This window comes from Primulina eburnea, chromosome 2 (genome assembly GCF_022965805.1).
Source record: "Primulina eburnea isolate SZY01 chromosome 2, ASM2296580v1, whole genome shotgun sequence".
In the NCBI taxonomy this organism is placed as follows: Eukaryota; Viridiplantae; Streptophyta; class Magnoliopsida; order Lamiales; family Gesneriaceae; genus Primulina; species Primulina eburnea.
Genome location: NC_133102.1, coordinates 18,186,713 through 18,258,801, shown reverse-complemented (window position 1 = coordinate 18,258,801; position 72,089 = coordinate 18,186,713).

Sequence of the window (72,089 nt, the reverse complement as noted above, 5' to 3'; positions counted from 1 at the left end):
TTAAATTAATTCAAGTGTTGGATTAATTAAACACTAGTAGACCTAGTAGAGTCTAAATAATTAAATTAATTCAAGTGTTGAATTAATTAAATAATATTGAGTCTTGTAGAGCTCAATTAAAATAATTATTTAACTAGTGGGACTTGAATAAATTCAAGTACTATTTAATTAATCTCAAATATTTTTGAGATAATTAAAATTTAGTCCATGGTTTTTAATGTGTTAAAAACCATATAATATATGTGAGACATGCTAGGGTTTGCATGCTTGGGAGGTGAAGAGTCTTGAATACTTTTGATTAAAAAATTGCAAAGGCATGCAACTTTTTTATCTAACTTTTTGCAACCCTAAGACTCAACTCTCCCTCCTCATTCCATACATCACTTGGCCGAAATCTCCTTGGTCTTCTCTCTCAAATTTTTCTTCTCTCTTTTGTTCTTCAAGTGTTGGAGAATAAAAGTCCTCTCATTGAAAAATCTTCTTGCTTTTCTAGTGCAAAGCAAGAAGGGATTTACATAGCTTGTGGTGGGCTTGATTTTTGAACAAGGAGTGTTCAAGGAGGTAGCTTGTAGATCAACTCATCCATACAAAAGCTAAAGTGTTTACACTTTAGTTGGTGCCATTCATCAATCTCTTGAGATTGATAGGTAAATCACTTGAACATCCTATGAATGTATGAAGTTTTTGTAAATATTGCACAAACTAGTGGTGGCCGAAAATTCTTGCATAAATTTAAAAATTTTTGACTTCCGTTGCGCTTCCGGCCACCGTAACCTGTCCGCTTTCAAGTGGTATCAGAGCTAAGGTTACGGTTTTTGTGTAATATTTACGTAATATTATGTTGAGATCGATTTCTAACCGCTTGAGAAATTTTTGGTGCAAGGATATGAGAAGACCGAAATTTTTGAAGCAAAAACAAAAAAAAAATTTTGTTGTGGCCGGAATCCGGCGACGGAGCTCCGGCGACGGCGATGACGACTGGGGTTTCCAAAAGTGTTTTGGACAATCTTAGTGTCATGGGCCTTGAGTTGTTGGGCCATTAGATGGTCAACATATTTTGTGAAATTTAAATGGGCCAAAATATTTTTGGTGGAAAATGTTTTTTTTTGGGCCCTTAAGTTTAAATTTACAATTGTTGCACATATTTTCTCATAAAATAAATAATTGAAGTAGGACTTTAATTATTTAAAGTAAATTGTGATTTACAAGAAATTCGATTATAAATAAATTAATTTGAAAGTAGACAAAGGAGTTTGTATACTTTGTTAATTTAATTTATAATTGTGGCGGTTAGTGATTGGATCAAGATATATAATATTGGATCAATTAATTATAGTGATAATTAATTGATGGTGTATGATATGTGATATTGTACATGAAGGATGATCAAAAGCCCAAGCCCAATTTGCTAGGTGTATGTTAGGATATTTGTGTTGTATGATTGTAATAATTATCAATTTAAAGTGGGCTTGGTTTATGGCCCGTTCCCACCCCATGAGATGTATCCCTATGTGCCATGGATATTTATTTGTAAATATTAGAATAGTGGAAGATCAAGATTGGAAGATGGTGGCCTTGGTGATTATGAAGATCGAAGACATGTAATATTGGATGCTAATGTAATAATTTAGTTGCATTTGCATCCCGTGCATTTACCCTAGGATTGGACCTAGGCCCGTGTTTAGCTCACACGGGCCATTAGTTTTGGGGCGATTGATCGTCCTTGTACTGTTTTCTATTTATAATATATGCATGATATGTTATAAATAATGAGTATGTGCGTTATTATTATTATAATAACAAAGTTGCATGAATCCGGCAAACATACGATCAAACATGGCGAGCTTTTAAAATAAAATTAATGATGAGACCTTTCAAAATTAAAAACCCTCATTTTGAATAAGATTCAAAATTAATATCAAGTCCGAAAAAGGGAATTATAAATTTGTTTATAATTTTCTTGTCTTCCATCGACAATGGGTGCATGATGAACGCTACCCGTACTCGGGGCTCGGCTCATATTATTGAGGGGGCCCTGGGTGCCGGAAAGCTGTGACATCCATTGACATTGTGATGTGAACTACGTGGAACTCCCATGATTTCGGCTCATATTATTGAGGGAACTCATGGCGACCGTCCATTAAGGTTCAACATCGATGGGTTAGGCTTGACACGTGAAGATGAACGACGTCATATTATTGGGTCCTAATCAAACGTGAGACAAAAGTTTACGTAGAGGGTTGCATTGTGATGCATTGGAAACTACCTTTTAGGAATTGTGATTGGCTGATATTATTCGGGATCACAATTCGCTAATTGGACCTTACGTACCTACTGAGGAAAGGAGTTTCCCGTTTTCACTAGAGGGTAGTGAAAGATGTCAAAACAGTGGGAGCAAATATTTATGAAGTAAAAGTCCAAACTTCATATCTTACTAAATATTTAAAATAGTCATCAACATTTATCTGTTTTTACTTTTCAGTACAAATCAACAATGTCTTCGATGCGCAATTCGATATCTGTAATACTCGACAAACACATATTAACTGGACCTAATTACCTCACTTGGCTAAGAAATTTGAAAATAGTCTTGAATTCGGAAAGGGTAACATATACACTGACTCAGTCGCCCCCTGTTGAGGCTCCGACTGACTGCACTCCTGAAGAATTGCAGGCTTACAAGGAATGGTGTGACCATGACTTGATAGCCAGGTGTTATATGCTAACTTCTATGAACGATGAGCTGCAGAGGCGTTTTGAGGGTGCAAAGAATGCTGCTGACATTCATTTGCACCTCAAAGAGCTCTTTGGAGAGCAAACGCGTCCTCTTAGGCATGCTACCGTCAAGGAGCTGATCACTTTGCACATGCGAGATGGGACCTCGGTCCATGAGCATGGCCTAAAGGTGATCGGGCTCGTGGACAAGCTCGTTGGCATGGATCTGATCTTGCCTTCGGAGTTGACCACCGACGTGTTGCTGTTATCGCTGCCTAGCTCATTTGATCCTTTTGTGGTGAATTTCAACATGAACAAGATGGAACCGACCCTTGAGGAGTCGGTGAACATGCTTGTTACGTTTGAATCCACCATCTAGAAAGAGAAGTTGGTTCTTTATGTGGGTTCTTCATCTGGTACGAAGATTGATCCACATGGGAAGGGAAAGAAGAGTTCTTTCCAACGTCCCAAAAAGAACGTGCCCTTGTTGAGGCAATCTCCGAATCCTGTTGAGACAGCCAGACCAGTTAAGGCTGACAAGACTGGTGATGTTTGTCATCACTGCAAGAAGCCTGGACATTGGAAGCGAAATTGCAAGGAATATCTGGCCCAGAAGTGTTCTGGAAACGGTATGTTCTAAATTTAAGTAAACATTTCAATTAACTCTACTTCTTGGGTATTAGATACCGGTTGTGACTCACATCTCTGTAATGGGTTACAGGTGATGGGAAGAAGTAGGAAGCTTAAGGAAGGTGTGACCTTCTTGAGGATGGGCAATGGAGCAAGAGTTGCTACCAAGGCTATTAAGGATGTTTACTTATTGTCGAACAATGACTTTAAGTTAATTTTAAGAGATGTTTTGTTTGTACGTGTTTGGTGTAAAACATTGTTTCCATTTCTATTGTGATAAAAATGGATATTTTTGTTTATTTAGCAAAGGTGTTTGCAACATTTACAAGAATGAATGTTTAATTGGTACTTGAGAACTTGAAAACGATCTCTATAACTTAAAATTAAAAGGTATTCCATTAAATGTTCATTCAAAGGCAGACACCATATGAGATATGGATGGGTAAGCCTCCCAAATATTCTCATCTTAGAATATGGGGAGCCCTGCTTATGTGAAGCAGGTAGTGGGAGATAAATTGGATTGTTGATCCATTTTATGTTACTTTGTGGGATATCCAAGGAATTAAGTTGGATATTATTTCTATCATCCCCAAGAAACAAAGGTGTTTGTTTCTAGGAATGCAACCTTTTTGGAAAAGGATTTTCTATTGGATAGAAAAAGGGAGATGATAGAACTCGAAGAGGTTCGAGAGAAACCCGCAATTATAGAACCCACACCCAATGAGCCAAGAGAGGAGATACAAGCTCCTAGCAGGTACGAGAAAGTCTCGAGACCACCTATGAGGTATGGTCAGCTTCTTGAAGAGGGCCATGATGAGCCTAACCATGGATGTGATCCAAGGACCTTCAAGGAAGCGTTATCTGATGCCAATTCATCCAAGTGACTTGAAGCAATGGAATCTGAGTTGAATTCCATGCATTCGAACCAAGTGTAGGATCTTGTGGATCCACCTATGGGAACTGTTCCCACAGGGACTTGGGGAGGATGGGAAGGTGTTGACCTTCAAGGCGCGATTGGTGGCAAAAGGATGTACTCAAAGACAAGGAGTTGACTTTGAGGAAACCTTTTCCCAATCGCAATGTTCAAGTCCATAAGGATTTTGCTAGCCATAGCTGCATGGTATGACTATGAGATATGGCAGATGGATGTTAAGACAGCCTTTCTTAATAGGGATTTTAAGAAAGTGATTTACATGTCTCAACCTGAAGGGTTTACATCTATCGGAAGTGAGCATATGGTATGCAAACTTCAAAGATCTATTTATGGTCTAAAGCAGGCATCTAGGAGTTGGAACCTCAGATTCAATAGTACAATCAAAGAGTTGATTTACCTAGAATCCTGAGGAACCCTGTGTGTATAAGAAGGTCAGTGGGAGTGTTGTGACATTCCTGGTGCTTTATGTTGATGACATTCTACTCATTGGGAATGATGTAGGAATGTTGCAATCAACTAAGATATGGTTAGCGAGTAAGTTCTCGATGCAGGACTTGGGTGAAGCATCTTTTGTATCGTGATACAGATCTATAGAGATAGATCGAAAGGATTGCTTGGTCTCACCCAGTCCACATACATTGATACCATCATGAAGCGGTTCTCGATGGATGAGTCCATGAGAGGACATCTACCAATGTGTCATGGCGTGTCCCTATCCAAGTCTATCTCCCAAGACTGATGTAGAGATAGTGGCGATGACACGCATTCCGTATGCTTCGGCAATTGGTAGCATCATGTATGGGATGATATCTACACGTCTTGACGTGGCTTTCGCACTAAGTGTAGTGAGTAGATATCAATCGAACCCTGGTCTTTCACACTGGAAAGCTGTGAAAGACATCCTCAAGTAGTTGAGAAGGACCAATAAATTGTTCTTGGTCTATGGGGTGGAGAACTAAAATTGGAAGGCTATACCGACTCTAGCTTCCAAAGCGATATCGATGACTCGAAGTCAACCTCTGGTTTTGTATTCATGCTCTATGGTGCTGCTGTCTCTTGGAAGAGTTCCAAGCAAGACAATACTGCGGATTCCAGCAGAGAGGCCGAATACATTGCTGCATCGGATGCAGCAAGGGAGGCTGTTTGGATAAGAAATTTCGTCCAAGAGTTGCGCGTCATTCCTAATGGAGTTGCTCCTGTCCCGGTGTTGTGTGACAACACGGGAGTTTTAGCTCAAGCAAAGGTGCCAAGGTCTCATCAGAAATCCAAACTAGTATTGAGAAAGTACCACATCCTCGGAGAGATTGTGGAAAGAAGAGAAGTGTCTATTGACAAAGTCGGCTCCGCAGATTATGTTGTTGATCCACTAATTAGGCCTTTACCTGGACCATTATTCGACAAGCATCGCGAATCAATGGGTTTTAAGCATATGGGTAGTTGGCTCTAGTGCAAGTGGGAGATTGTTAGAGTAGGTGCCCGTCGAGCCAAGTGTTGGCCGAGTGTTCACAATGAAACTCTATGTATAAGCAATCTTTATTTTAATAATATTTGAAATTATTATTGGCAAATCTTTATCTGTATACCCATGCTAGTTGCATAGATAAAGCCCTTGAATATACAAATAGTAGAAAGAATATGAGATGCTCATATGATGAGTATCATGAAACTCATATTTGTAATACTGTATATTCTAAACAGTTCCTAGTCGATTCAGCCGCCACTAAGAAGGATATAGGCCGCTTGAGTTAGAGACTAGTCTCTGCGATGTGAGTACCATGTTTCATTGGTAGGGGACATTGTGATAGTCCGAACATGCAGATAGGTGCTCCTTGTAGAGTGCACTGAACAACCCTCCATAAAAGGACTTTCCAAGTGGTTCTCACTTATCGAGTGGAAAAGTCCTGGTTTATGGTTGTACAGAATTAGTCCTTATGACCCGGGACAACATTGAGACTCTATGTGCTAGAATTACACTTTGACTTGTTTACCGACTCTCATGGGTTCATCAGGTGGCAAGGTTGAGTGTTCTGTCGAAACACATAGGAGTCGATGCATTGTAGCCGGGAATTCACCGCTTACCTACGGGTATGGATATCCTATGTGTTTTTCATGTATGTGTGGGTTGAAATCTCTGATCAGAGTATGGTGGTAATTATGAAAGGGGTTTCATAGATTACACCATCGATGCAACCACAACATGACACATATTATCGATTCATTGACAACTCTCGATAAACCAATAGTTGTCGAATCGGTCGGGATATATGAGTTGAAGGGACCGTACTGTACGCTAACCATAATTGAATGGTTCATGCAGGCACTATCATGTGATACCTAGGGAATCACGTTAGCGATGCTGCTAGGCGTTTAACGTGATTGGTTGGGTACTATCAGACTTGAGTTCTGACGTTCTTACTATCAAGGAGTTGATAAGTAAGAATGGAGCAATTGGGGTATGCTCGAATAAGGACATATTTAGTCCGAATCACGTAGAGATGTGAACCCACGGCTAGTTGTATCAATGAACCATTGAGGGCCACACAAGTACTAGCTTTGTAAATCCCGATGAGAAGTAAAATAGTTCAATGTGTTGAACGGCTTATAAATGTGTTTATATGCGTAAAGAAAAATAGAAGTATGACTTCTAAGAGAGAAATATAAATTTTAATTTATGGAAGTGTTCCTAAGATTAAAATTTGGCCAAGTAAATAATGTAGTTGAAAATTGTGATTTTCATAAACATTATTGGGGACTAAAATAAATTAATTCAAGTGTTGAATTAATTAAACACTAGTAGACCTAGTAGAGTCTAAATAATTAAATTAATTCAAGTGTTGAATTAATTAAATAATATTGAGTCTTGTAGAGCTCAATTAAAATAATTATTTAACTAGTGGGACTTGAATAAATTCAAGTAGTATTTAATTAATCTCAAATATGTTTGAGATAATTAAAATTTAGTCCATGGTTTTTAATGTGTTAAAAACCATATAATATATGTGAGACATGCTAGGGTTTGCATGCTTGGGAGGTGAAGAGTCTTGAATACTTTTGATTAAAAAATTGCAAAGGCATGCAACTTTTGTATCTAACTTTTTGCAACCCTAAGACTCAACTCTCCCTCCTCATTCCATACATCACTTGGCCGAAATCTCCTTGGTCTTCTCTCTTAAATTTTTCTTCTCTCTTTTGTTCTTCAAGTGTTGGAGAATAAAAGTCCTCTCATTGAAAAATCTTCTTGCTTTTCTAGTGCAAAGCAAGAAGGGATTTACATAGCTTGTGGTGGGCTTGATTTTTGAACAAGGAGTGTTCAAGGAGGTAGCTTGTAGATCAACTCATCCATACAAGAGCTAAAGTGTTTACACTTTAGTTGGTGCCATTCATCAATCTCTTGAGATTGATAGGTAAATCACTTGAACATCCTATGAATGTATGAAGTTTTTGTAAATATTGCACAAACTACTGGTGGCCGAAAATTCTTGCATAAATTTAAAAATTTTTGACTTCCGTTGCGCTTCCGGCCACCGTAACCGGTCCGCTTTCAGCATGAGCTCTCAGCAGCAAGAACACCTCAGCAAAACGGTGTAGCTAAGAGAAGGAGTCAGACTCTTAAGGAAGCTGCTAGAACAATGCTTGCTGATTCAGGTATTTCTCAAAGATTTTGGGCAGAAGCAGTAAACACTGCATGCTATACTCAGAACAGATCAATGATTTATAAAAATCACATGAAAACACCATATGAGATCTGGCATGGAAGAAAAATCATAATCACTTACTTCAAAATATTTGGCTGTAGATGTTTCATTCACAACAATGGTAAAAATTATCTAAAAGCATTCGATGTCAAATCAGCAGAAGGAATATTCCTTGGATATTCATCAGTTAGCATAGCATACAGAGTATTTAATAAGAAAACCTTGAATGTTGAAGAATCTGCACACGTTGATTTTGATGAAACGGCACTAATTGATAAGCCAACTGATCAAGTTGAGCTAGCTGATCGTTTTACAGATATCAGTCTGGAAGATGATGACTCAGACGAAAATCGTAATAATCAGAATATCTTTCATACACCTGAACCTGAGATATTGGATCGACCAGCTGAATTAGAAGCGAATCTTGACAATCAGTTAATGGAGCAAACTAATGGAAATCAATTATCAACTGAATTAGTTCCAAATGAAACTGAGAACATTCAGTTACCCAACGAAGAATTTGCTGGCTGTGAAGCAACAAATGCTGAATATAGATGGAAGAAATCACACCCTCCAGAACTGGTAATAGGTAACCCATCTGATCCAGTAAGAACCAGAAATCAGATGCTCAATCTTTTTATTCATTCAGCTTTTGTATCTCAATTAGAACCAAAGAAAACTGACGAAGCTCTTGCTGATCCTAATTGGATTAATGAAATGCAAGAAGAGCTAAATCAGTTTATTCATAACAATGTCTGGAACTTAGTTCCAAGACCAGCTTCTAAAACTGTTATAGGTACAAAGTGGGTATACAGGAACAAACTGAACGAAGACGGTTCAGTTGTGCGCAACAAAGCTAGGCTCGTAGCACAAGGCTATAGACAAGAAGAAGGGATCGATTATGATGAGACATTTGCACCAGTTGCAAGACTGGAGGCAATCAGAATATTTCTTGCTTATGCATCTTTGAAGAACTTTAAAGTCTATCAAATGGATGTGAAAAGTGCATTTCTAAATGGCCAATTGCAAGAAGAAGTTTACGTTGAGCAACCCCCAGGTTTTGTCAATCATAATTTTCCTAATCACGTTTATCATTTGAACAAAGCATTATATGGTCTCAAACAAGCCCCACGGGCTTGGTATGACACTCTTTCAAAATTCCTAACTGATCATGATTTTTCTATTGGATCAGTTGATAAGACTTTGTTTAAATTCTCGAAAAATGATCATATCTTACTTGTTCAAATTTACGTTGATGATATTATATTTGGGTCAACTAACCCCAAATTATGCAAGAAATTTGCTAAGTTGATGCAGGAAAAGTTCGAGATGAGCATGATGGGTGAGCTGACATTCTTTCTTGGTTTACAAGTGAAGCAACTGGATTCAGGAACATTTATTAGTCAAACCAAATATACCAAGGAATTGCTAAGAAAATTTGGCATGGAATCTTGTTCAGCAGCAAGCACTCCAATGAGTTCATCAATTAAATTAGACACTGATCAAGGGGGAATATTAGTTGAGACGACACTATACAGAGGATTAATAGGTTCTTTATTGTACCTAACTGCTAGTCGCCCTGATATTATGTTTGCTGTATGCATATGTGCAAGATTTCAAGCTAACCCCAAGCAATCACATTTTTCTGCGGCCAAACGTATTTTGAGATATCTTAAAGGCACAGAAAATGTTGGTTTATGGTATTCAAAAGACTCATCTTTCAACTTAGTTGGCTATTCAGATGCAGATTATGCAGGATGCAAGCTTGATCGGAAAAGCACAAGTGGATCATGTCAGTTTCTAGGAGACAGACTGATCTCTTGGTTCAGTAAGAAGCAAACATCCATAGCAACTTCCACAACTGAAGCAGAATATCTTGCTGCTGGAAGCTGTTGCGCACAACTGCTTTGGATTCAGCAACAACTGAAAGATTATAGTGTCGATGCAAAGGAGTCACCGATATTTTGTGACAACACAAGTACAATCGCTATAACATATAACCCAGTTCTTCATTCCAGAACCAAGCACATAGATGTCAGACATCACTTCATCAGGGATCATGCACTGAAGAAGAACATCAGATTGGAGTATGTTTCAACGGAACAACAAGCAGCAGACATCTTCACAAAACCACTACCAGAGGCTAAGTTTTCTTATTTTCGAAATATTCTTGGCTTAATTGATATATCTTCTATAACAGAATTAAATACAGAAAATAAGAACACAACAAATTAAGAATAACATTTTATTAAGAATACCAACGTTCCCAATTTACAGAAGAAATCATAGATCCAACTGTATCTAGCCATTCTCTAACCCAATCATTCAACTCATAGATTCGAACTCTGGCAAATGCCCTAGACTTCGAAATCTTATCAACAACATGCCACTCCTTCCACAGCAGTGCCTCTAAAAGACATTTATCTTCTACCAACTCTCTAACATGGCTAACCTCAAAAAGAGCAAGAAATTTTTGTGCTCTCCTTTCCTGAGCACGAGTAGGAATGACACCACTGTCACTCACATTCTTCAAATCTTGAATCTTCTCCCAGGTTGTCAACACCTTGTGAAAGACATATTTCTCCATTTTTATTTTAATCTCAGCTAAACGATGGGCTGACTGTTCAGTCACATGAACATGAGTGCTACTGCCCGTATCAGAATCAGACATATTGAAAGTTTTACTGATAATATATCACATTGTGATCACTATTTATAGGAAAAATGAAGAAGCCGAAGCGTTTTAAGTCATTAAATATGTCTTTCCTATTTACCAATGACTTTAAGTTATTAGTTAATAATTAATAACTTGCATTAGTTTGAATTTTATAACCAAATTATTAAAATTAATCCTTTATCAGTTTATCTGTTTATCACAACTGATATCAGTTAGCGTTTAAGCGTTTATATCTCATACCAGATCATTGTGCACAAAAACAAAATAAAATGATACATTAATCAAAATAAATATTTCATTTATCCATAAATATTGGACAAGATTACATGATCATAGGTTTCCTTCACACTAGTTATCCACATGTTCATCCAAACAGCTAGTGCTGAGGATGAAGTCTTGCAGAAACTATGGGAAGATGCGATGCTGTTAAGTGTCTCCAACTCCTTACGCAGCATCAACTCATAAAGGTGGCCCTCCTTGAAGGCATCCACCTCAGCAGAAATTTTTAAGTGCTTTCGCACTTCTCTTAACTGGGCCATCCGCCTAAAGGTGGTGACCCTTCCTGAGTTGTACAGGAGCTCTAGCTCCTGTAACTCTTCCCAGTAGGGAAGATTAGCATAGAAGACCTCGTCTTCTATTGCAGCTTTTTGTGCCTCAAGTGAAACTGGAACGACGCTTGAACTATTTGCTCCTGCCATTTCTTCTTAAAAGTTTTCTGCTGATACTTGTGACTAACTTTTCAGTCTTATTTATAGGCCAGGACAAGGAAGACGAAAGGACACTTCTCTCTGTGACGTTTGATATGCCAAGCACTATACTCGTCTCAATTCATTACTGTGGGGACCCGGGCTCTAACTCAATTCTTTTGGGATTTAATTGGATCTTTGTTCGAAAATGTGGGTCAAAAATTTGCTTTTAACATTAATTCAAATGTATAGATAAAGCATAACATGTCGTTAACTGAAATAAACAACATAATGTACATACATGTCTGTTCGTACAAACATTCACTAGTGTTCAAATGACAACTCTAAACATAAGTAGTACAAGTTTCATAAGAAAACACTAGTGATCTGCAATGCCCGAGATCTCCACGCTATCATCATCTCTCATCTAGCTCGTGACCCCGATCCTGCCCCACCTGTTGCCATGCACACATACAGACACGACAACAGCCGGATAACTCCGGTGAGAACATATCCCAGTATAAAACATGGATGCATGCAATGTCATAATCATGTACAAAAGCATAGCATATGTCAAGTAACATGAATATAAATCTAAACATGTAGTAGAATACAAATCTGTATTCAACATTCAAATCTTGACTCAACTCTCTTGACTCGACTCTTTTCTAATCTAGGGATCCCGGTGTGAATAAGACGGTTTGTTACCTACCCAACCACTCGGGGCAACGGTACGTCTTATTCCTAGACTTCGGTCAACTCTGTATCGAGGGTCTACACATATAGCAAATCTGCTCCTATGCGTCGATACACCGAAACGTCTAGTTTTGGCAAGTCTGCCAATCTCTCCTATCTCAGGACTCGAATATAAATCAATAAACAAGGCATTACATAATCAATGTAATAACAATCTAGTATGTGATTTAGGGAAACTCGTATCAAATCTGAATCGAGTTGTGCAATCCCGTGACCACATGAATTATACCTTTCTTGTCGAATCGTCTGTCGAGATCTCGAATTCAATGTCAAACCTGTCACTTCAAATCTGAAATGGCAATGTAGATATACTTTCTATCAATATACATCTCAATGTACAATTCTGTAATCGATTTCAATGTAATTCAACGGCGTAACGGCGTAGTCTCGCGATACCGATAACTCAATCTCAACATTCTCAATCAAAATCAACTCATAAACTCATCAACCTCAATACATAAGCTGAAATCTGTACCATTTTAACGTAATACATGCTGGAAACTAACAATCGTAGCAAATAACATCCGTTTCTTGATGCGGTTACGAATATACCATGCTCAATACCTCAAGAACACAATATAACTAACATATTACAATTTCTCCAACATCTATAATTCAAAACATGTTGGAATTACATAAAACTTACGTCACCTTGTAGCCGTCGATGTAAGGAGTACAAATCTTACCTCGGAATTAAAATCGGATGAACAACTCTTGCATAATATAGTTTCTAGGCTATGAAAATTTGAGGATTCTTGAAGAGGGACTCTCGATTCTGCTGATGAAGAAATGAAGAGATGAAGTGTCAATACAACATATATATATAGCATGCCATGTGTCAAGTAGAGAAACGAAGGTGGCACTTCGCATGCAGCACCGCGGGTGCGCTCATCTTGCACCGCGAGTGCGCTGTGCTCACGGCGAATTCATCAAAAAATGTTGCACCTAGACCGCGGGTGCGTTACTTACATGACCGCGGGTGCGGTCGTGCTAGCACCGCAGGTGCGGTGTCTGTTCGCACATTTCCCTCAATTTCCTCTCAATGCACCGCGGGTGCTGTATCTCTAACACCGCGGGTGCGGTGTGGCTTCGGCCATGCTTCAAAAATTCCACTCTATATGTCATGCATTCTCATGGTTTCAAGTCTCACATCAATGCCAATTGACAATTCTCGAGCCTTACATTTCTCCCCCTCTTAGACAAGAGTTCGTCCTCGAACTCACAAGCAATTATTCATGCAGTTATATACAAAATTGTAAAGTCAAATCGGGAAGAAAGACTCACATCATACAAATAGCTCGGGATGCTTTTGTCTCATCTCAGACTCTGTCTCCCAAGTTGCTTCCTCGATGCCATGACGATTCCACTGAATCTTCACAAGCGGAATAGTCTTTGTTCTGAGCTGTTTCTCTTTCCGATCAAGAATCTGAATCGGTCGCTCAACATAGCTCAAAGTCTGATCTAACTCGGCTTCTTCAGGTTGAATGACATGAGAATCATCCGGCATGTATCTGCGCAACATCGATACATGAAAAACATCATGTATACCGGACAGTGAAGGAGGAAGAGCAAGTCGGTAAGCTCGATCGCCAATCTTCTCAAGGATCTCATACGGACCGACGTATCTAGGAGACAACTTTCCTCGCTTGCCAAATCTGACAACGCCTCTGAAAGGTGAAATCTTCAAAAATACTTTGTCTCCCTGTTCGAATACTAACGGTCTACGTCTAATATTGGCGTACTTCGCTTGCCTATCCTGTGCCATCTTCATTCTCTTCTGAATGATCTTCACTTTCTCAGTCATCTCACGAATCATATCAGGCCCCAATTCTGGTACCTCAGAAATATCATCCCAGTACAACGGAGATCTGCACTTCTTTCCGTATAAAGCTTCGAACGGTGCCATCTCTATGCTCGTCTGATAGCTGTTGTTGTATGAAAACTCACACAACGGCAATGAGTCTTGCCAACTAGTACCAAAGTCTAGTACTACAGCTCTCAGCATATCCTCTAAAGTCTGGATAGTCCGCTCTGACTGTCCGTCCGTCTGGGGATGATAAGCAGTGCTCAGGTGTAAAGTCGTACCCAAAGCCTGCTGCAAGCTGTGCCAAAAGTGAGAAGTGAATCGTGGATCTCGATCTGATACGATCGACTTCGGCACACCATGCAATCTGACGACCTCTCTGACATACAATGTTGCCATCTGATCATGTCGATAAGTCATCCTGTACGGAATAAAACACGCTGATTTGGTCAGTCTGTCTATCACAACCCAAATCGTGTCACAGCCCCGCAAAGATCGAGGTAACTTCGTTACGAAGTCCATGGAAATGTGGTCCCATTTCCATTCAGGAACAGACAAACTCTGAAGTAAACCTCCGGGCTTCTTTCTTTCTGCCTTCACCTGCTGGCAATTCAGGCACTTAGACACAAATTCTGCAATGTCTGTCTTCATCTGCTTTCACCAGAATTGTGTCTTCAAGTCTTTATACATCTTCCTGCCACCAGGATGAATGCTGAACCGACTACAGTGTGCTTCCGACATGATCTGTCGTCTCAAATCTGAAACATCGGGCACCACTAGACGGTTATGCACATACAGAACAGAATCTCTGACCTGATATTCTGAGATATGTCCAGCTCTGACCATATCAATCGATCTCTATACATTCGGATCAGTTCTCTGTGCTTCTTTGACCCTCAAAATCAGATCTGGCTCAATCTGAATCGCAGCAAGTCGCAACGGTCTACTCTCTGTATCAAATGTCAATCCAGACAAGCAACAATTTTCTACTAAACTCGATACACCTACAGTCGACAAGGAAAAAGAACATACCTTTCGACTCAAGGCGTCTGCCGCTGCATTCGACTTCCCTGGATGGTACTTGATCTCGCAATCAAAATCTTTCAGCAGATCAAGCCATCGTCGCTGCCTCATATTCAACTCTGACTGAGAAAAGAGATACTTCAAGCTCTTATGATCGGAATAAATCTCGAATTTCTCGCCATACAGATAATGACGCCAGATCTTAAGTGAAAACACAATCGCCGCCAATTCAAGATCATGAATCGGATAACGAGTCTCGTGCGGCTTCAGCTGTCTAGAGGCGTATGCTATCACGTGCCCTCGCTGCATAAGAACACATCCTAACCCTCTGTGAGATGCGTCACAGTATACAACGAACTCACCTGTACCTGCAGGAATCGTCAAGACAGGCGCACTAGTCAGCCTCTTCTTCAGCTCAACAAAACTGCTCTCACACTCTTCTGACCACACAAATGGCATATTCTTCTGTGTCAACTGGGTAATCGGCTTCGCTATACTGGAGAAGTCTCGAATAAAACGTCGATAATACCCGGCTAGACCCATGAAACTGCGTATCTCTGGCACAGAAATCGGTCTCGGCCAACTGATCACAGCCTCAACTTTACTCGGATCTACCGCAATACCATCTCCAGATATAATATGCCCCAAGAAGACAACCTGTCGCAGCCAGAATTCACACTTGGACAGTTTGGCATACAACCGCTCCTGTCGCAAAGTCTTCAATATAATCCTCAGGTGATCTGCATGCTCAGTCAAATTCTTCGAATACACCAAAATATCATCGATAAATACAATCACAAAATCATCTAAATATCTCTGAAAAATGCGGTTCATCAGACTCATAAACACCGCAGGTGCATTCGTCAAACCGAAAGGCATAACAACAAACTCGTAGTGTCCATACCTGGTTCGGAATGCAGTCTTCGGAATATCAACATCTCTAACTCTAAGTTGATGATACCCTGATCTCAAATCAATCTTCGAATATACCGAAGATCCCTGTAACTGATCAAACAAATCGTCGATGCGAGGCAACGGATACTTGTTCTTCACGGTCGCCTTGTTCAACTGTCTATAATCAATACACAGTCGCATCGAACCATCTTTCTTTCTAACGAAAAGCACCGGAGCACCCCAAGGTGATACACTGGGTCTGATATATCCCTTGGATAGAAGATCCTCCAACTGTGCTTTCAACTCTTTCAGCTCTATCGGTGCCATCCTATATGGAGCTCTCGAAATAGGAACAGAACCAGGCATAAGATCTATGCTGAAATCAACCTCTCGAATCGGAGATAAACCTGGAATCTCATCAGGAAAAACATCTGCAAACTCGCAAACCACTGGCAGATCTGCCAATGCTGGGCTCGTCTTCAGTAGATCTACTGAATATACAAGAAAGCCCTCTGCTCCTCTCTGAAGCAATCTACTCATAGTCAGAGCAGATACTAAGGGAATCTGGAACCCTTGCCGTAGAATTTCCACTCATCTGTCATCTCGGGTCTGAATCTGACAAGCTTGTGGAAACAATCTACCGTGGCTCTGTACTTGGTCAACATGTCTATGCCCACTATACAGTCAAAATCAGCTAAACCAAGTACTACACAATCAAGATCAATCTCATGCCCCTCAAACTGAAGCATACAGTGTCTAACAGTAGTCACAGATATCAAACCACTTCCCAACGGAGAAGCTATAGACACTACTGTCGACATCGACTCAACAGGCAATGCATGTCTCAATGCAAAATGTTCAGATATGAATGTATGCGATGCCCCTGTGTCTATCAACACATATGCAGGATAACCGCAAAGGAAACAATTACCTGCAATGACGTCATCTGGCGCCTCCTGCGCCTGCTCCTCTGTCAGGGCAAAGACACGTGCCTGCTGTCAAGGAGGCTGACTCACCGTCTGACTACCTGCTGGCCTCTGCTGGGTCTGTGTAGAGGGTGGCTGGAAGGAGTGTACAGAAGATGCCTGTCTCTCCATCTGTGGCGCTGGTGCTGATGATCCTGTGCTCTGAAATCGTTGTGCACCCCTCTGGGGACAAACTCTGGCGAAGTGTCCCTGTTGCCTACAGATGTTGCAGCGTCCCATAACTCCTTGACACTGCTCCGTCGCATGTCGCCCTCCGCACGAACCACAGTATGCGCCACTATAATCTGACCCCTGACCTCTCTGTCGAGATCCACTCGAACTCGATGAACTGCTCCAGGATTTCTTGAATTGTTTGCCTTTAGCCTTTAGAAATTCCTTCTTACCACTACCACTAGCTCCGCTATCAAAACGAGGAGGAGGTGATGGAAACTGTACGGTAGTAGGCTGTGGTGGTCTCTGCCCCTGAACACCGTAGGAAGCCCCTCGCTGCCTGATCAAGCCAGCCTCGGCTCCCTTCGCTCGGTTCAGTGCCTCTGAAAAAGTACTAGGCCGGCCCGTGTTCACCAAAGTAAAGACATCGGGATTCAGCCCGTTGATGAACTGATCGGCCACTGCCTCATCGTTCCCGGCCACATGCGGTGCAAATCGTAGCAATGCAGAAAATTTAGCCACATACTCCTCGATGTTCCACTGTCCCTGCTTCAGATTCGCAAATTCAGCTCCCTTATCTTTCCGGTAGGAGACGGGAAAGAAGCGCTGATAGAACTCGTCTTTGAAGACTTTCCACGTGATATCAATGCCTCGGTGCTCCAAGGCTCTCTTCGTCGTCAACCACCAGCTCTTGGCAACCTCTTGCATCTGATGCCCTATCAACTTCACACGTCGCTCATCAGTGTAAGCCAAGGACTCAAATAACATCTCGATATCATCAAGCCAGCTCTCGCACTCTACTGCACTCTCTGTGCCCTTCAGGGTAGGCGGATGGAAAGACTGGAATCTCTTCAATAAAGTCTCCATCGGTGTAGCGGTAACATCCATCTGTACACCTGATGTGCTACCCTGCTCTGGCTGTGGCACTCGTCTAGGCGGCATAAATCTGATTATCAAACTGATTAGTACATAATCAATATCATCTGTCTCAGCCTTCCTCTGATCATAGACTCTGATCAAGAATCGGTTCTGATTCAGGCTTGAAATGCTGTAAATCAATTCAAATAACAATACAACATATAATAGGGAAAGCAATAAGTCATGCTAACATCTCAAAAGCAAGGAGGATGACTCGATCTACCCCGCTCATTCTATTCTATCTCAGTCTACAGAACCTACTGCTCTGATACCACCTGTTGTGGGGACCCGGGCTCTAACTCAATTCTTTTGGGATTTAATTGGATCTTTGTTCGAAAATGTGGGTCAAAAATTTGCTTTTAACATTAATTCAAATGTATAGATAAAGCATAACATGTCGTTAACTGAAATAAACAACATAATGTACATACATGTCTGTTCGTACAAACATTCACTAGTGTTCAAATGACAACTCTAAACATAAGTAGTACAAGTTTCATAAGAAAACACTAGTGATCTGCAATGCCCGAGATCTCCACGCTATCATCATCTCTCATCTAGCTCGTGACCCCGATCCTGCCGCACCTGTTGCCATGCACACATACAGACACGACAACAGCCGGATAACTCCGGTGAGAACATATCCCAGTATAAAACATGGATGCATGCAATGTCATAATCATGTACAAAAGCATAGCATATGTCAAGTAACATGAATATAAATCTAAACATGTAGTAGAATACAAATCTGTATTCAACATTCAAATCTTGACTCAACTCTCTTGACTCGACTCTTTTCTAATCTAGGGATCCCGGTGTGAATAAGACGGTCTGTTATCTACCCAACCACTCGGGGCAACAGTACGTCTTATTCCTAGACTTCGGTCAACTCTGTATCGAGGGTCTACACATATAGCAAATCTGCTCCTATGCGTCGATACACCGAAACGTCTAGTTTTGGCAAGTCTGCCAATCTCTCCTATCTCAGGACTCGAATATAAATCAATAAACAAGGCATTACATAATCAATGTAATAACAATCTAGTATGTGATTTAGGGAAACTCGTATCAAATCTGAATCGAGTTGTGCAATCCCGTGACCACATGAATTATACCTTTCTTGTCGAATCGTCTGTCGAGATCTCGAATTCAATGTCAAACCTGTCACTTCAAATCTGAAATGGCAATGTAGATATACTTTCTATCAATATACATCTCAATGTACAATTCTGTAATCGATTTCAATGTAATTCAACGGCGTAACGGCGTAGTCTCGCGATACCGATAACTCAATCTCAACATTCTCAATCAAAATCAACTCATAAACTCATCAACCTCAATACATAAGCTGAAATCTGTACCATTTTAACGTAATACATGCTGGAAACTAACAATCGTAGCAAATAACATCCGTTTCTTGATGCGGTTACGAATATACCATGCTCAATACCTCAAGAACACAATATAACTAACATATTACAATTTCTCCAACATCTATAATTCAAAACATGTTGGAATTACATAAAACTTACGTCACCTTGTAGCCGTCGATGTAAGGAGTACAAATCTTACCTCGGAATTAAAATCGGATGAACAACTCTTGCATAATATAGTTTCTAGGCTATGAAAATTTGAGGATTCTTGAAGAGGGACTCTCGATTCTGCTGATGAAGAAATGAAGAGATGAAGTGTCAATACAACATATATATATAGCATGCCATGTGTCAAGTAGAGAAACGAAGGTGGCACTTCGCATGCAGCACCGCGGGTGCGCTCCTCTTGCACCGCGGGTGCGCTGTGCTCACGGCGAATTCATCAAAAAATGTTGCACCTAGACCGCGGGTGCGTTACTTACATGACCGCGGGTGCGGTCTCACACCGCGGGTGCGGTCGTGCTAGCACCGCGGGTGCGGTGTCTGTTCGCACATTTCCCTCAATTTCCTCTCAATGCACCGCGGGTGCTGTATCTCTAACACCGCGGGTGCGGTGTGGCTTCGGCCATGCTTCAAAAATTCCACTCTATATGTCATGCATTCTCATGGTTTCAAGTCTCACATCAATGCCAATTGACAATTCTCGAGCCTTACAATTACTGAATATTGCCGTCATTTTTCTTTAATGCATTTATTTAGGGGGAATGATGGTTTAAGAGATTAACTGAGAAGACAGTTGTTAGTGAATTCTTAACTGAAAGGACTCAGTTTTCCCTAACTGATCGTTCAGTTGAAAATTCTACTAATTTTCTCATCAAAGTTAATAAATTAAATCTATTATATTCCAAATCATATGACGTGACTACCTGCTAAATCATGATGAATTTTAAGTTTACAACGTGTACACGTTTTTAACCGCTCAAAATTGCACACACATGGCACGCGTACAGTATTTTGAAAAACACAAATTACTTCGGACTGACACGTGTCCAAAAATTTGAATAGTCACAAACATATGTACAATTGCCCGCTTCATTTCAGTTCTACTTTTTGATTATTCACAAACTGCCGAAAGAAAGATCAAATATTTTCTCTAAATTTCTCTTTCAGCAAATCACCCAGCACGAAATGACGACTCAGATTCCCGCTTACATGCTTAATGCTATGACAATCAATTATGGATCCATTTTATCTTTCGGAGATGATGAGGTCAAAAAGGTATTTCAAAAACTCGAAAATGCTGGTCTGAGAAAATTTCTGGGACAATCATCGCAGGATATATATCCAAAAGAACATCAAGATTTCTATTCCTCTGGCAAAGTTGACTCAGAAGGTATCATAAATTCTACTGTCAATAATCAGTCGCTGACTATATCTGAAGATTCTTTTGGGGAATTATTTTCTTTACCTTGTGAGGGATTAGCACAACTGTCGGATGTCAAAGCATCTGATATTGATGAAATGCAAATACTTTTATCTGCTGATGGACGGAAAATTAAAGTTTCCGATCCTAAGAAGGAACTGAAACATGAAATTCAGTTGCTTGCTGATATAATTGCTAAAGGGCTGTAATGCCCGAGAATTATTGAATTGATAAATCAAGATTATCAATTTTCATTAACGAGAGACTCGGAAGATATGAGAATGCATGTCATGCAATGAGGGAAGAAAAGATATGAGAAAATAGGGTTTGCAAGACCGCACCCGCGCTCAGAACAGGAGTGCACCCGCAGGTCAGTAAAAAAAAATGGAAATTTCGAAGGTGAGGCCGAAGCATCACCGAACCCGCGGTGCAACCAAGACCGCACCCGCGGTGCATGGACAGAAAGTGGCAAATTTTATTCGAGATGACACCGCACCCGCGGTCTTGTAGGCAGCGCACCCGCGGTCGTTGCCTCGAACATTTTGGATATAGATCACCGCTTGAGCGCACCCGCGCTGCTACGCTCACCGCACCCGCGGTCATGCGTGTTGCATGAGAAATGATGCCACGTTTCAGACTTTGCATGCAGTATATATATAGATGTTTGACACGCGAATTCATCAGAAATTCAGAAAGAGGCGAGGCTTTTGAGAGAAAAATCCTTACGCCTTTTAGATTTAAGATTTCGAAGAATCCGTGTATCAGAATTCGGATCTGAACGCAGCAGCGTGTTCCTCTCGACACGAGCTACATAAGGACGTAAGTTTTGTTACGTTTAGACAAGATTTGAATTTATGATATTGTCAGAATTGAATATGAATCAGATATGATGTTTGTACTACCGTAGATATGGTATAATTGAAGACAGATTAAAGGACACACTGTTTTTGTAATTGTTATGATTTTTGAAAGATATTGACTGAAATTATATATCAGAATTGTGTTAGTATTCAGAGTCTGAATTATATTGACACAGATTATGAAGTCCAGTATTATATTTGTGATGTTTAGATTGACGGGGTAGTCAGATTGTATTGTTATGCCGTCGAAACATCAGTAGATTGATATTGATCAGATTCAGAGATGACTTTGATTAGATTGTGATATTATTGATATGACTCAGATTGTATCCTGTTCAGATATTGATCAAATTATATACTGAATTGAGTATTGATCAGAACAGATTATGTATTGAGTTATTTACTGATACAGCGTATTCGATATTGTCTTTTCAGAGGGATATGGACAGAGTTGAATACAGGACATCGTCTTCGTCAGACCGGGACGACAAAGGTATAATTCATGTGATATCTGGGAAGATATAACTCAAATCAGATCTCATTTGAGTTTCCCAATAAAATCACATACTAGACTTATTGTTTATCTTTCGATATGATTATGATTTGTTTATAGACTTTATATTCAAATCTTTTGAAATGAACATGCTTTGTTTACAGATTGTTATACATTGCATTTGAGATAGGAAAGTTTGACAGATAGTAAGACTTCTAGACGTTCGGTGTATCGTTACGTAGGAGCAGACACCCTCCTATTGTAGATTATTCGATACAGATATGACCGAAGTCTAGGAATAAGACGTACGTCACCCCGATTGGGAGGGTAGGTGACAGACAGTGACGTCTTATTCACACCGGGATCCCTAGAGTTATGGTTGAGTCGAGTCTAGACATGATTTGACTAGAACTGCATGTGTTTAGAGACGTGGTTTCATAGACTATGAAACCCATGTTTATTGCTTTCAGTATGATAGCATGTTTATATGATTTGATTTAAATTGCATGTTTATCTGAATTGAGTTGCATGCTTATTTTGAGTAGATTTCATAGATTATGAAATCTATTATTGTTGAATATGTTCATGATAGCATGTTTTATGATTTAGATTATTTATATGCATGCTTACCATGTTTTATACTGGGATTTATTCTCACCGGAGTTATCCGGCTGTTGTCTTGTTTTGTATGTGTGCATGACAACAGGTGGGGCTGGTTCAGGGTCATGAGGATGATAAGAGAAGACGAGTTAGCGTGGTGATTCCGGACTTGTAGCAGATTTGGTTTATTACTTGAACTTAGTAATTGAACCTTAGACTTAAATTGTACAGTATTGTACTTTTATACCGAAATGTAGTTGTTTTTATACAGAGATGTATATTGTTAGATTCCATTACCTTCCACATTTATATTTCAAAAAGAAAAATTTTTAGACCCTATTTATCAGAATTGATAATTGAATCCCAAAAATGATTAAGAAAATTATTAGCGTCCGAGTCCCCACAACAGGTGGTATCAGAGCCATAGATCCTTTAGATTGAGATAGTCAGAACTGATAGATCTTTTAGACTGAGATAGTAGAGAATGAGCGGGGTAGATTGAAATTTCTTCCTTGCATGTGATTGCTAGCATGAGATTTAATATAATGTTGAATTACATTATGGGTGCTAGCATGATTTACTGTTTTCCCTATTACATGTTGTTTGTATCGGAGTTGATTACAGCATGTAATTGTTAAGCCTGAATCAGAACTGAGTCGCGATCAGAAGTATATGATCAGAGGAGGTCTGAGACAGATTGTATAGACTGTGTACTAACCGGTTTGATATTCAGATATACCGCCTCGGAGAATTTCAGAAAAGGGCAGTACTTCGACTGAACAGATAAATATATCAGAGAATCAGATAGAAACACGGATGAAGAGGTTTCAGTCGTTTCGACCGTCGTTTCTGAAGGGAACTGAGACACCAGCAGATTGTGAGAATTGGCTTGAGGAGACAGAAATGGTATTTGAATTTCTTGGTCTCACAGATGAGTGTAGAGTTAACCTGATTGAGAACCAATTGCAAGAGACTGCAAGAAGATGGTGGTTACTAACCAAAGGAGCTTTAGAACAGAGTTGTTCAGTAATATCGTGGAAGATCTTTAAATTTGAATTTTATCAAAGATTCTTCCCTACATCATACAGACAGGACAGAAGTGCAGAGTTTACTAACTTGAGACAGGGTCAGATGAGTATTGATGAGTATCTGGCACAGTTCTTCACCTTATTACGTTTTACCCCTCTTGTGGCTAGGAATGATGATGCGATATCTAGCCAGTTTATTCAGGGATTGAATCCTGAGATACGTACATTGGTGAATGTGAAGCAATCGAGTAGTTTTGCTGATACATTGAACACAGCCAAAAGAGCAGAAACGGTTCTGATAGGACAACAGGGAGTATCGTATGATCTTCCAGCATCGAATCAACAACAACTGCCTTCCAGAGTTGAGATTGGCAGCAACAGTGATAAAAAGAAAGAACCATTGAAGATCGAAAAGAAACAGTTTAAGAAGTTAGGAGGTGGACAGAGTAGTTCATCTAGCTCCAGTGGTTCCAGTCCGAGTTATACTGGAGTATACTGCAGAACTTGCGGAGGAAGACATTCCACCGAACACTGCTAAGGAGTACTTAGTAGATGCAATGTCTGTAAACAGTCGGGACACTTTGCGAGAGTTTGTCCTCAAAGAGATTCCCGAAGATTTTAGGGAACAGAATCATCTGATGACACTGATTGTGGAACAGACCCAGATATAGTGACAGGTACTATTCTTTATGATTCTATTGCATATGTATTGATATATACTAATGCATTGCATATGAGTATATCTGATGGAGTAGCATGGAGACATGTTGTATCTGGTTTGGGTCTAGTTGTACTGTAGTATTGATTTCCTAGCTTGTTGAGGAAATGTTGATATCAGAGATTTCTGTATATATATGGTATACTACAGTAAGATGAGAATGAAATAGAGATAGAGATAAATTATGATGTACTTGTGTTTGCTGATTTGAACGCATTATTGATATGTATATGCTGAACAAGTACAGATATATTGTAGAATTGTTCCAGAAATGGTAAGATTCAGACCAGAGAGGACTGATCAGGATTCTAGATTTGGAATTCCTTTGATATCTGTATTATATATGACTCGATTAGTACAGAAAGGAGCAGATTGCATCCTTATGTATTCAGTAGATCCACTGAAATCGAGCCCAGAATTTGCAGATTTGCCAATGATGTATGAGTTGGCTGATATTTGTCTAGATAAGATATTAGATTTGCTTGATATCAGAAAGATAGATTTCAGAATTGAATTCAGATCAGATGCAGATTGTTATTTTAGAATTCAGTACAGAATGATATTGAGTGTACAGAATGATACAAAATGAATTGGAAGAATATTTGAAAGATCATATTAAATATTCTGAGAATTATTATTCTTGTATACAGAAATTGTTCAGATATGTATTTTGTTTGAAACAGATTGTATTCAGAATAAATGATATCTGATGTTAGTATACTGATTGATTTTGAGACAGTTGATATTGTGATCAGTGACGGATCAGATACCGATATCAGAAAGATCAGAAAGTCAGAAATGTCAGAATTGTCAGAAATTGATATTACATGAGTTGACAGATTATCTGATATGATTGTATTTTGAACTGCTTGAGAATTATTGCTTCTAGACCAGTAGTTTATACAGATTGTATTGTTTGGGGAGCATATTATATTTGCAGATGATGTATAGCAGTTGATCAGAATGGCATGAAGATCTGATTGATTTGCCATAATCGATAGTATTGTTACAACTTACAATCCTATATATTTACTAGATTAGTATAGAGTATGGTTATTCTGAATCAGTATTGATACCGATTTTATGAACCGTTGAAAATATATACAGTTCAGCTTGTATCAGAAATGAATTCGAAAATTTTAGTAATTCAGAAACGTGATCAGAGTGGTCAGAACAGTATTTCGATAATCAGAGCAGAGTATCGGTCAGGAAAACAGATATGTGATTTGGTATTTTGTATTAGACTGATTGTGTTATGATATCAAAATGTTTCAGAATAGTATAACAGAGTTGATATTTATAATAAGAGCCGAATACCAGGTAGGTATTTTTCTTTAAATTTTATTATTAACTGATTTGTTTATACCGAATAGTTTGAATCTGAAATTACAGATAGTGTCAGAAATGCATTGTAGTGGATTCAGTGTTCATTTTGCTGACTGAGAATGTATGAGATCTGAACAAACAGGTATGTTATAGACAGATTAGATCAGTCGTGACAGAATTTGTACAGAAATGTTGACAGAAATTGTAATGATATGTCTGAATTGCTAACAGAAAAGACAGAAAGATAGAAATCAGAAGATTTATTACAGATTTAGTATATTTCTGATTCAATATGGGGAGTATATTTTGATGAATTTCTTAATAAGATTTTCCCAATATTTTCCAGATTGTGATATAATATGATTATGATTGACAGACTGTTCAATCTATATATATTAGTTTGTACAAGATGATGTACAAACAGAACCAAATGACACAGATTGTTGTCAGAACATAGTTAGAGTGACTAGAATATAGAAGTAGATTATATCAGATGGTGATTTTGATTGAGATAGCAATTATAACAGATCATACCATAAGTTATTTTGAAGATTATTTACAGATTGACAGACAGTCAGAATATACTATCCAGATATTGGAAGATATTCAGAGAACTGAGGTGCTGGATGTTAGCACGAGATGAGAGTTCATATTGTCATTATATGAATTATGGTATAATTATAACTATCAGATTATCAGATGGGTAATGAGATAGTTACAGACAAGATATTATACAGTGAATACTACAGAATTCTCTTGCAGAACAGGCAGAAAAGAATGAATATAGTTCAGAATGGACAGACTAAAGCAACCAACGTCGGATGATGATGATTGGTAATTGAGACTAAAGATTGTATATGTCGTGAGCTATAGATCGGTATATACGGATGTTGTATAGCCAGTAATGCGAGATTGATTCTAGCAGAAAGAATTGGAGAAGTATTATGACCTTATACTTAGTAAATTCTTATTCCAGACCGGAATCAGACATTTGAGTTTTGATTTAACTCTGGTATGCATTTCCTATGTTATCTCCGAAGTGATTGTTTATGAGTTCGGGGACGAACTCAGATCTAAGAGGGGGAGAAATGTAATGCCCGAGAATTATTGAATTGTTAAATCAAGATTATCAATCTTCATTAACGAGAGACTCGGAAGATATGAGAATGCATGTCATGCAATGAGGGAAGAAAAGATATGAGAAAATAGGGTTTGCAAGACCGCACCCGCGCTCAGAATAGGAGTGCACCCGCGGTCAGTAAAAAAAAATGGAAATTTCGAAGGTGAGGCCGAAGCATCACCGCACCCGCGGTGCAACCAAGACCGCACCCGCGGTGCATGGACAGAAAGTGGCAAATTTTATTCGAGATGACACCGCACCCGCGGTCTTGTAGGCAGCGCACCCGCGGTCGTTGCCTCGAACATTTTGGATATAGATCACCGCTTGAGCGCACCCGCGCTGCTACGCTCACCGCACCCGTGGTCATGCGTGTTGCATGAGAAATGATGCCACGTTTCAAACTTTGCTTACAGTATATATATAGATGTTTGACACGCGAATTCATCAGAAATTCAGAAAGAGGCGAGGCTTTTGAGAGAAAAATCCTTACGCCTTTTAAATTTAAGATTTCGAAGAATCCGTGTATCAGAATTCGGATCTGAACGCAGCAGCGTGTTCCTCTCGACACGAGCTACATAAGGACGTAAGTTTTGTTACGTTTAGACAAGATTTGAATTTATGATATTGTCAGAATTGAATATGAATCAGATATGATGTTTCTACTACCGTAGATATGGTATAATTGAAGACAGATTAAAGGACAGACTGTTTTTGTAATTGTTATGATTTTTGAAAGATATTGACTGAAATTATATATCAGAATTGTGTTAGTATTCAGAGTCTGAATTATATTGACACAGATTATGAAGTCCAGTATTATATTTGTGATGTTTAGATTGACGGGGTAGTCAGATTGTATTGCTATGCCGTCGAAACTTCAGTAGATTGATATTGATCAGATTCAGAGATGACTTTGATTAGATTGTGATATTATTGATATGACTCAGATTGTATCCTGTTCAGATATTGATCAAATTATATACTGAATTGAGTATTGATCAGAACAGATTATGTATTGAGTTATTTACTGATACAGCGTATTCGATATTGTCTTTTCAGAGGGATATGGACAGAGTTGAATACAGGACATCGTCTTCGTCAGACCGGGACGACAAAGGTATAATTCATGTGATATCTGGGAAGATATAACTCAAATCAGATCTCATTTGAGTTTCCCAATAAAATCACATACTAGACTTATTGTTTATCTTTCGATATAATTATGATTTGTTTATAGACTTTATATTCAAATCTTTTGAAATGAACATGCTTTGTTTACAGATTGTTATACATTGCATTTGAGATAGGAAAGTTTGACAGATAGTCAGACTTCTAGACGTTCGGTGTATCGTTACGTAGGAGCAGACACCCTCCTATTGTAGATTATTTGATACAGATATGACCGAAGTCTAGGAATAAGACGTACGTCACCCCGATTGGGAGGGTAGGTGACAGACAGTGAAGTCTTATTCACACCGGGATCCCTAGAGTTATGGTTGAGTCGAGTCTAGACATGATTTGACTAGAACTGCATGTGTTTAGAGACGTGGTTTCATAGACTATGAAACCCATGTTTATTGCTTTCAGTATGATAGCATGTTTATATGATTTGATTTAAATTGCATGTTTATCTGAATTGAGTTGCATGCTTATTTTGAGTAGATTTCATAGATTATGAAATCTATTATTGTTGAATATGTTCATGATAGCATGTTTTATGATTTAGATTATTTATATGCATGCTTACCATGTTTTATACTGGGATTTATTCTCACCGGAGTTATCCGGCTGTTGTCTTGTTTTGTATGTGTGCATGACAACAGGTGGGGTTGGTTCAGGGTCATGAGGATGATAAGAGAAGACGAGTTAGCGTGGTGATTCCGGACTTGTAGCAGATTTGGTTTATTACTTGAACTTAGTAACTGAACCTTAGACTTAAATTGTACAGTATTGTACTTTTATACCGAAATGTAGTTGTTTTATACAGAGATGTATATTGTTAGATTCCATTACCTTCCACATTTATATTTCAAAAAGAAAAATTTTTAGACCCTATTTATCAGAATTGATAATTGAATCCCAAAGATGATTAAGAAAATGATTAGCGTCCGGGTCCCCACAAGGGCTCTTAGCAAAAGCAGGATCATTTGCTGCCCTTACATTGGAAAAGTTTCAAGCTATTACTGCTATTATGACTGATCAAAAATTCAACTGGAAATGGCTCATCTTCAACATACTGAAGAATATGTTTTTGTCATCAAAACAATACAAGGGTTTTGCCGTACAAATCAGTTATCTTTTGAAAGTAAGAGGTTTAGTGGATGCTGATTCTGAAAGATTATCGAAATTCAAGGTGTTCAATGCAAAGAATACCATGCCACCAAAAATCACCATGGACATTTCTCCTGCCAAATTCGTCAAGATTAAGAAGGAGATTGGAATTGATCAGGCGACTACAAAATCAAAAAAGAAAGTCAAAAATCTACCTCCACGGAAGATTACTAAAAGAAAATTGATTCTGAGTACAACTGATTCAGAGAGAACCCCATCACCTCAAATTGTCAAGAAAACAAGAACTCAAAGAGTGAGGTCAGTTGCTGAAGTCACCATTGCTGCTGATCAGTCAATGACTACAGACAGTTAGCAACCGATAGAAGCTGTTCCCTTGAACATCATTCCACCTGATGATTCAGCTAGCACAAAGAGGGAATCAGTTAGGGCCAAAGCTCCCTTAACTCAGATATCTCGACCAATTGGTGTCGCACCCGCACGCCCGAAAGGCATCAAGTTTGTAGAAGTGGTGGATTCAACTCGAACTGGATTAGAAATTCCATACCTCATGAGTTCTGACAAAGGAAAGAGGAAGATGATTGAAAAATCCCGACCAACAAATCCGATTCAGACCCACATTGACCTTGTTTGGGCAAAGGTTAATGATTTTGCAGCTTCAAAAATTCAGGTCTATGATGATTGGAAGGCCTACAGAACTGAAATTTTTGCCAAGAAACTGAAGAACAAATCTCAACTGAATAAATTTATTAAACTGGAAGATTATGTTCTGAAGACAGTGAAAGCATCCTCCATTACTCTGGCTATGGAAAGGAAAAACTACTTATTTAATCAAGTGCGAGCAAAGAAGTTGACTCAATTTATCAGCAAATTGAAGAACAACTATATTCCCACAAATCCAACTGCCTATGCTGATCAAGCAGTGATCACTCAACTAGATTCTGATCTAGTTGGGTTGCTATCTCAGATTAAATTTTGGGAAATGGATCAGGAATTAGTTATTCATCAAGGAAACTCAGACACTGATGATGAAAACGAAGATGACGAATCACTCACTGAACAACAGCAACCATCGTCTGAACTGGCCCTTGTTACAACTGACGTACCAATTATAGAAAAGCTTCAGTCACCTCCGACTGAACAACAACTATACACCGAAGCTGAGCTTTCTTTTGCTCCCATCGACGAGATCATTTCAGTAATCGTTCAGGATTCTCACTTGAGTAAATCTACAAATGACAAAATTGATTATCCAGTTGATCAAACTGATGAAGAGGCTCCTATCTCTGCTGTGGGGACCCGGGCTCTAATTCTTTTTCTTGGGATTAAATGGATCATTATTCTAAAACGTGGGTCAATTTTTTGCTTTTACATTAACTCAAATGTAAACAACAAACATAAGTTCTTATTTATTTTACAAACATACAACATGTCTTGTTTTACTACATTCAACCAACTAGTGTTTAAACAAACCACTATCTACAAGTAGTACAAAGCGAGTAAAACACTAGTCCTCTGCTGCGCCCGTAGTCTCCACGCTATATCAATCTCGTCTCTGTCTCGACCCAGATCCTGCCCCACCTATTGTTATGCACACATACAGACATAACAACAGCCGGAAAACCGGTGAGAACAAATCCCAGTATAAACATGTATACATGCAATAAAACAATCTAAAACATGAAACATGCTAATATGAATGTCATTCATATATAATCATGCAATGCGAGTCTAATCATGTCTAGATGCGACTCGACTAAAACTCTAGGGATCCCGTTGTGAATAAGACGTCACTGTCTGTCACCTACCCTACCAATCGTGGTGCTGTACGTCTTATTCCTAGACGGGATCCCTAGAGGTCACTGTCTGTATCCGCGTCTACAATAGGGGCGGTGATCTTCCCCTAAGCTGTGATATCGCCGAACATCTAGTAGTCTGCCAGATCTCCAGACTGCCCTATCTTAATGCATGAATACAAAATCTGTAAACAAGCATAATGCAATGCTACATGATCTGTAAACAAAGCATAGCAAGATCTGCATATAAGTTCTATAAACAAATCTATAACAATCATAATCATATCAAGGTATAAACAATAAAACAAGTATGTGATTTTGGTTGGGAAACTCAAATGTGATCTCATTTGAGTCGTGATTCCCCAAACAAAACATGTACTATACCTTTCGTCGCACAATCGCTGTCACGGTCGCCAAACTGAATCTGAAATGGAAATGTTGATATACAATCTATCAATCTCTAATCTAAATCAACACATATCCAAGTCACTACGTGATCTCGATACAATTTGACGGCATAACGACGTATATTCTTAATACCGGTCAGTCCAAACTCAATAAGTATCAACACTATATCATCCTCAACTCATACTAAAATCAAATGCATAACACCCTCTTCAAAATCGATATCTTTTATTACTAAACATGCTGAAATTCATAAAAATTGCATACGATATCATTTCTTCGTTCCGGTTTCAAATCTACAATCCTTGTAATCATAAGAACATATTTCTTAACTTAAATCATAATTCTCCCAACACATATGAATCAAAACATGCTGGAATTTGACAAAACATATACCCTTTTGAAGCCCTTGATACAAGGAGTTCCAACCCGAAATCGAAACTAAATTCGGATGGCTAAATCTTGAGATATTCAACTCTAAAGCCTTGAGAAGTTATGGAGGAATCTCGGTTCTGCCTGCTGAAATGCGAAGAAGATGACTCATACTCGACTTATATTTATACCCCTGCCATGTGTCACGTGGAGAACAAGAGTGGATTTCTCGGAGGTATCACCGCGGGTGCGGTAATGTAAGGAGCGCGGGTGCGCTGAGCTCTCGGCTGGACTTTTTATTTTTCACAAGTGATGACCGCGGGTGCGGTCATGAAAATACCGCGGGTGCGGTGTCTGTTCGCACAATTTCACCACTTTTCTGTCCACGCACCGCGGGTGCGGTGTCTACAAGCACCGCGGGTGCGGTGTGACTTCGAATTACAATGGCATAATTCTACATTTTAAGCCAAACTTCTTCATCTCCTATTTCTTATCTCTATGCACATTTCTCATAGCATATCTATCAATTCAGAATGATCACTCAGTGTAGTGACCCGTTCCAGAATCACCTACTAATCAAGAACTAAGCATGCAATTAACTTAATTAATAATAATCAGAGATAACAACGGAAAAATGGCCGACGACAATAGTTATACAACCCAATCGAAATCAGAACAACTCAAAATATATTCGGTACAACCATATCGAATAGAATAGTACTGAAAACTAAACCAACCAGCTACTCACTGTCCTCCTCCTGCTCTTCCTGAGCCATCCAACCTGAGGCCTGCCCCATGGGAATGGGGTGTCCAAGATAAACAAAACCGAGGACGTGAGCGATAAGAACGCCCAGTACAAAAGCATGAGTATACAAGCCTATATGAAATGCACATGCTATGATATGATACCAGGGTAGTCAAGAAACAGGAGTAACAAAGGATCTCAAAATGCTCAGTCTAGAGGCGCCAAGTGGATAGTGCCGCGCGGTACTCCTCTGGGTCACTGCATCCACTACAAGAACAGACGTGGACCTAAAATGTCCCGGATCACCGAAGCCCTCCGGACCCGTCGGCCACTGTGTACTCTCGGTGTCCATGCGTCCACAAGACAAGACAGGGCTGAGCGGCCCCACAAGAAATAGCTTATCTCGAAAGAGATACAGCTCAACAGTAAAGGCTATCTCGAAGGAGATACGGCTCAACATGAAATGCAACATGCATCATAAAACGTGACATAATAGCATGCATCATATGACATATATCAATGCACCACATAATCATGCAACACATATAAGGATGTATACTCGACCAGGATATCTCGGATAGTACTTTCGTACCTCTATCACAGCAAGCCTAGCCTTACGCAACACCGCTAATCAGGTCTAGAACAAGCCTATGCATCAAAAGCATACCCAATGAACAATACTACCATGCTCGACTAGTAAAACCAGTACTACCAAAGGTTTAGGGTTTACCTTCGTCCGTCGACAGCCCTTTGATGTCGATTGCCTCGTAACTCAGGCGTCGCTACGCTACCAATCCTGGCAGCTCTTGGCTATCGCTCGACCGACAACTAACCCTAGAAACCTTCCAAACTTCTCAAATATGAGACACAACTCAAGAATTTGCAATGCAAAATGAGGAAATCCGAGCACTATTTATAGGCTATGTTCGGATCCACCGAACCCACTTCGGATCATCCGAACTCCTACGTGTCCATCGGCTCTTGACACCTCATGATCGGATCCACCGAACCTACACTTCGGATCATCCGAACTTGCATGTAACTGACGTGTCGATCAACTCTTGACACCTCATGATCGGATCCACCGAACCCACTTCGGATCGTCCGAACTCTTCGGTGCTACCGAACCATCTTCGGTCCGTCCGATCATGACCACGGTTAAAATTACACATTAAACCTTCTTAATCACCATTAATCCGTTAATTACCCAATTTGGAATTCGGGCTACTACATTCTCCCCCCCTTAAAAGATTTCGTCCTCGAAATCAGGCTTAGAGGATGAACAAAACGAAATAACAACATCGTTATTACATCTCAATTGTTGTTGAATACAACTGATATTTCGATTACAACTGAAAACACAAACATATACAAAGCATAACTCAAAAGAGCTCTGGATGCTCCGAACGCATACGACTCTCTAGCTCCCAAGTGGCTTCTTCAGTGCCTCTGCGCTGCCACTGAACTAAGACAAGAGGAATGATCTTATTCCGCAACACCTTGTCTTTGCGATCGAGGATCCGCACTGGTCGTTCCACGTAAGACAAATCTGAATTTAGTTGAACTTCAGAGGGATGCAAAATGTGAGACTCATCTGCTACGTATCGTCTCAACAAAGATACGTGGAACACATCATGAATACTTGATAGGTACGGCGGCAATGCAAGTCTGTAAGCCAAATCTCCCACGCTTTCCAATATTTCAAATGGACCAATAAATCTCGGAGACAGCTTACCCTTGAGACCAAATCTCAAAATCCTGCGAAAAGGCGAAACTCGGAGAAACACTTTCTCACCTGGCTGAAAATAAAGAGGTCGCCGCTTGGTGTTCGCATAACTAGCCTGTCGATCCTGAGCGATCTTAATCCGTTTCTTGATTATTGCAACCTTATCAATAGCCTGCTGGACTAACTCCGGTCCCTCAACATGTCGTTCCCCAACTTCATCCCAAAATAATGGAGTACGACAACGTCGCCCATACAACGCCTCAAATGGTGCCATACCAATACTACGATGATAGCTGTTGTTGTACGCGAACTCAATCAAAGGCAAATGATCCTGCCAAGCGGTTCCGAAATCCATCACACAAGCTCGCATCATATCCTCAAGTGTACGGATAGTCCTCTCCGTCTGACCGTCGGTCTCTGGATGATAAGCTTTACTTAAACTTAGGGACGTACCCAATACCGCCTGGAAACTACCCCAAAATCGTGAGGTAAAACGAGGATCTCTGTCATTGACAATACTAACTGGCACCCCATGCAAACGTACAATCTCTTGAATGTACAATCGAGCCATACGATCGAAAGTGAAATCACGGTTATATGGCAGAAAATGAGCAGACTTGGTGAGTCGATCCACCACTACCCAAATAGCATCACTATTCCTCGAAGACAATGGTAAGTGAGTAATGAAGTCCATCGTGATATGCTCCCACTTCCATTCGGGAATAGGTAAGTTCAACAATAATCCTCCCGGTCGACGGTGCTCTGACTTAACCTGCTGACAAACAAGACACTTGGAAACAAACTGATAAACGCTGCGCTTCATCCCTTTCCACCAAAATCGTGTCCTCAAATCTTTATACATCTTGTTGCTTCCCGGATGGACACTCAACTTGCTTCGATGAGCCTGAGCCAAGATCTCTTCCCTCAAAGTATCATCCTCTGGTACCACAACCCGATTAGACAAACACAGAAGACCATTAGACTGATAATGGAAATTGCTATCTCCACCAACCAATCGGGCTAATCTCTGAGTCTTGAGATCAGACATCTGTGCATCTCGAATCCGAGCGAACAAAGCTGGCTCAGATAAAATGGTAGCAACACGAATGCTCTCCATACCTTTCCGATGTTTGAAATTAAATCCCAATGAACAACAATCCTGGATAGTACTAATCATAGCACTGGTCTGAAGTGCAGAGGCTCTCACCTTGCGACTAAGAGCATCGGCTGTGAGATTCGCAGAACCTGGATGGTATTTGATCTCGCAGTCATCATCTTTAAGTAGATCCATCCAACGACGTTGTCTCATGTTCAACTCAGCCTGAGTGAACAGATACTTCAGACTCTTATGATCAGTAAAAATTTCAAACTTAACCCCGTACAAGTAATGACGCCAGATCTTCAGCGCGAACACAATAGCAGCTAATTCTAGATCATGAATAGGATACTTTTCCTCGTGAGGTTTCAACTGTCTGGAAGCATAAGCGATCACATGACCATTCTGCGTCAACACACACCCTAAGCCTTGAAAAGAAGCATCGGTGTAAACACTGAAACCATCAGATCCTGACGGTAACGCCAAAACAGGTGCAGAAGTCAGAAGTCGACGAAGCTCTCTGAAACTATCTTCGCACTCAGATGACCACTCAAATGGAACATCCTTCCGAGTAAGTTGCGTCAATGGTCTAGCTACCTGAGAGAAATTCACGATGAAGCGACGATAATACCCTGCCAGACCTAGAAAACTACGGATCTCAGCCACCGTCGTCGGACGTGACCAATTCAGCACTGCCTCAATCTTGCTAGGATCCACAAAAATTCCTTCCTTAGAAATCACATGACCAAGAAATACTACACGATCAATCCAGAACTCGCACTTACTCAGCTTAGCATACAATTGCTTTTCGCGAAGAATCTGCAACACAATCCTCAAGTGCTGGATATGCTCTTCCACACTGTGAGAATAAATCAAGATATCGTCGATGAAAACCACAACAAACTGATCTAGAAAATCCCGAAAGACTCGATTCATCAGATCCATGAACACCGCTGGCGCATTCGTCAATCCAAATGGCATAACTAGAAACTCGTAATGCCCATATCGAGTACGAAATGCAGTCTTGGAAATATCATCATCTCTAACTCTCATCTGATGATAACCCGATCGCAAGTCAATCTTGGAGTAAACAGAGGTACCCTGAAGCTGATCGAACAAATCATCGATACGAGGTAATGGATACTTGTTTTTGATCGTCACACGATTCAGCTGGCGATAATCAATGCACAATCGCATAGATCCATCTTTCTTCTTGACAAACAAGACTGGGGCTCCCCAAGGTGAAACACTCGGGCGAATATAACCTTTATCAAAAAGATCCTGCAATTGCTGCTTCAATTCTCTCATCTCTGACGGAGCAAGACGTTAGGGGGCACGAGAAATCGGTGCAGTCCCTGGCATTAACTCAATGCCAAATTCCACCTCTCTAACCGGAGGAAAACCAGGAATCTCATCTGGGAAAACATCAGGAAATTCACAAACCACTGGAAGATCATCTAGACCAACACTATCTGTGGATGAATCAATCGCATAGATGAGGTAGCCTTCCCCGCCCGCCTCTAAAGCACGACAGGCTTTCAGAGCAGATACCACTGGCATCGGAGGTCGCGCTCCCTCACCATAGAAAAACCAACTAGAGCTCTCAGTCGTACGAAACTGAACAAGCTTCTGGTAACAATCCACGGTAGCTCGGTATGTAGTCAATAGGTCTATACCTAGAATACAATCAAAATCTTCCATCTCCAGGATTATAAGATTCGCAATCAATTCGTTACCCTCAAAATCTAAGGGTCAACCCATCACTAGACGCTTCGCTAACACCGAATGACCCATCGGAGTAGAAACAGAAAGAATGACGTCTAGAGAAACATACGGTAACTTATGACGCTTAACAAATCGTGCAGAAATGAATGAATGTGATGCTCCGGTATCAATAAGAACAAAAGCAGGAATACCGCATAAACGAAAAGTACCTGCTATGACTCTCTCCGTTTCATCTGCAGCCTGATCCTGGTTCAGCGCAAAAACCTGACCTTGGGCACGAGGTCGAAGATTTGAACTACCCACTGCCTGACCCTGCCTCCTCTGTTGAACAGTCGTCTGAGATCCGGAACCAGATCCTGCTCCACCTCGCAACTGAGGACAATTCTTCTTGAGATGACCCATCTCTCCGCACTGAAAACAAGCTCCCGCGGCTGATCGGCATTGCTCCGATGGATGGTTCTTCCCACAATGCACACAAGAAACCTTCTTCTTACCAAAGCGGAAAACACTGCTAGACCGTGATCCAGATCCAGAAGAAGAAGAACCAGATTTCTTGAAAGACTGAGATCGAGGGCTCATAGTACTCGGAGGTCTAGAAGAAAGAATAGCCCTACCACGCTGGAGACTGATCTCTGCCTGGCGACACCGGTTCACTAACCCATCATAAGAAGTAGGATTATCACAGACAGTGACTCGATCAAAAATCTCCTGGTTAAGACCCTGGAGGAAATGGTCATACTTGGCCTCAGAACTGCCACTGATATGAGGGGCAAAGGGTAACAACTCGAAGAACTTCTGCTGATATTCATCAACAGACATACTCCCCTGCTTAAGATTCAGGAGCTCAATCGTCTTTGCCTGGCGAAGGGCTGGAGGAAAATACAGCTGCATGAAAGCTGCACGGAAATCGGCCCAAGTCACCCTACCCTGAGACTGGACTATCGGCGCAGAAGTCGATCGCCACCACTTGCGCGCACGGCCCTCGAGAAGAAAACTAAGGGTCTCCATCCTCTGCTCCTCGGTGCACTGAAATGCACGGAAACAACTCTCCATGCGCTCTAACCAATCCTCAGCATCATCGGGAGTCTCACCGCCGACTAAAGGCTTAGGCCCCATCTGAATGAAACGGTGCAAATCAAAACGCCTAGGACCATCCCGACGATGACGATGTTCACGATGACGCCTACGATCGTCCTGGTCACCCCAACGACCTACACTTCCCTGACTACTCTCATCACCAAAGTGGTCAGCCATCGCTACAAGATAGAATGGGGAAAATGGTAAAATGGTCAACGAAAATCCCAAAACAGAATCTATATCCCAAAATCGTAAGCATGCTCTGATACCATAAATGTAGTGACCCGTTCCAGAATCACCTACTAATCAAGAACTAAGCATGCAATTAACTTAATTAATAATAATCAGAGATAACAACGGAAAAATGGCCGACGACAATAGTTATACAACCCAATCGAAATCAGAACAACTCAAAATATATTCGGTACAACCATATCGAATAGAATAGTACTGAAAACTAAACCAACCAGCTACTCACTGTCCTCCTCCTGCTCTTCCTGAGCCATCCAACCTGAGGCCTGCCCCATGGGAATGGGGTGTCCAAGATAAACAAAACCGAGGACGTGAGCGATAAGAACGCCCAGTACAAAAGCATGAGTATACAAGCCTATATGAAATGCACATGCTATGATATGATACCAGGGTAGTCAAGAAACAGGAGTAACAAAGGATCTCAAAATGCTCAGTCTAGAGGCGCCAAGTGGATAGTGCCGCGCGGTACTCCTCTGGGTCACTGCATCCACTACAAGAACAGACGTGGACCTAAAATGTCCCGGATCACCGAAGCCCTCCGGACCCGTCGGCCACTGTGTACTCTCGGTGTCCATGCGTCCACAAGACAAGACAGGGCTGAGCGGCCCCACAAGATATAGCTTATCTCGAAAGAGATACAGCTCAACAGTAAAGGCTATCTCGAAGGAGATACGGCTCAACATGAAATGCAACATGCATCATAAAACGTGACATAATAGCATGCATCATATGACATATATCAATGCACCACATAATCATGCAACACATATAAGGATGTATACTCGACCAGGATATCTCGGATAGTACTTTCGTACCTCTATCACAGCAAGCCTAGCCTTACGCAACACCGCTAATCAGGTCTAGAACAAGCCTACGCATCAAAAGCATACCCAATGAACAATACTACCATGCTCGACTAGTAAAACCAGTACTACCAAAGGTTTAGGGTTTACCTTCGTCCGTCGACAGCCCTTTGATGTCGATTGCCTCGTAACTCAGGCGTCGCTACGCTACCAATCCTGGCAGCTCTTGGCTATCGCTCGACCGACAACTAACCCTAGAAACCTTCCAAACTTCTCAAATATGAGACACAACTCAAGAATTTGCAATGCAAAATGAGGAAATCCGAGCACTATTTATAGGCTATGTTCGGATCCACCGAACCCACTTCGGATCATCCGAACTCCTACGTGTCCATCGGCTCTTGACACCTCATGATCGGATCCACCGAACCTACACTTCGGATCATCCGAACTTGCATGTAACTGACGTGTCGATCAACTCTTGACACCTCATGATCGGATCCACCGAACCCACTTCGGATCGTCCGAACTCTTCGGTGCTACCGAACCATCTTCGGTCCGTCCGATCATGACCACGGTCAAAATTACACATTAAACCTTCTTAATCACCATTAATCCGTTAATTACCCAATTTGGAATTCGGGCTACTACACTCAGTGTTCAGGGCATTACATTTCTCCCCCTCTAAGACATAAGTTCGTCCTCGAACTTGAAATAAATCAGTTAAAGTATTTAAGACAGTATTAAAATCAAAAACTGACTAAATACTTACATCAAAAACTGACTAAATACTTATATATATAGAAGAATGACACGTGAAATTCATCAGAAATTCAATCAGAGGGCCGAGATTTGAGAGAAAAATCCTTACGCCTTTTTAAGTTGCGATTGTGGACGATCCGTCTATCAGAATTCGAATCCGAAAGTAGTATCGTTCTCCTCGTGACACGAGCTATACAAGGACGTAAGTTTTGTTACGTTTTGAGATGTTTTGAAAATATGATGTTGCTAGAATTGCATGTGATTCAGATATGATGTTTCTACTACCGTAGAAATCGTATAATTGAAGTCAGATTAAAGAACAGACTATGTCTGTAATTGTTATGATTTGTGAAAGATAGTGACTGAGATTCTATATTAGAATTATGTTAGTATTCAGAGTATGAATTAGGTGGACACAGATTATGAGTTCCAGTATTTTATTTGTGATGTTCAGAGGGACGGGGTGATTCAGATTGTATTGTTATACCGTCGAAACATCAATCGAGTTATATTGATCAGATTCAGTATTGATTGAGATTGATCAGACTCAGTAATTATTCAGATTGTATTGCAAGGTCGATGACATGAATTAGATTGTATCTTGTTCAGATATTGATCAGATTGTATACTGATTTGAGTATTGATCAGAACAGATTTTGTATTGAGTTATTTACTAATACAACGTATTCGATATTGTCTTTTCAGATTGATATGGACAGAGTTGAATACAGATCATCATCTTCGTCAGACCGGGACGACAAAGGTATAATTCATGTGATATTCGGGAAGAAACAAATCAATCGAGACCATCCTTGAGTTGCCCAATAAATCACATACTATATTCTTGTTTATGTTTTATCTTACTATGCTTTATGTACAGATCATGTTGCATTGCATTAAGATGATCATGCTTGTTTACAGATTTTGTATTCATGCATTTAAGATAGGACAGTTTGGAGATCAGCCAGACTGCTAGACGTTCGGCGATATCACAGCTTAGGGGAAGATCACCGCCCCTATTGTAGACGCGGATACAGATCAGGCCGAAGTCTAGGAATAAGACGTACAGCACCTCGATTGGTAGGGTAGGTGACAGACAGTGACGTCTTATTCACACCGGGATCCCTAGAGTTATAGAACGAGTCAAGTCTAGACATGATTTGATTAGAATTGCATACTTATATGGATGTGGCTCCTAGATCATGGGACCCATCATTACTGCTTTCAGTTGGGTTAGCATGTTTTATGATTAAGATTGTTTATATGCATGTTTATCTGATTTGAATTGCATGCTTATTTGATTAATTTCATAGATTATGAAATAGATTGTTTATGTACGTGATAGCATGTTTTTTAAATTAGTTGTTTATATACATGCTTACCATGTTTTATACTGGGATTTATTCTCACCGGAGTTATCCGGCTGTTGTCTTGTTTTGTATGTGTGCATGACAACAGGTGGGGCTGGATCAGGGTCGAAATGACGATGAGAGAAGACGAGTTAGCGTGGTGATTCCGGACTTGTAGCAGACTTGGTTTATTACTGGAATTTAGTAGTTGAACCTTAGACTAGTTGAATTAGAGTGTGTTGTACAAGACTTGTATAATTATTATACTGATTTGTATAATAGATAGATTCCATTACCTTCCGCATTTTCATATTAAAAAGAAAAATTTTTAGACCCTGTTTTTCAGAACTGATTAATTAAATCCCAACGATGATTAAGAAGATGATTAGCGTCCGGGTCCCCACAACAGGTGGTATCAGAGCGATAGATCCTTTAGGAGGATATAATCAGAGCTGATAGTTCCTTTAGCGATAGATCTTTTAGAAATAGATCCTTTAGATTGAGATAGTAAGAACTGATAGATCTTTTAGACTGACTTAGATTGAGATAGAAGAGATGAGCGGGGTAGATTGAATTTTCTTCCTTGCATGTGATTGCTAGCATGAGAATTATGTTAATGTTGACTTGCATGATGTGTGCTAGCATGATTTATCGCTTTCCCTATTACATGTTGTTTGTTATCTGAGTTGATTGCAGCATGTAATGGTTAAGCCTGAATCAGAACCGAGTCTGGATCAGAGGTATATGATCAGAGGAGGGCTGAGACAGACTGTATAGATTGGGTACTAATCTGTTTGATATTCAGATATACCGCCTCGGAGATTTCCAGAAAAGGGTAGCACTTCGTCTGAACAGATGGATGTATCAGAAGCTCAGTTAGAAGAAAAGATGAAAGAGTTTGAGTTATTACAGCCGCCGATTTTGAGTGGTACCGAGACATCTGAAGAATGTCAGAACTGGTTTGATGATATAGAAATCTTGTTCGATTTGCTTGATTGTGCAGATGAACAGAGGGTTAAAATGGTGCCTTATCAGTTACGAGAAGCCGCCAAGAGTTGGTGGATTACCAGTAGAAGAATGTGGGAACAGAGAGGTACAGTAATATCGTGGGAAATATTCAGAACTGAATTCTATCGAAGATTTTTCTCAGCTTCGTATTGAGAGAACAAGAAATTATAGTTTGAGAATTTGAGTCAAGGGCAACTGAATATTGACCAATATATTGCTAAATTCTCTACTCTACTGCATTTTGCTCCTCATTTAGCTGGGAATGATGAAGCTGTAGTGAATCAATTCATCAGAGGGTTGAATTCAGAGGTAGTTGCATTCATGAATTTGCAACGACCTTACCTTTTTGCTGACCTCCTGAGTAGAGCAAAGCGAGCGGAGGCGAGCCTGATTAGACAATTGACCAGATTTTGTGTGAAGCCACCCCAGACACAGCAATCCCCTCTTTGAATTGAGCGTGGCAGCACGAGTGGAAAGCAAGATTTACTGAAAGTTCAAAAGAAGCTATTCAAGAAGTTGGGAAGTGGTTCCTCTAGCTCGAGTGGTTCCAGTCCAAGCCATACTGATGTCTATTGTAGGAATTGCGGAGGGAGACATTCCTCAGAGCAATGCAAAGGAGTATTGGGTAGATGCAATACCTGTAAACAGCTGGGGCATTTTGCTAAAGTTTGTCCCCAGAGAGGCTTCCGAAGAGGTTAGGGAGCAGAATCATTGATGGTAATGACAGAAGAACAGACTCAGAACACGTCATAGGTACTATTCTTTTACGATTATATTGCATATGTATTGATATGTACTAATGCATTTTTATGAGTATCTATGATTGATTAGCATGGAGATATGCTGTACCTATTGGGTTTGTTGTACTGTAGTATTATTTTCCTTGATGATTGAGGAAAATGATGATATCTAAGATTTTTATGATATATATATACTACAGTAAGATAAGAATGAGATAGAGATTGATTATGACGTACTTGTGTTTTCTGCTTTGAACGCATTATTGATATGCATATGCTAAACAAGTACAGACATATTGTAGAATATGTTCCAGACATGATAAGATTCAGATTAGAGATAGCTAATGAGTAGAGATTTTGCAATAAGGATTCTAGATTTAGAATTCCTTTGATATTGTCGTATATGACTCGATTGTTACAGAAAGGAACAGATGGTATCCTTATGTACTCAGTAGATGTACTGAAATCGAGCTTAACATTGGCAGATTTGCCAGTGATATACGAGTTGGCAGATGTTTGCCTAGATAAGATTTTAGATTTGCTTTATATCAGAAAGATAGATTTCAGAATTGAATTCAGATCAGATACTGATTGTTGTTTTAGAATTCAGAACAGAATGATATTGAGTGTGCAGAATGTTACAGAATGAATTGAAAGATTAGTAGAAGAGTACCAACCAGGAGTTACATCTGATTTAGTTTTTCTCTGTGGTATGTGTCAGTATCTTTAGAGATGTTCTGATGATTTTATACTCATTGTGTCTATGCGATTTGATATAATTGCAGTATTTGATTGATCGAATCGAATACCTGAAGATTTTACTGAATATTTTGAGAACTGTGATGATTGTATATAGAAACTATTCAGATAAGAATCATAATTGAAACAGATTGTATTCAGAATATGTGATATCTGCAGTTTGTATACCGATTCATTTGCACAGTTGAGACAGAAATCCGTGACTGTAAACGACACAGGTAACAGATATATCAGAATTAGCAGAGATGTCAGAAAGTCAGAATTGCTGAGTTTTACAGATTTTCTTATTCTCTGATTTTTTTGTATCTGCTTGCATGTTGTGATTACTCTAAATCAGTATTTGAGACATCTTATATTGTTTGGGAGCATATTCTATTTGCAGATGAGATATGGCAGATGATTTGGGCACTGTGAAGATTGATCAGTAGTCAGAATTATCAGTATTGCCAGCAATCGTTATTTTATGAGTTTTCTTAAACTCACTAGATCTGTATAGACTGTTTTTATCTCGAAGCTGATTGATATTACTGTAGGTTGCATGTATGTTTGATACAGAATATTGTAAACAGTTGAGAGTTGCAACAGTTCAGAAATGTGATCAGAATGCTCAGAATTGTATTTTGATAATCAGAACAGAGTTTCGATTAGGGCAACCGATATGTGAATGGTGTTTGTATAAGATTGATTATCTTGTGATATCCGAATGTTTCAGAATTGTATAACAGAATTGATATTTATAATCAGAGCCGAATACCAGGTAGGTATTTCTTCTTTATTTTATTATTAACTGATTGTTTATACAGAATAGTTCGAATCAGATATCACAAATGGTGTCAGACATGCACAGTGATGGATTCAGTTTTCATTCGGATAACAGATAGTGTGATATAAACAGATTAGATCAGTAATGGCAGAAATTGTACAGAAATGTTGGCAGAATTTGTACTGATAGGTCTGAATTGCTAACATAAGAAGACAGAAAGATAGAAATTAGAAGATTTGTTACAGAATATGTTTATTTCTGAATAGAAATGGGAGTACATTTCTATGGTTTTCGTAATGACATTACAGCCATTTTCTTTAGATTTTCATATGATATGATTAAAATTGACAGATTGTTCAATCTATAGCTATCAGTTTGTACCAGTTTACGTACAAACAGAACTAAATGACATAGATCGATGTCAAAGAAATGATCAGATGGATTAGAATATTGAATTAGATGATATCAGATTGTGATTTCGATGGAGTTGTACTGGTGATAGACTATATCATAAGCTCTCTTGTGCAGATTTATTACAGATTGGCAGGTAGTCAGAGACATTGACAGATAGTCAAGGTGTAATAATCAGATATTGGCAGATATTGGTAGGACTTTAGTGCTGGATGTTAGCACTAGTTATCCAGATAGTTCAGCATGAATAGATTTAAGACACCAACGTCGGAGGATGAAGATTGGTATTTGGAGATAAAGATTGAATAGGTCCTTGATTAGGATAAACAGGTTGGATAACAATTACTGGTATGGTTTTGTTATAAATTATAATTGGTTTATACAGATGGTGTATAACCAGCATGGCAAGATTGAATCTGTCAGAATTAGTTTAAGAAGTATTATGATAGGATACTTCATGAATTTTTATTCCAGACTGGAATCAGAGAGTTGAGTTCGAGTTGAACTCTAGTATACATTTCTTCTCGTACAGCGGAATTGATTACTTGAGAGTTCGAGGACGAACTCAGATCTAAGAGGGGGAGAAATGTAATGCCCGAGAATTATAGAATTGTTAAACCAAGATTATCAATCTTCATTAACGAGAGATTTGGAAGATATGAGAATGCATGTCATGCAATGAGGGAAGAAAGATTTGAGAACCAGGTGTTGCATGATCAGAAAACTAGTATTTAGAAGTTTGCACAATCGCACCCGCGGTGCTAGCATGACTGCCCCCGCGGTGCATGTGCAGAAAATGGAGTGCAAATTCCGTAGCCACACTGCACCCGCGGTATTAGCGAGAGCGCACCCGCGGTGCAGACACCGCACCCGCGGTAAAGATAACACCGCACCCGCGGTCGTTGCTTCGAACATTTTGGATATGATCACCGCTTGAGCGCACCCGCGGTCCTTACACTCACCGCACCCGCGGTCTAACGTGTAACTTAGAAACTGATGCCACGTTTTATGATTGGCATGCAGTATATATATAGAAGAATGACACGTGAAATTCATCAGAAATTCAATCAGAGGGCCGAGATTTGAGAGAAAAATCCTTACGTGAAAGTAGTATCGTTCTCCTCGTGACACGAGCTATACAAGGACGTAAGTTTTGTTACGTTTTGAGATGTTTTGAAAATATGATGTTGCTAGAATTGCATGTGATTCAGATATGATGTTTCTACTACCGTAGAAATCGTATAATTGAAGTCAGATTAAAGAACAGACTATGTCTGTAATTGTTATGATTTGTGAAAGATAGTGACTGAGATTCTATATTAGAATTATGTTAGTATTCAGAGTATGAATTAGGTGGACACAGATTATGAGTTCCAGTATTTTATTTGTGATGTTCAGAGGGACGGGGTGATTCAGATTGTATTGTTATACCGTCGAAACATCAATCGAGTTATATTGATCAGATTCAGTATTGATTGAGATTGATCAGACTCAGTAATTATTCAGATTGTATTGCAAGGTCGATGACATGAATTAGATTGTATCTTGTTCAGATATTGATCAGATTGTATACTGATTTGAGTATTGATCAGAACAGATTTTGTATTGAGTTATTTACTAATACAACGTATTCGATATTGTCTTTTCAGATTGATATGGACAGAGTTGAATACAGATCATCATCTTCGTCAGACCGGGACGACAAAGGTATAATTCATGTGATATTCGGGAAGAAACAAATCAATCGAGACCATCCTTGAGTTGCCCAATAAATCACATACTATATTCTTGTTTATGTTTTATCTTACTATGCTTTATGTACAGATCATGTTGCATTGCATTAAGATGATCATGCTTGTTTACAGATTTTGTATTCATGCATTTATGATAGGACAGTTTGGAGATCAGCCAGACTGCTAGACGTTCGGCGATATCACAGCTTAGGGGAAGATCACCGCCCCTATTGTAGACGCGGATACAGATCAGGCCGAAGTCTAGGAATAAGACGTACAGCACCTCGATTGGTAGGGTAGGTGACAGACAGTGACGTCTTATTCACACCGGGATCCCTAGAGTTATAGAACGAGTCAAGTCTAGACATGATTTGATTAGAATTGCATACTTATATGGATGTGGCTCCTAGATCATGGGACCCATCATTACTGCTTTCAGTTGGGTTAGCATGTTTTATGATTAAGATTGTTTATATGCATGTTTATCTGATTTGAATTGCATGCTTATTTGATTAATTTCATAGATTATGAAATAGATTGCTTATGTACGTGATAGCATGTTTTATAAATTAGTTGTTTATATACATGCTTACCATGTTTTATACTGGGATTTATTCTCACCGGAGTTATCTGGCTGTTGTCTTGTTTTGTATGTGTGCATGACAACAGGTGGGGCTGGATCAGGGTCGAAATGACGATGAGAGAAGACGAGTTAGCGTGGTGATTCCGGACTTGTAGCAGACTTGGTTTATTACTGGAATTTAGTAGTTGAACCTTAGACTAGTTGAATTAGAGTGTGTTGTACAAGACTTGTATAATTATTATACTGATTTGTATAATAGATAGATTCCATTACCTTCCGCATTTTCATATTAAAAAGAAAAATTTTTAGACCCTGTTTTTCAAAACTGATTAATTAAATCCCAACGATGATTAAGAAGATGATTAGCGTCCGGGTCCCCACAGGAGAAATCTTCAAGAATACTCTATCTCCTGCCTCAAATACTAACGGTCTACGTCTGATATTGGCATACTTTGCTTGTCGATCTTGTGCTGTCTTCATCCTCTTCTGAATGAGTTTCACCTTTTCTTTCATATCACGAATCATATCTGGCCCCAGTTCTGGTACTTCTGAGATATCATCCCAATATAGCGGAGATCTGCACTTCTTGCCATATAAAGCTTCAAACGGTGCCATTTCGATGCTCGTCTGATAGCTATTATTGTAAGAAAATTCGCAAAGAGGTAGAGAATCTTGTCAACTAGTGCCAAAATCTAGCACTACGGCTCTCAACATATCCTCTAGTGTCTGGATAGTTCGCTCTGACTGTCTGTCTGTCTGAGGATGGTAAGCAGTACTCAGGTGTAATGTCGTACCTAAGGCCTGCTGTAAACTGTGCCAAAAGTGAGAAGTGAATTGTGGATCACGATCTGATACGATAGACTTCGGCACTCCATGTAATCTGATCACCGCTCGAATATAAATCTCCGCCATCTGATCTTGTCTATACGTCATTCTGTATGGAATAAAACAAGCAGATTTGGTCAGTCGATCAATGATGACCCAAATCGCGTCGCAGCCTCTGGATGATCGAGGTAACTTCGTCACGAAATCCATGGAAATGTGGTCCCATTTCCATTCTGGAATAGATAAGCTCTGAAGTAAACCTCCCGGCTTCTTTCTTTCAGCTTTTACCTGTTGGCAGTTCAAACACTTAGACACATATTCTGCGATGTCTGACTTCATCTGTTTCCACCAGAACTGTGTCTTCAGATCATTGTACATTTTCCTGCCACCAGGATGGATACTGAACCGACTGCAGTGTGCCTCAGACATAATCTGATGTCTCAAGTCTGAAACATCTGGCACAACTAGACGGTTATTCACATACAACACATGATCTCGTACCTGATATTCTGATACATGCCCTGATCCGACCATTTGGATCGATTTCTGTACATTCTGATCGGTTCGTTGAGCTTCTTTGATCCTCCTGATCAAGTCCGGCTCAACTTGAATAGCAGCAAGTCGTAATGGCTTCTTATCTGTATCAAATGCTAATCCAGAACAACAGCAACTTTCAACTAACTTGCTAACACCTATCGTCGATAAGGACAAGGCACATACCTTACGACTCAAGGCATCTGCTGCTGCATTTGACTTCCCTGGATAATATTTGATTTCACAGTCAAAGTCTTTCAGAAGATCAAGCCATCTACGCTGCCTCATATTCAGTTCTGATTGAGAAATCAGGTACTTCAGGCTTTTGTGATCGGAGAAGATCTCAAATTTCTCGCCATAGAGATAATGACGCCAAATCTTTAAGGCAAATACGATAGCCGCCAATTCCAGATCATGAATAGGGTATCGAACTTCATGTGGCTTCAATTGTCTCGAGGCGTATGCGATCACGTGGCCTCGCTGCATAAGAACACATCCCAAACCTCTGTGAGAGGCATCACAGTATACAACGAAATCACCCGTACCTGAAGGTATCGTCAACACTGGAGCACTGGTCAGTCTTTTCTTCAGTTCTAAGAAGCTAGACTCGCACTCCTCTGACCAAACAAATGGTGCATTCTTTTGCGTCAATTGAGTTATTGGCTTTGCAATACTGGAGAAATCTTTGATAAATCTTCTGTAGTATCCGGCTAAGCCCATGAAACTGCGTATTTCTGGTACAGAAGTCGGTCTCGACCAACTGATCACAGCTTCCACTTTACTCGGATCAACAGAAATACCATCTCCAGAAATGATATGCCCTAAGAAGACAACTCGATTCAACCAAAACTCACACTTTGACAATTTGGCATACAGTCTCTCATTTCTCAGTGTCTGCAACACAATTCTGAGATGCTCTGCATGCTCATTTCTGTTCTTCGAATACACCAAAATATCATCGATGAAGACAATCAAAAACTCATCTAAATACCTCTGAAACACTTGGTTCATCAAGCCCATAAATACCGCAGGAGCATTTGTTAAACCAAAAGGCATGACAATAAATTCGTAATGTCCATACCTGGTTCGAAATGCTGTCTTTGGTATGTCTATATCTCGAACTCTGAGCTGATGATATCCGAATCGCAAGTCAATCTTAGAATAGACAGAAGATCCCTGCAACTGATCAAATAGATCATCGATTCTAGGCAAAGGATATTTATTCTTGATCGTTGCCTTATTCAGCTGCCGGTAGTCTATACACAATCGCATCGAACCATCTTTCTTCCGCACAAACAGCACCGGAGCGCCCCAAGGAGATACACTAGGTCTGATATATCCCTTGGCGAGAAGATCTTCTAACTGTGCTTTCAATTCTTTGAGTTCGATGGGTGCCATCCTATACGAAGCTCTCGAAATAGGGACGGTACCTGGTGTAAGATCAATGCTGAAATCTACCTCTCGAACCGGAGGTAATCCTGGGATTTCATCTGGAAAAATATCTGGAAATTCCCGCACTACTGGCAGATCTGCCAATGTCGGGCTCGACTTCTGCATATCTACAGCATAAATAAAGAAACCATCTGCTCCTTTCTGTATCAATCTGTTCATAGTAAGAGCCGAAATCAAGGGAATCCGAGATCTGGAACCCTTCCCGTAGAATTTCCACTCGTCTGTCATCTCGGGTCTGAATCTGACAATCTTGTGGAAACAATCCACGGTGGCTCTATACTTCGTTAGCATGTCAATACCAACTATACAATCAAAATCAGCTAGACCCAATACTATACAATCTAGGTCAATCTCATGCCCCTCAAACTGTAGAATGCAATGCCTAACCGTAGTTACAGATATCAATCCACTTCCCAACGGAGAATTAATAGACACAACATCTAACAAAGACTCAACAGGCAATGAATGCAACAATGCAAATCGTTCCGAAATGAATGTATGCGATGCACCCGTATCTATCAATATATAAGCAGGATAACCATAAAGAGAGCAGTTACCTGCTATCACATCATCTGGTGCATCTTGTGCTTGCTCTTCTGTCAATGCAAACACTTGAGCATGTTGCCTCGGAGGTTGACTCACCGTCTGACTACCTCGGCCTCTGGGTGGAGTCGGTGCTGGTGGAGGCTGAAAAGAGTGAACCGATGATGCCTGCCGTTCAGGCTGAGGTACTGAACCGGATGCTCTTCCACTCTGGCCTGTCTGTACACCTTTCTGTGGACAGACTTTGGCAAAATGCCCCGGTTGCCTACAAATGTTGCATCGCCTGTAACTCCCTGGCACTGTTCAGTCGCATGTTTCCCTCCACAGGAACTGCAATAAACACCCGAATACCTGGCACTTTGATCAAAACCAGTCTGTCTTGATCCGCTGGAGCTCGACGAACTGCTCCCTGGTCTTTTAAACTGTTTCCCCTTCGCCTTCAGCTGTTCTTTGCGTCCACTACTACTACCACCACTTTCGAATCGAGGAGGAGGAACTTGGGATGGAGGTAGTGGCGGTCTCGGACTCGGTGCAACATACGGAGCACTCCGTTGCCTAAGCAATCCTGCTTCAGCTCCTTTGGCACGATTCAATGCATCCGAGAAATTATCGGGTCTCCCAGTATTGACTAACGTAAAGATATCTGGATTCAGGCCATTTATAAACTGATCCGCCATGGCCTCGTCATTCCCTGAAACATGGGGTGCAAAACGAAGCAAAGAGGAAAATTTAGCAACGTACTCTTCAATGTTCAATTGCCCTTGCCTCAGATTTGCGAATTCAGCGCATTTATCTTTACGGTAGGATACAGGGAAGAATCGCTGATAAAACTCGGTCTTGAATACTTTCCAAGTAATCTCGGTACCCCGCTGCTCTAAAGCTCTCCTAATGTTCAACCACCAATTCTTGGCTATATCTTGCAATTGATGGCCAATTAGCTTTATTCTCTTCTCGTCACTGTACTCCAAAGAGTCGAATAACATTTCAATGTCCTCCAGCAAACTTTCGCACTCGATGGCATTCTCGGTACCTTTTAATGTAGGAGGTCGAAAGGATTGGAATCGCTTCAGCAATGTCTCCATAGGGGTCGCCGTAACATCCATAGGATCTCCGGATGTGCTCCCCTGTTCAATCACATGCTGAACGAAATCAAATCACAACAACATGTAATAAGGAAAGCAATAATCATGCTAGCACATCATAAGCAAGGAAGAAGACTCGATCTACCCCGCTCATTCTATCCTATCTTAGTCTAAAGGAACTATCGGCTCTGATACCACCTGTTGTGGGGACCCGGGCTCTAATTCTTTTTCTTGGGATTAAATGGATCATTATTCTAAAACGTGGGTCAATTTTTCGCTTTTACATTAACTCAAATGTAAACAACAAACATAAGTTCTTATTTATTTTACAAACATACAACAGGTCTTGTTTTACTACATTCAACCAACTAGTGTTTAAACAAACCACTATCTACAAGTAGTACAAAGCGAGTAAAACACTAGTCCTCTGCTGCGCCCGTAGTCTCCACGCTATATCAATCTCGTCTCTGTCTCGACCCAGATCCTGTCCCACCTGTTGTTATGCACACATACAGACATAACAACAGCCGGAAAACCGGTGAGAACAAATCCCAGTATAAACATGTATACATGCAATAAAACAATCTAAAACATGAAACATGCTAATATGAATGTCATTCATATATAATCATGCAATGCGAGTCTAATCATGTCTAGATGCGACTCGACTAAAACTCTAGGGATCCCGTTGTGAATAAGACGTCACTGTCTGTCACCTACCCTACCAATCGTGGTGCTGTACGTCTTATTCCTAGATTTCGGCCTGATCTGTATCCGCGTCTACAATAGGGGCAGTGATCTTCCCCTAAGCTGTGATATCGCCGAACATCTAGTAGTCTGCCAGATCTCCAGACTGCCCTATCTTAATGCATGAATACAAAATCTGTAAACAAGCATAATGCAATGCTACATGATCTGTAAACAAAGCATAGCAAGATCTGCATATAAGTTCTATAAACAAATCTATAACAATCATAATCATATCAAGGTATAAACAATAAAACAAGTATGTGATTTTGGTTGGGAAACTCAAATGTGATCTCATTTGAGTCGTGATTCCCCAAACAAAACATGTACTATACCTTTCGTCGCACAATCGCTGTCACGGTCGCCAAACTAAATCTGAAATGGAAATGTTGATATACAATTTATCAATCTCTAATCTAAATCAACACATATCCAAGTCACTACGTGATCTCGATACAATTTGACGGCATAACGACGTATATTCTTAATACCGGTCAGTCCAAACTCAATAAGTATCAACACTATATCATCCTCAACTCATACTAAAATCAAATGCATAACACCCTCTTCAAAATCGATATCTTTTATTCCTAAACATGCTGAAATTCATATAAATTGCATACGATATCATTTCTTCGTTCCGGTTTCAAATCTACAATCCTTGTAATCATAAGAACATATTTCTTAACTTAAATCATAATTCTCCCAACACATATAAATCAAAACATGCTGGAATTTGACAAAACATATACCCTTTTGAAGCCCTTGATACAAGGAGTTCCAAACCGAAATCGAAACTAAATTCGGATGGCTAAATCTTGAGATATTCAACTCTAAAGCCTTGAGAAGTTATGGAGGAATCTCGGTTCTGCCTGCTGAAATGCGAAGAAGATGACTCATACTCGACTTATATTTATACCCCTGCCATGTGTCACGTTGAGAACAAGAGTGGATTTCTCGGAGGTATCACCGCGGGTGCGGTAATGTAAGGAGCGCGGGTGCGCTGAGCTCTCGGCTGGACTTTTTATTTTTCACAAGTGATGACCGCGGGTGCGGTCATGCAAATACCGCGGGTGCGGTGTCTGTTCGCACAATTTCACCACTTTTCTGTCCACGCACCGCGGGTGCGGTGTCTACAAGCACCGCGGGTGCGGTGTGACTTCGAATTACAATGGCATAATTCTACATTTTAAGCCAAACTTCTTCATTTCCTATTTCTTATCTCTATGCACATTTCTCATAGCATATCTATTAATTCAGAGTGATCACTCAGTGTTCAGGGCATTACATCTGCAAAAGAACCAATTCAGCAAACTTCATCTGCTGACATGAATACCTCAACGGAAAACCCTCATGTTTGTCAAGATCCTCCGCTACAAGAACCGGTGCTCAATTCTCCACCATCTGTTATTCTTCAGACCAGTCATTTTGCTGAACAGAATTCATCTCCTCCACTTACAGTTCAAGGAGAAATAATTGAAACTGATGTTTCAATTCAAAATGTTGATGATCCAGTCTCAACTGATCACACACTAGTCGTCTTTGAACACATCACCAAAGAAACAGGATCATCCTACCAATCTCCTCCTCAAAATGCTTCAGATATTGATCTTATTCTGGAAGAAGTCCAGCATTTACACAATAATATGGAGCAAATGATCTCTGCCATCTCTAACATTCAGAACACGCAACTATCTCATACTCTAAAATTGGATCATCTAAAAGAGTTCAACTTAGAGAAATTGAATGCTCTTAGAGTCAAAATGGACTCTCTTGTCACAACTATGGATCAAACAAAGCAGGGGTTACTCAATTCCTTATCTACAGATCAAAATGTAAACAGTCAAAGATTTCAGCGACTAGAAGCCTTTGTATCAAAGCAAATGGAGTTACTACAGATCTCCTTCAACACTATTGCTTCAAGCATCACATCAGATGTCAAAATTCTCTCCCTTCACGTTCAAAAGCTAACGGACAAAATGGAGGTATTTGACAAAAAGGGGGAAAACAGCTAAAGAATTATCTGAATGAATCAGATTATTATCAACTGATGTTATTTTCTCCAACTGATGTTATTCTCTCAGAATTTATATTATCTACAAGGAATTCTGTTATCTTATGATTCAGTCGCATAATCCATTATCAACAAAGAGCTGAGTCAAATCTCTTGGTTTTGTCAAACACCATAAAGGGGGAAATTGTTGGAAACTGAATTCTGGATTTTGACAAAACATAAACCAATCAACTAAACCAACTAATACATGAAAGCATATTCGGCAGCTGAACATTCAACTAAAATCAGTTGACACAAACTGATCAGTTGAGAACTGATCAGTAAAACATTCAGCCGAATATATTAAAGCTTCTCGACTGAAGATACCTCGGGAAAGATAATTCAAATAGACAAAAAGACATATCAGACAGCAACTGAATGTGGAAAGCCGCACTGCATAGAACAATGTGTTTCGGCTATCAAGATTTATACGCCGTCTTGCAATAAACGATGAAGCGGCAATCAAGAACATTGTCCAAGAAATAATCAACGGATACGAGAATTCAAAATTACCGTTGAAAGAGAAGTCTATAAATATGACAAAAGAGCAGTTGACAAACAGACGCTATTGACCAATCTTAAACTTGCCATTACTCTGTCAAAATCTCTGCTCACTCGTATCAGATCTATTCGTAGCAATCAAGGCTACACATTGAGCAAATTAGCACTGTGAAATATTGAAAATTCGATTAAGTGCTAAGTTCAGTCACTTACAGAGATCATTGTATTATACTAAGAGTTTCAGTTCAGGCAATAGATAAGTCCTAACTGAAGTGGGTCTGTACAAGCGTTGTACTCGATCAAAGTCTTTTAGTAAATATCCTTTCCTTGAGATAGAAGGGGTGACGTAGGAGTTATTCAATTCTCCGAACATCCATAAACATACCGTGTTATCTTTACTTCAGCTTTTCATTTTCAGTTAGATATTCTATCTATCAAACAGTTTATTTTCCGCAACTGCTTATTCAGTTTAACTGGTTGATATTGACTGACGTGATACTTAGTTCAGTTTGTAACAAGACAGAACTATCTTTTTCGAAAAACATTTAAATTCCTATTAGTGTTTATTCAACCCCCCCCCCCCCTTCTAAACACTAATTAGCCAATAACCGATCCTAACATCCTGTCTGCAACAATTTATTCATAGACAAAGCCGAAATCAAGGGAATCCGAGATCTGGAACCCTTACCGTAGAATTTCCACTCTTCTGCCATTTCAGGTCTGAATCTGACAATCTTGTGAAAACAATCCACGGTGGCTCTGTACTTTGTTAACATATCAATACCCACTATGCAATCAAAGTCAGCTAGCCCAAGTACTATGCAATCTATGTCAATCTCATGCCCCTCAAACTGTAAAATGCAATGTCTAACCGTAGTCACTGATATCAAACCACTTCCTAACGGAGAAGTAATAGACACAACATTTGACAAAGACTCAACAGCAGAGAATGCAACAATGAAAATCGTTCTGATATGAATGTATGCGATGCACCCGTATCTATCAATATATAGGCAGGATAACCGCAAAGGAAACAGTTACCTGCAATGACATCATCTGGGGCATCCTGTGCTTGCTCCTCTGTCAACGCAAACACCTGAGCCTGTTGTCTCTGAGGCTGACTCCCTGTCTGGCCACCTCTGGCTCGAGGTTGGGTCTGTGAAGGTGGCGGCTGAAAGGAATGGACCGATGAAGCTTGCCTCTCAGGCTGAGCTACAGATGTTGATGACCCTGCAGCCTGAAATCTCGATGCACCACCTCTCTGAGGACATACCTTGGCATAATGCCCCTGTTGCTTACATATGTTACATCTGCCCACTACACCCTAACACTGTTCTGTGGCATGCTTGCCACCACAAGTACCGCAGTATACACCTGTAAAATCAACACCCTGGCTAGGACCTCTCTGAAACGTCCTCATCTTTTATTTCTTTAAAAGTACTAGTAAATTTTTTTTTTTTTTAAAACTCTCACATTTTCGTCCCTTGCATACACATATGCATAAAGATAATTTTGCACCAAAAATAAATCATCCAACTCGTATTTGAAAATCGAAAGGGAAAAGTCAAACCAGAAATCGTAAAACATTTTACCAAACCTAAAAAGCAGTAAATGTTGAAAGGTATAGCCCATACTAAACTCTCAAAAACCTCTCAAAGCATAAATAAATAGTCTTAAAATCTTTAACATAAAACTTAAATCATAATGCGGAAAATGTAGCGCTGGTCCTCGGGTTTTGTGCACCTTCAGTCCAGTCTAATCATCCGTCAAGTCCTCCTACATCAACATCTGCATCCATCACACCTAGTGAGTCTAAAGACTCAACACACCATAATCTTGATAACGAGTAATACATAATACAGTCAACATATAACAGTGAAAAATACTTTTAAGTAAAAATAACATTTCATGATATGCATAACTTAAACATTTTCCTCAACATGACATAAAAATCCTTTTGACATAACATTTTCCTCTTTCTTTATCCTTTGTTGAATTTAGATCGTTAATTGTGACTTTCCTCTCATGACATGACCTCTCGATGGATCCATCAGAAATATAACCACAGTACTGGGCGGCGGGGGACACCAGCAACACTCTCACCGGTCAACTGGGCCCTGGCCTAAATGAATCGAATAGAAATACGATCGTCGGGGCTCCCAATGGGCTTTCCCCTCACGACATTCCTATCCTAACCTCAAACCTCATAACCTCTTAACCTCTTGTTCGCAATAATGGAAACACGATCGTCGGGCTCCCACTGGGACCATCACCCTCACGATATCGCCACCATTAACGAACTAGTCACAATCACTTCACATCCTTCAATACTTTTCATTCACATCATTTTAGAAAAATCGTGCATAACATAACATTTTCATTTTGAAACCAAGCATGCAACATGTAAGTGCATAGCGTGAGACTCCTTGCTAAATCTAGGACTCCTAGCCAACCTTGGACACCTCCAGCCGAGCCACCACCGAGCCCAGCCGACCCTAACCAACCCTGGACCACGGCCAGCCCCTACCCAGACCAGCCCCAAGGTCCTATCCCAACTAGCGAAGCCTCTGAACTGTGACAGCAACTCTGCGCGTATCATGTGCTGTCTTGTGTCCTTCCCGTTTCCTTGAGCCAGCGCCCATCCTAGCTACTCCAGCACCTTGCCCGTCCCCTGACCATCATCCTAGGACCCTTATGAACCACCTAGCTCACGCCCAGACCAAGCCGCGAAACCCCTCTTCTTCCCTGAATTGCTGCTGCGCGTGAATATGGGAGGAGTCCCACTTTGGGTGGACTCCTTCCACAGCCTAGAACTCGAACCCTAGCCACCCTAGGACCCAACCCAGCCCTAGACCTTGACCAACTCTGACCTTGACCCAGCCCTGATCGAGCCCCTTGACCCCATGCACAAGGACCGAACCCTCGAGATCATATGACAGCAGAACTTCGCACCAGTTGTTTCATCCGTTTTACAGTGTAAGTGGTGCGTTTCTAAGGCCTTAAAACTTATGAAAAATTGTACCTTAACAACCCCTGGTCATGGCAGCCCCTTTCAAGCACATAAAACATGAATTTGGAATTGAAACCATGCCTTAACCAACACATATGCATAAAAAAACGAGATATAAACAAGGGCTCTATATTTATTCATGCACACGATATTTAAAAAGATAATATGATGTGATAGATGAGAAAAGAAAGATTTATGGCGTGCCTTTGCGTAATTTACGCACGAAAAACCGTTGACGACGAAGAACGGCGACGAAGAGACGATGGCTTGAACCCGCTTGAACCTTTCAAATTTTCTTTCTACAATTGATGAATGTGTGTGCCGTGTGATTGAGTGGTATGGGAGAGGAATTTATGAATTTCAAAATTGTGTGGCCGTGAGTGATTGCAAAGTGAGGGTTTTGGGTGATTAAAAACATTTAAATACCCATATAATTATTAATCAAGGATTAGACCTAATAAGCCCTCAAATTAGGCCCAATTATCTTTGATTAAATAATAAAAATTATTTTGTTTAATAAAGTTTGTGAATTTATTAGCCGGGTTGCCAAGAAGTTCGTATTTTTGTTGAAAAACCAACACCGATAAAATTTTCGTCCCGGCGTATAAAATCACCTCAAAAACCCCATATTTTCAAAAATAAGAAAAAGCATCACCCATATTTAAAATAATTAGAAACAATTATTTAATAAAAACATTTTACAATTTTTTCAGCCATCGGTCTCCGTTCCTCGATCGCAACTTGAATAACCTTTTAAAAATATTTTTTAATGCAATCATGTAGAAAATATAATTTAAACATGCAATTATGCACCACATAATTAATTAATGCAATTAAACCAATTAATTAAAATACAAAAGAATTTAATAATTGCATGCATGTGGTTCACGTGGACCTTAAAATATTTGGGGCGTTACACTCTCTGTCTTGACCCGCTGGAGCTCGACGAACTGCTCCCTGCCCTCTTGAATTGCTTGCCCTTCACTTTCAATTGATCTTTTCGCCCACTGCTACTACCACCGCTATCGAATCTAGGAGGAGGTTGTGCTGGAGGTAGTGGAGGTCTTGGACTCGGAGCAACATACGGAACACTCCGTTGTCTCAGCAACCCTGCTTCCGCTCCTTTGGCACGATTCAATGCATCCGAGAAGTTGTTGGGTCTTCCCGTATTCACCAAAGTAAAGATGTCTGGATTCAGGCCATTTATAAACTGATCTGCTACGGCCTCATCATTACCTGAAACATGCAGTGCAAAGCGAAGCAAAGAAGAAAATTTAGCAACGTACTCTTCGATGTTCAATTGCCCTTGCCTCAGGTTGGCAAACTCAGCGCCTTTATCTTTACGGTATGATACAGGAAAGAATCACTGATAAAACTCTGTCTTAAATGCTTTCCATGTAATCTCGGTGCCACGCTGTTCTAATGCCCTCTTAATATTCAACCACCAATACTTAGCCACATCTTGCAGTTGATGGCCAATAAGTTTCACTCGCTTCTCATCACTATATTCCAAAGACTCGAATAACATCTCGATGTCCTCCAACCAGCTTTCACATTCAATTGCATTTTCTGTACCTTTCAAGGTTGGCGGTCGAAAGGATTGGAATCGCTTTAATAGAGTCTCCATGGGCGTAGCAGTAACGTCCATTGGATCTCCGGATGTGCTACCCTGTTCTGGTGCTGTGGGTCGTAGAGACACTGCTGCTCTTCTAGGAGGCATGAATCTGCTATACAAACAGTTTAGCATACAATCTATACTAACTGTCTCAGCCCTCCTTTGATCATTTACCTCTGATCCAGAATTGGTTCTGATTCAGTTTTAACCAATACATGCTGTAATCAAATCAGATAACACAACACGTAATAGGGAAAGCAATAAGTCATGCTAACACATCATAAAGCAAGGAAGAAGACTCGATCTACCCCGCTCATTCTATTCTATCTCGATCTACAGAACCTAAAGCTCTGATACCACCTGTTGTGGGGACCCGGGCTCTAACTCTTTTCTTTGGGATTAAATGGATCGTTAATATAAAAAGTGGGTCAAATATTTCGCTTTACAACATCAAATCTAATGTATATAAACAAGCATACATTCTTTATTTAAATTACAAACATAAGGTACAACATGTCTTGTTCCAACCATTCTTAACAACTAGTAATTAAATAAAGTATATGTCAAAAGTACAACTACTAGTTCTTCTGCTAAGCCCGAGATCACCACGCTATGTCCATCTCTCATCCTCTGCGTGACCCAGATCCTGCCCCACCTGTTGTTATGCACACATACAGACATAACAACAGCCGGAAACTCCGGTGAGAACAAATCCCATTATAAACATGTATACATGCATATAATCAAACTAAAACATGAAACATGCTATTATGAATGTCAATCATATAAACATGCAATGCGAATCAAACCATGTCTGGACTCGACTCGACTATAACTCTAGGGATCCCGGTGTGAATAAGACGTCAATGGCTGTCACCTACCCTCCCACTCGGGGCGACTGTACGTCTTATTCCTAGACTTCGGTCAGAACTGTATCAACGGCTGCAATAAGAGTAATGGCTACTCCTAAGCTGAGATACACCGAACATCTAGATATTTGACAATGGTTGTCAAAGACTCTCCTATCTTAAATGCAATGAATATCAATCTGTAAACAAAGCATGCTCATATTCATATCTGAATATCACAATAATCATATATGCTTGAATACAATTCTATATTCAAAGCATAATCATGTAACAAGATTTGAATATAATTCTATAAACAATTCATAAACATGTTACCATATATACTATCATTCTAGTATGTGATTTTAGTTTGGGAACTCAAATAATATCTTATTTGAGTTGTGGCTTCCCAAACAAACATGGCTTATACCTTTCTTGTCGTTGGAATCAATCGAAGTCTCGAAGTCGATATCAAGTCTGTCAATCAAATCTGAAAGAGATACATTGAAACACATTCTATCAATTTCTATCCCATTCAACACATCTATGAATTAATAATCTATCTTAAATGCAAGACAAATCTACAAGCTCTCCTTGTCCTTGAATCTTTCCTTCAAATTAAGCCCACCACCAACTAGGTAGATCCCCTCATATTTTGCACTAGAAAAATATGAGGATTTTTCTTTGAGAAGTGAGTGTTATTCTCCAACAATTGAAGAACAAGAATGAGAGAAAAATTGAGAGAAAAGTGAATAGTATTTTCGGCACTATTCATGCTTGGAGAGAAGGAGAGACATTTTTTTTGGTTGTGGGAAAAGTTAAAGTAAAAAAGTTGCATGCCAAGCCTTGAAAACTCAAAAAGTAGTCTCCCAACCTTTCACCTCCCATGCATGCATATTATATGGTTTTTATCAAAATAAAAACCATGGACTAAATTTAATTATCTCAAACATATTTGAGACTAATTAAACATTACTTGAATTTACCAAAGTCCCACTAGTTAAATAATTAATTTAAATTGAGCTCTACAAGACTCAATATAATTTAATTAATTCAACACTTGAATTAATTTAATTATTTGGACTCTACTAGGTCCACTAGTGTTTAATTAATTCAACACTTGAATTAATTTAATTTAGTCCATAATAATGTCTATGAAAATCACAATTTTCAAATACATTATTCACTTGGCCAAATTTTAATTTAGGAACACTTCCATAAATCAAAATCTACATTTCTCTCATAGAAGTCATACTTCTATTTTTCTTTACACTTATAAACTCATTTATAAGTCGTTCAACACATTGAACTAGTTTCTCCTTTATAGAAGTCATACTTCTAATTTTCCTTACGCTTATAAACTCCTTTATAAGCCGTTCAACACATTGAACTATTTTTACTTCTCAACGGGATCTAGAAAGCTAGTACTTGTGTGGCCCTCAATGGTTCATTGATACAACTAGCCGTGGGTTCACATCTCCATGTGATTCGGACTAAACATGTAATGCCCGAGAATTTAATTACCGTAATCTGAAATGATTGGGATATGATTACAGTAATCGGAGATTATTCCGGAATGATTTATTGAATTAATCGCGATAAATATGGACGGGACGGATCGGACTAGAACACATGAGAAATGTGTAAATGTGTGTGCCAAGAAAGAGCCTCGCGCACATGGTACTGATATGTCTGGATCGCTAACAAAAGAAGCCAGAAAGCTAGGAATCAGAAGATGATTACCGACTTAGTATAATCCCGAATAGAAATGGAAGTACATTTCTAGGACTGATGTAATGAAATTACCGCCATTTTCTTCAGATTGGGATATGGTCTGATCGTGATTGATAGATTGTTCAATCTATATCTAGTAGTTTGTAAAGATGATGTACAAACAAAACTAAGTGACAGAGATCCCTGTCAAAGAAATAGTCAGATTTACTAGAATGATGATTTCAAGTAGAGTATATCAGACTATGATTACGATTAAGTGGGTACTTATGGTAGGTTATATCATAAGTTGTTTCTCTGGCAGATTGTTCACAAATTGACAGGTAGTCGGAGTGTCTTGTTCAGATATTGAAAAATATTGATAGAACTCTCGTGCTGGATGTTAGCACTAGTTATCAAGATAGTGCAGAAGGAATAGGTGTAAGAAACCAATGTCGGATGATGACAATTGGTATTTGAAACCGAAGATGGAATAGGTCCTTGATGGGGATAAACAGATGGAATAGCAACTACAGGTGGTATTGCTTTGGTATGAATTGCAATTGGCGTATACGGATGTTGTATAGCCAGTAATATGAGATTGATTCGGCTAGTGAAATGAGTTGGATGTTAAACTCTGTTATACAGTTCTTCTGATAGATTTGGCTTGATGATGGGTGAGTTCGAGGACGAACTCAGATCTAAGAGGGGGATAAATGTAATGCCCGAGAATTTAATTACCGTAATCTGAAATGATTGGGATATGATTACAGTAATCGGAGATTAATCCGGAATGATTTATTGAATTAATCGCGATAAATATGGACGGGACGGATCGGACTAGAACACATGAGAAAGGTGTAAATGTGTGTGCCAAGAAAGAGCCTCGCGCACATGCGCTGTATGGATTGGCGCACATGCGCGGAGCTGGCCGAAGCTTGCGCGCACATGCGCGAGATAATGCGCGCACATGCGCAGCAAGGCCAGAACCAGTGGCGCATATGCGCGAAGATGCTGGCGCATATGCGCGGGAGGTCCAGTAGGTTGGGCGCATATGCGCGGAGGTGTGTCGCGCATATGCGCTAGCCAACGAGTGCCGAGCAGAAAGTCTCGCGCACATGCGCGATGGGGGTGCGCGCACATGCGCGGAGCGTCCAGAGGCTGTGGCGCACATGCGCGAAAGATGGCGCGCATATGCGCGGAAGATGCTGCCGAGACACGCGCCACAGATTTGTGTCTCGCGCATATGCGCCGATGATTGTCGCGCATATGCGCGAGACGTGTTGCGCGAGGGACGAGCCATGTGCTTTGCTGCATGTGAGTGTAAGTATATATATATATATATATAGAGCTCGTTTTCCTTCAGATTTCAGAGGAAAAATCGAGAAATGGGAGAAAGGCTTTGTTCGTGATTTTAGAAATTGATTGGCGAGCGAACCGTCTATCCAAATTGAAATCCGACTTCGGTACTGTATTCCTATCAACGCAGGCTACACAAAGACGTAAGTTTTATTACGTTTAGACAAGATTTGAATTTCTGATGTTGTTAGAATTGAATATGATTCAGATATGGTGTTTCTGCTACTGTAGACATCGTATAATTGAAGTCAGATTGAAGAACAGATTGTTTATGTATTTGTTATGATTTTCAGAGTTGATTTGATTGAGATTTTATATCAGATTCGTATTGTTATTGAGATTATCATTTGTATCAGTATTGATTTCGAAGTCTGGTATTATATTTGTGATGTTTAGACTGACGGGGTTATCGAGACAGTATTGTTATGCCGTCGAAACATCAGTTGGTACAGATTGATCAGATTCAGTATTGGTTTCTGTTATCTTGTGATATGGTTAATATGAATCAGATTGTAGTTTATTCAGATATTGACCAGACAGATTTTGAATTGGATTATACATTGATACATTGTATTGATTATGGTCATTTCAGATCAGATATGGACAAATTCGACTTCGAGACTTCGTCTTCATCAGACGGGGACGACAAAGGTATAATTCATGTGATATTCGGGAAGCATAACTCAAATTAGATTAATTTGAGTTTCCCAATAAAATCACATACTAGATTATTGTTTATATTGTTACCTGATTATGCTTTGATTATAGAATTGTATTCAAGCATGTAAAATAACGGTGATATTCAGTTATGAATATGATTATGCTTTGTTTACAGATTGTTATTCATTGCAGTTAAGATAGGAAAGTCTTGACAGTCATTGTCAGACTTCTAGACGTTCGGTGTATCGTACATAGGAGCAGACATTGTCCTATTGTAGCACCACGATACAGCCATGGCCGAAGTCTAGGAATAAGACGTACAGTTACCACGATCGATTGAGTAGGTAACAGCCATTGACGTCTTATTCATTACGGGATCCCTAGAGTTATAGTTGAGTCGAGTCTAGACATGATTTGATTACGACTGCATGCACATATGGATGTGGCTCCTAGATCATGGGACCCATCATTATTGCTTCCAGTTGTGCTAGCATGTTTTTATGATTTAGGTTGGTTATATGCATGTTTAGCTGATTTGACGTGCATGCTTGTTGTGATTAGATTTCATAGCTTATAAAATCTAATGTTTTGATGTTATTCATGACAGCATGTTTCATGAACTAGTTTATGTATATACATGTTTACCATGTTTTATACTGGGATTTATTCTCACCGGAGTTATCCGGCTGTTGTCTTGTTTTGTATGTGTGCATGGCAACAGGTGGGGCTGGATCAGGGTCAAGATGATGATGAGAGAAGACGAGTGTAGCGTGGTGATTCCGGACTTACAGTAGACTTGGTTTTATTACTGGACTTTAGTAGTTGAACCTTAGATTAGCTCGTTGTACTTTAATACTGAAATGTATTTTATATAGACATGTATAGTATTTAGATTACATTACCTTCCGCAGTTATATCTTAAAACGAAAAAAATTTTAGACCCTGTTTTATCTTAATTGATAATTAAATCCCAAAGATGATTAGCGTCCGGGTCCCCACAACAGGTGGTATCAGAGCATTAGGTTCTAGAGCTGAAGGTTCCTAGAGCTGATAGTTCCTTTAGCTATAGATTCTTTAGCGATAGATCTTTTAGAGATAGAAAAGATTGAGCGGGGTAGATGAATTTTCTTTCTTTCCTTGCATGTGTGTGCTAGCATGAGATTGATTCTAATGTTGATTGACATTGTGTGCTAGCATGAGACTATGTGTTACTGCTTTAAGATACATGTTTACCTGATTATATGATTTGAATGGGTATTATGTATTCTTGAGTATGAATCAGATCGGATTCATTATCAGCAGTAAGATGATCATGATCAGAAAGGATTGGCACAGCATTGTATTATTGGGTTACTAATGTTTGTGGTAATCAGATATACCTCCCCGAAGGATTTTGGAAACAGGCAGTACATCGTATGAGCAGCCATATATACCAGAACCGCAGATAGATGTGTCAGCGACTCCGATGGAAACCAAGTTGGCAGAATTTCAGTTATTTCAGCCGCCGATTCTGAGTGGTACAGAGACGCCTGAAACGTGTCAGCACTGGGTTGAGGACATAGAGATATTGTTTGATCTACTGGATTGTACAGATGACCAAAGAGTTAAATTGGTATTTCACCAATTACAAGAGGCTGCCAGAAGTTGGTGGATTACAATCAAAAGAGTATTAGCACTACGTGGTACTGTGATCACGTGGGAAGTCTTCAAGACTGAATTCTATCAAAGATTTTTCTCCGCCTCGTACCGAGAAGACAAGAAAGCAGAGTTTGAGAATTTAAGTCAAGGTCAATTGAATATTGATGATTATGCTGCTAAATTTTATACTCTGTTGCGTTTTGCTCCTCATATGGCTAGGGATGATGAAGCTGTAGTGAATCAATTCATTAGAAGATTGAATTCGGAGATAGTTGCATTCATGAATCTACAGCGACCCTATCACTTTGCTGATGTCTTGAGTAAAGCAAAGAGAGCAGAAGAGAGTCTGATTCGACAATTAACGAGGTTGTGTGTGAAGCAACCCCAGACACCACAATCCCCTTCGAGATTTGAACGTGGCAGCACGAGTGGAAAGCAAGATTTGCTGAAAGCTCGGAAGAAACAGTTCAAGAAGTTAGGCAGTGGTTCTTCCAGTTCCAGTGGTTCCAGTCCGAGTTATACTGGAGTCTATTGCGCTAGGTGTGGAGGGAGACATCCCACCGAACAATGCCAGGGAGTGACTGGTAGATGCAATATCTGCGGACAGCATGGGCATTTTGCTAGAGTGTGTCCTCAGAAGGGTTCCCAAAGATTCTGGGGAGCAGGACCATCGGGTGGCAATGCGTGAAAAACAGACCCAGTAGTTACAACAGGTACCATTCTTTATGCTTATATTGCATACGTATTGATATATACTAATGCATTCGTTATGAGTATCTGTGAATGACTAGCATGGAGATCGGCTGTATCTGTTGGGTCTGTATATACTGTAGTATTGATTCCTTGGCTGTTGAGGAATATGTTGATATCAGAAATTTCTGTGACATATTATATACTACAGTTAGATGAATATGAGACTGGATTAGATTATGATGTACTTGTAATTGTCTGATTTGGATTGCATTATTGACATGTATATGCTAAACAAGTACAGAAATATCGTAGAATGTGTTCCAGAAATAGTAAGATTAAGACCAGATCTAGGTGATAAATGAGGATTTTCGATCCAGAAGTCCTTAGAAAATTTTAGGGTTTAGGACTCGATTATTACAGAAAGGAACAGATGGTATCCTTATGTATCCAGTAGATCCACTGAAATCGAGTCTAAAATTTGATAGTAAGATAATAGTTAACTGGTGTTTGCTTAGATAAGATGTCAGATGGGTTCTCTATCAGAGAGAATTGAAAGAATTGACAGATTAAAGTATGGGCTAAAGAATCCAGTTGATTGTGTATTTCTCTTGAAGACATTTTAGTTCTGTTTCTAGATTGACAGATTGTGTTCAGGGGTATTTTGAAGAATTATGCTTGTTATATCTATGATTCCGGGATATATCCACAGCATCTGATTGTTTATATTGAATATTTGAAGACTGGGTTAAATATTCTGAGAACTGTGATTATTGTATACAGCAATGGGTCAGGTAGGGATCCGAATGCAGTTATTGATATAGGTTATATTCAGATTATGTGGTACCAGGAATGTCAGAATAAGCAGGATGTCAGATATGTCAGAACTTTCTTATCTGATTGGGACAGATGATCTTATTCTGATTATCTTCTTCTTGTGTTGATTTACATCTGCTGAGTATTGTTATGATTCTAAATCAGTATTTGAGACATCTTATATTGTTTGGGAGTATATTCTATTTGCAGATGAAATATAGCAGTTGATCTGGACAGTATGAAGATTGGTCAGCCAGCCAGAATTTATTATGTTATGAGTTTTTTTTAAACTCACTAGATCTGTATAAGTTCTTTCTATTCAGAATTCGATGTGATATTACCGTTATTGTGAATCAGTGTACTACAGTTTATTGTAAACAGTTGAAATCAGAGCAGAGTATCGTTTACAGTAACAGATATGTGACTTTGTGTTTGTATCAGACAGACTACTTCTATTGTGTGATGTCAGAATGTTTCCGAATTATTTATAGCTTTTGATATGGGTAGTCAGAGCCAAATGCCAGGTAGGTATTTCTTCATTATTTTATATTATTAACTGATTGTTTATACCGGATAATTCGAATCTGAAGTCACAAGTAGTGTCAAAAATGCACCGCAGGGGATTCAGTTTTCATTCAGATATTTCAGAATGTATGATACTCGAACAAATAGTGTTGGTATAGACAGATTTGATCAGTTATAACCGAATTTGTACCGAAAGGTTGGAAAAAAAATGGTACTAATATGTCTGGATCGCTAACAAAAGAAGCCAGAAAGCTAGGAATCAGAAGATGATTACCGACTTAGTATAATCCCGAATAGAAATGGAAGTACATTTCTAGGACTGATGTAATGAAATTACCGCCATTTTCTTCAGATTGGGATATGGTCTGATCGTGATTGATAGATTGTTCAATCTATATCTAGTAGTTTGTAAAGATGATGTACAAACAAAACTAAGTGACAGAGATCCCTGTCAAAGAAATAGTCAGATTTACTAGAATGATGATTTCAAGTAGAGTATATCAGACTATGATTACGATTAAGTGGGTACTTATGGTAGGTTATATCATAAGTTGTTTCTCTGGCAGATTGTTCACAAATTGACAGGTAGTCGGAGTGTCTTGTTCAGATATTGAAAAATATTGATAGAACTCTCGTGCTGGATGTTAGCACTAGTTATCAAGATAGTGCAGAAGGAATAGGTGTAAGAAACCAATGTCGGATGATGACAATTGGTATTTGAAACCGAAGATGGAATAGGTCCTTGATGGGGATAAACAGATGGAATAGCAACTACAGGTGGTATTGCTTTGGTATGAATTGCAATTGGCGTATACGGATGTTGTATAGCCAGTAATATGAGATTGATTCGGCTAGTGAAATGAGTTGGATGTTAAACTCTGTTATACAGTTCTTCTGATAGATTTGGCTTGATGATGGGTGAGTTCGAGGACGAACTCAGATCTAAGAGGGGGATAAATGTAATGCCCGAGAATTTAATTACCGTAATCTGAAATGATTGGGATATGATTACAGTAATCGGAGATTAATCCGGAATGATTTATTGAATTAATCGCGATAAATATGGACGGGACGGATCGGACTAGAACACATGAGAAAGGTGTAAATGTGTGTGCCGAGAAAGAGCCTCGCGCACATGCGCTGTATGGATTGGCGCACATGCGCGGAGCTGGCCGAAGCTTGCGCGCACATGCGCGAGATAATGCGCGCACATGCGCAGCAAGGCCAGAACCAGTGGCGCATATGCGCGAAGATGCTGGCGCATATGCACGGGAGGTCCAGTAGGTTGGGCGCATATGCGCGGAGGTGTGTCGCGCATATGCGCTAGCCAACGAGTGCCGAGCAGAAAGTCTCGCGCACATGCGCGATGGGGGTGCGCGCACATGCGGGGAGCGTCCAGAGGCTGTGGCGCACATGCGCGAAAGATGGCACGCATATGCGCGGAAGATGCTGCCGAGACACGCGCCACAGATTTGTGTCTCGCGCATATGCGCCGATGATTGTCGCGCATATGCGCGAGACGTGTTGCTCGAGGGACGAGCCATGTGCTTTGCTGCATGTGAGTGTAAGTATATATATATATATATAGAGCTCGTTTTCCTTCAGATTTCAGAGGAAAAATCGAGAAATGGGAGAAAGGCTTTGTTCGTGATTTTAGAAATTGATTGGCGAGCGAACCGTCTATCCAAATTGAAATCCGACTTCGGTACTGTATTCCTATCAACGCAGGCTACACAAGGACGTAAGTTTTATTACGTTTAGACAAGATTTGAATTTCTGATGTTGTTAGAATTGAATATGATTCAGATATGGTGTTTCTGCTACTGTAGACATCGTATAATTGAAGTCAGATTGAAGAACAGATTGTTTATGTATTTGTTATGATTTTCAGAGTTGATTTGATTGAGATTTTATATCAGATTCGTATTGTTATTGAGATTATCATTTGTATCAGTATTGATTTCGAAGTCTGGTATTATATTTGTGATGTTTAGACTGACGGGGTTATCGAGACAGTATTGTTATGCCGTCGAAACATCAGTTGGTACAGATTGATCAGATTCAGTATTGGTTTCTGTTATCTTGTGATATGGTTAATATGAATCAGATTGTAGTTTATTCAGATATTGACCAGACAGATTTTGAATTGGATTATACATTGATACATTGTATTGATTATGGTCATTTCAGATCAGATATGGACAAATTCGACTTCGAGACTTCGTCTTCATCAGACGGGGACGACAAAGGTATAATTCATGTGATATTCGGGAAGCATAACTCAAATTAGATTAATTTGAGTTTCCCAATAAAATCACATACTAGATTATTGTTTATATTGTTACCTGATTATGCTTTGATTATAGAATTGTATTCAAGCATGTAAAATAACGGTGATATTCAGTTATGAATATGATTATGCTTTGTTTACAGATTGTTATTCATTGCAGTTAAGATAGGAAAGTCTTGACAGTCATTGTCAGACTTCTAGACGTTCGGTGTATCGTACATAGGAGCAGACATTGTCCTATTGTAGCACCACGATACAGCCATGGCCGAAGTCTAGGAATAAGACGTACAGTTACCACGATTGGTTGAGTAGGTAACAGCCATTGACGTCTTATTCATTACGGGATCCCTAGAGTTATAGTTGAGTCGAGTCTAGACATGATTTGATTAGGACTGCATGCACATATGGATGTGGCTCCTAGATCATGGGACCCATCGTTATTGCTTCCAGTTGTGCTAGCATGTTTTTATGATTTAGGTTGGTTATATGCATGTTTAGCTGATTTGACGTGCAAGCTTGTTGTGATTAGATTTCATAGCTTATAAAATCTAATGTTTTGATGTTATTCATGACAGCATGTTTCATGAACTAGTTTATGTATATACATCTTTACCATGTTTTATACTGGGATTTATTCTCACCGGAGTTATCCGGCTGTTGTCTTGTTTTGTATGTGTGCATGGCAACAGGTGGGGCTGGATCAGGGTCAAGATGATGATGAGAGAAGACGAGTGTAGCGTGGTGATTCCGGACTTACAGTAGACTTGGTTTTATTACTGGACTTTAGTAGTTGAACCTTAGATTAGCTCGTTGTACTTTAATACTGAAATGTATTTTATATAGACATGTATAGTATTTAGATTCCATTACCTTCCGCAGTTATATCTTAAAACGAAAAAATTTTTAGACCCTGTTTTATCTTAATTGATAATTAAATCCCAAAGATGATTAGCGTCCGGGTCCCCACAAAACATGTCCTTATACGAGCATACCCCAATTGCTCCATTCTTACTTATCAACTCCTTGATAACAAGAACGTCAGAACTCAAGTCTGATAGTACCCAACCAATCATGTTAAACGCCTAGCAGCATCGCTTACATGATTCCCTAGGTATCAAATGATAGTGCCTGCAAGAACCATTCTATTATGGTTAGCGTACAGTACGGTCCTTTCAACTCATATATCCCGATCGATTCGACAACCATTGGTTTATCGAGAGTTGTCAATGAATCGATACTATGTGTCATGTCGTAGTTGCATCAATGGTGTAATCTATGAAACCCCTTTCATAATTACAACCATACTCTGGCCAGAGATTTCAACCTGCATACACATGATTACACATAGGATATCCATACCCGAAGGTAAGCGGTGAATCCCCGACTACAATGCATCGACTCCTATGTGTTTCGACAGAACACCCAACCTTGCCACCTGATGACCCCATGAGAGTCGGTAAACAAGTCAAAGTGTAATTCTAGCACATAGAGTCTCAATGTTGTCCCGGGTCATAAGGACTAATTCTGTACAACCATAAACTAGGACATTTCCACTCGATAAGTGAGAACCACTTGGAAGTCCTTTTATGGAGGGTTGTTCAGTGCACTATACAAGGAGCACCTATCTGCATGTTCGGACATCACAATGTCCCCTATCAATGAAACATGGTACTCACATCGCATATACTAGTCTCTAACTCGAGCGGCTTATATCCTTCTTAGTGGCGGCTGAATCGACTAGGAACCGTTTAGAATATACAGTATTCCAAATATGAGTTTCATGATACTCATCATATGAGCATCTCATATTCTTTCTACTATATGTATATTCAAGGGCTTTATCTATGCAACTAGCATGGGTATACAGATAAAGATTTGCCAAAACAATAATATCAAATATTACTAAAATAAAGATTGCTTATACATAGAGTTTCATTGTGAACACTCGGCCAACACATGGCTCGACGGGCACCTACTCTAACAATCTC